At 39.7% G+C, this 71,048-nt stretch overlaps 5 protein-coding genes across 14 annotated transcripts in view; 3 read left to right on the plus strand and 2 right to left on the minus strand.

Moving 5' to 3' along the window:
- The window catches only part of atp8b5b (ATPase phospholipid transporting 8B5b), a 20,126-nt gene extending 10,399 nt beyond the window's left edge, over positions 1–9,727 (plus strand). For both annotated transcript variants that reach the window (XM_084105231.1, XM_084105232.1), the window contains 18 exons: positions 1–9; positions 103–296; positions 867–1,075; positions 1,161–1,204; positions 1,343–1,508; positions 3,036–3,224; positions 3,307–3,422; positions 3,501–3,665; positions 3,808–3,919; positions 4,075–4,180; positions 4,435–4,576; positions 4,704–4,887; positions 5,111–5,334; positions 5,667–5,750; positions 5,843–6,088; positions 6,974–7,112; positions 7,200–7,330; positions 8,852–9,727. The exon at positions 1–9 is cut by the window's left edge and continues 80 nt beyond it. In XM_084105231.1, the coding sequence (XP_083961357.1) occupies positions 1–9; positions 103–296; positions 867–1,075; positions 1,161–1,204; positions 1,343–1,508; positions 3,036–3,224; positions 3,307–3,422; positions 3,501–3,665; positions 3,808–3,919; positions 4,075–4,180; positions 4,435–4,576; positions 4,704–4,887; positions 5,111–5,334; positions 5,667–5,750; positions 5,843–6,088; positions 6,974–7,112; positions 7,200–7,330; positions 8,852–9,109 (2,718 nt within the window). In that variant the 3' untranslated portion in view covers positions 9,110–9,727. The remainder of the gene's footprint in view (positions 10–102; positions 297–866; positions 1,076–1,160; positions 1,205–1,342; positions 1,509–3,035; positions 3,225–3,306; positions 3,423–3,500; positions 3,666–3,807; positions 3,920–4,074; positions 4,181–4,434; positions 4,577–4,703; positions 4,888–5,110; positions 5,335–5,666; positions 5,751–5,842; positions 6,089–6,973; positions 7,113–7,199; positions 7,331–8,851) is intronic.
- A 2,373-nt stretch (positions 9,728–12,100) lies between these two features.
- LOC311076102 (AP-4 complex accessory subunit RUSC2) lies at positions 12,101–21,492 on the plus strand. Of its 4 annotated transcripts, none has more exons than XM_084103998.1 (12): positions 12,101–12,416; positions 13,343–13,467; positions 13,667–14,886; positions 15,072–15,495; positions 15,593–16,372; positions 16,545–16,667; positions 17,341–17,417; positions 19,265–19,439; positions 19,559–19,661; positions 19,736–19,782; positions 19,896–20,406; positions 20,495–21,492. In XM_084103998.1, exons 3-12 carry the CDS (start codon positions 13,711–13,713, stop codon positions 20,655–20,657), a joined length of 3,579 nt encoding a protein of 1,192 aa, XP_083960124.1. In that variant the 5' UTR covers positions 12,101–12,416; positions 13,343–13,467; positions 13,667–13,710; the 3' UTR covers positions 20,658–21,492. The 4 variants fall into 4 exon arrangements, with proteins under 4 accessions (XP_083960124.1, XP_083960125.1, XP_083960123.1 ...); XM_084103999.1 differs by having other exon boundaries at positions 12,151–12,416; positions 13,667–14,875; XM_084103997.1 differs by having other exon boundaries at positions 12,153–12,416; positions 13,598–14,886.
- Positions 21,493–21,522: 30 nt separating this feature from the next.
- cimip2b (ciliary microtubule inner protein 2B) lies at positions 21,523–25,846 on the minus strand. Its single transcript, XM_084105095.1, has 6 exons — positions 25,731–25,846; positions 23,039–23,262; positions 22,807–22,961; positions 22,308–22,440; positions 22,012–22,224; positions 21,523–21,914 (listed from the first exon to the last, which is right to left on the minus strand). The coding sequence occupies exons 1-6, from the start codon at positions 25,793–25,795 to the stop codon at positions 21,811–21,813; spliced, it is 894 nt and encodes a 297-aa protein (XP_083961221.1). The 5' UTR covers positions 25,796–25,846; the 3' UTR covers positions 21,523–21,810.
- A 6,591-nt stretch (positions 25,847–32,437) lies between these two features.
- LOC311075938 (uncharacterized protein) lies at positions 32,438–38,986 on the plus strand. Of its 6 annotated transcripts, none has more exons than XR_014604595.1 (7): positions 32,438–33,166; positions 36,569–36,733; positions 36,908–37,067; positions 37,178–37,248; positions 37,743–37,843; positions 37,995–38,289; positions 38,344–38,986. XR_014604595.1 is itself a non-coding variant. In XM_084103662.1 (7 exons), exons 2-7 carry the CDS (start codon positions 32,960–32,962, stop codon positions 38,062–38,064), a joined length of 771 nt encoding a protein of 256 aa, XP_083959788.1. In that variant the 5' UTR covers positions 32,438–32,722; positions 32,872–32,959; the 3' UTR covers positions 38,065–38,986. The 6 variants fall into 6 exon arrangements, 4 of the variants coding, with proteins under 4 accessions (XP_083959788.1, XP_083959786.1, XP_083959785.1 ...); XR_014604596.1 differs by having other exon boundaries at positions 36,572–36,733; XM_084103662.1 differs by having other exon boundaries at positions 32,438–32,722; positions 32,872–33,166; positions 36,572–36,733; positions 37,995–38,986.
- rnf208 (ring finger protein 208) lies at positions 38,977–56,396 on the minus strand. The gene is made up of 2 exons (XM_084103663.1): positions 55,745–56,396; positions 38,977–41,831 (listed from the first exon to the last, which is right to left on the minus strand). Exon 2 carries the CDS (start codon positions 40,808–40,810, stop codon positions 40,025–40,027), a length of 786 nt encoding a protein of 261 aa, XP_083959789.1. The 5' UTR covers positions 40,811–41,831; positions 55,745–56,396; the 3' UTR covers positions 38,977–40,024.
- Positions 56,397–71,048: the final 14,652 nt, after the last annotated feature.

Genomic DNA, 71,048 nt, shown 5'->3' on the forward strand with positions numbered 1-71,048 from the left:
GTGATATTTGTGAGTAGATTCATGTAAATATCTTTAGAACTATTTTTGGTCTATGTTTGTGAGTGATGTTTCATTTCAAATCCTGTTCATTTTTTTTGTTAGATTTTTGGTTTTCTGGCCTTCATGTGCACCATCTTGTCTATTGGGAATGCCATTTGGGAATACCAGGAAGGGAATTCCTTCATTGTCTTCCTCCCCAGGGCTGATAGGGCGAATGCATCTCTCTCAGCATTTCTCACCTTCTGGTCCTACGTCATCATCCTCAACACTGTAGTGCCCATCTCTCTCTATGTCAGGTTAGAACTCAATTTATACTGAATGAAAATTATATGATTATTTGCATGCACATTACATATCTTCAATACATTTATGTTAAAACATCTGCAAATGTCCTCTACTTCATTAAAATGACATACAGTGAGGTCAAAACATCTGAGACCTCATAAAAAAATATTTTTGAAATTATACAAAAAAAAAAATATTTATACATTTTTGTTAAAATTTAAGTTATGATGCAAAATGAAGAGATATTTAATGACTGCAAAGTATATCGAAAAATCTTTGTTAAATATTTCATGATTATGCTGATATAATTAGTAATGAAAGAAAATATGAACTTATAAAAATGCTGGTCAAACATTATATTTGGTGACCTTAACTACTATGCTTAACGATTTTACACCACATACGTATTACTATATGTCTATACATGTTAGTGCATTATATGCACATTTAAAGTACTTGGATTTAGTTATGTGTATATCATTTGTAACTCTAACCGCTATAATTCTAAACCTAACCATATTTCATACTTATTAGCTGACAAGCATAAATTGATACTTTTGATCTTTTTTCCCTGTCAATAGTGTTGAGATCCTTCGTCTAGGGAACAGCTATTTCATTGATTGGGACCGTAAGATGTATTACGTCAAGAATGACACACCAGCCCAGGCCAGGACGACCACTCTCAATGAGGAGCTGGGTCAGATCAAATATATCTTCTCTGATAAGACGGGAACCTTGACCCAGAACATCATGACCTTCAACATGTGCTCCATCAATGGAAAATCATATGGTAAGAGCTCAAAGAGTTGTCATATAGCATGTAACAATTTCAGCTACAAGGTATACAGTAATTCACCTGTTTTTACATTCCTCAGGTGAGGTTTTGGACTTTGCAGGGCAGAGGGTTGAAGTCACTGAGGTTAGTGGTTCCAAAATTGACAATATGTATTTCTCATAAATATTCACTTGAGTAAAAAGTGATTCTAGTGATTACCCTAAGAATAAGAACAAATCTCTTTTCCTTACTCATTCTTTCCCTTTTCTTCCTCATTTATAGAAGACAGAAAAGGTTGATTTCTCCTGGAACTCTCTTGCCGACCCAAAGTTCTATTTCCATGACCATAAGCTGGTGGAAGCGGTGAAGTTGGGCTCTCCAGAGGTCCGGGCCTTCTTCCGTCTGCTGGCACTCTGCCACACTGTCATGCCTGAGGAAAAAACAGAAGGTGAGTGCCATCTAGTGCATGCTCTACAGCACTATTAGTTATTCACAATGCATTCTCACATATTTATACACAGATTGCATTGATTTTTAATGCATTGTTTTAAATATACAGGGGTTGGACAATGAAACTGAAACACCTGGTTTTAGACCACAATAATTTATTAGTATGGTGTAAAGTCTCCATTTGTGGCCAATACAGCATCAATTCATCTTGAGAATGACAGATAAGTCCTTAACAGTCCTTCACATTTTGAACCATTCCTCTTCCAGAATAGTGGCCAGGTCACTATGTGATGCTGATGGAGGAAAACGTTTTCTGACTTGCTCCTCCAAAATACTCCAAAGTGGCTCAAACATATTTAGATCTGGTGAGAGTGCAGGCCATGGGAGATGTTCAACTTCACTTTCATGTTCATCAAACCATTCTGTCACAAGTCTTGCTGTGTGTGTTGGTGCATTATCATGCTGTTACACGGCACCTTCTTCAGGGTACAATGCTTGAATTAGGTGCACATGGTCCTCCAGAAAGGTTCGGTAGGTCTTGGCAGTGTCGCATCCATGAAGCATTGTAGGGAATGCCATGATATTGCAGCCCAAAGCATCATTGATCCACCCCGTGCTTTACTCTAAGTAACAGTCTGGGTTTTAAGCTTCTTTGGGCTTTCTCCACATCATAACTCCCGCAGATGGATAGACAGTGAAGGTGGACTCATCAGAGAACAATAGGTTTCACATTGTCCACAGCCCAAGATTTGCAATGTTGGCACCATTGAAACTGAAATTTGGCACTGGCACGAGGGACCAAATGTTTGGCGATAGCAGCCCGACCATAAATACAGTTTTGATCTGGTTTAGTACCTATACATCCCTTTCAGATAGCTTCCTCTTGCGTCGACAGTTACCCCTGTTGGATGTGGTTCGTCCCACAGTATGCGGTGGTATGTCGACATTACCCTGGATTACTCTCTCGTTACACCACAAAGAGTTGCTGTCCTGGTCACAGATGAGCCAGCAAGACCATTGAGGACCAACAATTTGTCCTCTTTTGAACTCTGATATGTCTCCCATTATGCTGTGTGGATTGCAATATTTTATGTGCAGTTGTGCAATTGCTCTGCTAATTCAACCTTCACACTCAGCTCTTACTGATGGAATGTAAAATCAGAAGATTGTCAGAAATAATAAAAATAAGTAAAATGAAGATTGGCCACGCATATATAGGCATGGAGCCTCCAACACTATAATGGCCAGTGTTTCCGTTTCATTGTCCAACCCCTGTATTGTCTGTATTAGTGTTGCAACAATTTATAAATGCATCTGACAATGAGATTTGTATCCATAAATTATGAAAATGAATAATGAAATGGAATCATTATAATAACAAAATGTATAGTACATTTCTTAAGAAACAATTTTTGAATTTCATATCCATCCATCCAAATTCAAATGAAATTGGGACCAGATTTTAGATTATTTATTTTGAATAATATATAAAGACTGGCATTTGAACTCTCTCTTTCTCTACAAGGAGAGCTATTTTACCAGGCTCAGTCTCCAGATGAGGGGGCTCTGGTCACCGCAGCAAGGAATTTTGGCTTTGTGTTTCGTTCTCGTACCCCAGAGACCATCACTGTGGTGGAGATGGGAGTTCCCACCACCTACGAGCTACTGGCAGTGCTGGACTTCAACAACGTTCGCAAGAGGATGTCTGTTATAGGTGAGACTTAGAGATTTGGAGTTACTGCAAAACACTCTGAATCTCCATTACAATATCATCTAGTATATGTGTGTTTCTTCAGTTCGTAATCCAGAGGGCAAGCTGACACTGTACTGTAAGGGAGCCGACACTATTATCTTCGAGAGGCTGCATCCATCGTCCACCAAACTCATGGAGGTCACCACAGAACACCTTAACGTGAGTTACATTTGTGTTTCCATGAGACTGTGTTGAGTGTCTGTGTAAGTTACTCATGTTTGACTAACACAATCCCAGGAATATGCTGGAGAGGGTCTGAGGACACTGGCTTTGGCCTATAAGGACTTAGATGAAGACAAGTTTGAGGAATGGAGAGAGCGACATCATGAGGCCAGCACGTCAATGGATGACCGCGAGGAAAAACTGGATGCTGTTTATGAAGAGATCGAGAAGGATTTGCTGGTAAATTACCATCACACACAATGCTAAAGTGTTGTAAGGTTGTTTGCTTCTCTAGATGTCCCTCCTTCAATGTAAGCCAATGGGATTTCTCTTATTTCTGAGTATTTATTCTTTCATAAAGTATGTTTATATGTGTGTTCAGCTCCTTGGTGCTTCTGCAGTTGAGGATAAACTTCAAGATGGCGTGCCTCAGACCATTGAGCAACTCGCCAAAGCTGACATCAAAATCTGGGTGCTGACGGGAGACAAACAGGGTGAGTTAACTTGTTCATTTACCACAGATTTAGCTTTTAATAAACTTCTCAAAAGACCAGCTTCTTCCACACTGGTTTGGTGCTGGTCTAGTTAATGTTTCCAGCAAATCATTATGCAAATTATGCATTATGCAAACCATTGCAATGTCCCACAGAGACGGCTGAGAACATTGGTTACTCTTGTAATATGCTCAGAGAAGAAATGAAAGAGATCTTCATTGTGGCCGCCAACACAGCAGAGGAAGTGCGACAGGAGCTTGTGTGAGTTTCATCTCTCTATCTCTAAACCAGGGGTGTCCAATCCTGCTCCTGGAGGGCCACTGTCCTGCAGAGTTCAGCTCCAACCCCAATTAAACACACCTGAACCAGCTAATCAAGCTCTTACTAGGCATTCTAGAAAGGCAGATGAGTTGAGGCAAGTTGGAGCTAAACTCTGCAGGACAGTGGACACCCCTGCGCTAAACCATTTCAAATGGATCACATTTGAAATTAAGTGATCCATACTCTATGTTCAGGAATGCCAGGAAAAAGATGTCACCAGAATCAGGGGATGAGCCACCCATTGAGAAGAGCAGATTTCTGGGTAAAAAATCTCAGGTGGTTGAAGACGAGAAGGTTGATGGCGATTACGGACTGGTAATTAACGGCCACAGTCTGGTAAGAGAAATCTAACCTTGGTTTATTAATCGTAAAGAGGATCCATTCCTCATAAGTTCAATAAAACACAACAGTTCATTGGTAGAAACTGTTTTAATCCTTGTGCATCCCAATATTCTGTGCCCAGGCGTTTGCTCTGCAGAAGGACATGGAGTTGGAGCTCTTGAGGACCGCATGTATGTGCCAAGCGGTCATCTGTTGCAGGGTTACCCCTCTTCAGAAAGCTCAAGTGGTGGAACTTGTCAAGAAGCACAAAAAAGCTGTGACTCTAGCTATTGGAGATGGAGCCAATGACGTCAGCATGATCAAAAGTGAGTGTTTCTCACAGAGAGATGGCATGAGTGTGAAAGACACAAAAAGTAATCTTGCAAGAGTAAGATTATATGCGCTCATAAGAAACAATGGGTCAGTGACAAAACTGAGAATGTTACAACATAAACAGTATATGTATAAACTTAAGACTAGTATAATCGCTTACCAGCCTTGTCTGTTTAAAAACATTTACAATCTTTCAACTCCTCATGACCTCAATAGCTGCTCATATTGGCGTTGGCATTAGTGGTCAGGAGGGCATGCAGGCGGTTCTCTCCAGTGACTTCTCCTTCGCCCAGTTCCGTTACCTCCAGCGCCTCCTGTTGGTACACGGCCGCTGGTCCTATCTGCGCATGTGTAAGTTCCTGCGCTACTTCTTCTACAAGAACTTCACTTTCACATTCGTCCACTTCTGGTACGGCTTCTTCTGCGGCTTCTCTGCACAGGTGAGATGGAAATCTTTAAAATTATATCACATGAATTTGGTTGTACTACAGTTAGAGATACAGTAGATGATGTTTGGTCACTTTGAGATTATTGACATAACGGTGCCGAAATGTACACTCTTCCTACCATTCGTTCCAAAATCTACTGATTTTTTGTGAATATTGAGTTTAATTTCAGTTCAGCAATTCTGTGGACAATATTTGATATAAAATAAATTTACATTATCAGCAAAACAATTTGAGTGAAAGTGTGAATTGAAAAATTAATTCCATGAATTTCAGAATATTGTAGCATACATTCTATTTTTGTGTGTGTTCTGCTCTTTTCGTAGACTGTGTATGATGAGTGGTTCATTACGCTCTACAACCTGGTGTATACGGCTTTACCTGTGATTGGACTCAGTCTCTTTGATCAAGTATGTCATCATACAGTATATCAATATACCCCACCCCTGGATTAGCATGCTACATTGAAAGTAAATTCATTTATGAACGTGTGCGTGTGCAGGACGTAAATGACCGCTGGAGTTTCCAGTACCCCCAGCTGTACGCTCCGGGACAGCTGAACCAGTATTTCAGTAAGATGGCCTTTGCGAGGATCCTGCTGCACAGCTGCTACAGCTCACTCATCCTCTTCTTCGTCCCTTGGGCAGCCATGTGCGACACCGTCAGAGATGATGGCAAAGACATCGCAGATTATCAGTCCTTCGCCCTGCTGGCGCAGACCTGCCTGCTTATTGCCGTCAGTGTGCAGGTAAATTCTCATTCAACACTATACAAAAAAAAAAAAAAAATTCACAACAGTTATTAACGCATATTCATGTCTTATACTCCAATGTTTGATCGATAAAAAAACGCATCGTTGCACATTTTAGCAATGCATTGCGTCACTCAGTTCATATTGGACACATACTGTATAGTGACCCCAAAATTATTTGCTCATTTTTGGGAACCTAACAATTACTTTTTGTGAAATGTTTTAATAAAAAATGTGTTTGTATAGTATTTCATACATTTTTTATTGTGGCTTGAGCATCCAAATAGTTTTAAAGTCACTGTACTGTATACACTACCATTCAAAAGTTTGGGGATCGATGTTCTCTATTGCTCAGCAAGGCTGCATTTATTTATATTTTAATCAAAAATACAATAAAAATTGTGAAATATTATTGCAATTTCAAATAACTGTTTTCAATTTGAATATATGTTATAATGTAATTTATTCCTGTGATCAAAGCTGAATTTTCAGCATCATTCAGTGTTGTGTTGCATGATCCTTCAGAAATCATTCTAATATGCTGATTTGCTGCTCAAGAAAAATCACTGTTGAACACAGTTGTGCTGCTTAATATTTTTGTGGAAACCGACCATGATACATTTTTCTTTGAAGAGTAGAAAGTTCAAAAGTGCATTTTGTGAAATGTTTTGTAACATTATAAACATCTTTACTGTTAATTTTAATCAATTTAATGCATCCTTGCTAAATAAAAGTATTCATTGCGAAGTAGCAGAGTTTGGTATTACCAGGCTACCCCCCCCCCCCACCCCCCCAAAAAAAATTATAATTACTGACCCCAAATTTAGAATGGTAGTGTACATGTTCTCATGTATATAAACACTGTTTTTATGTGTGTTTAAGCTGGGTTTGGAAACGTACTATTGGACAGCAGTGAATCATTTCTTCCTGTGGGGCAGTCTGTCTGTGTATTTTGCCGTCACCTTCACCATGTACAGCAACGGCATGTACTTGATCTTCACGTCTTTTGTTCCTTTCATTGGTGAGTGTCCCTCACTCCTAAACACATCTGCTTATCTTGCTGTTTGTGTGCATTTTAAACGGCTCCAAATGACTCAATCTTTCTAAGGCACTGCAAGAAACTCCCTAAACCAGCCGAACGTGTGGCTGACAATCTTTCTGACCACCATATTGTGCTCTCTGCCTGTGGTGGCAAAAAGGTTCCTCTTCATCCAACTCAAGCCCACCATAAATGACAAGGTGGGTCATTCAACCAGATCCTTCAGTGATACAATTTCCTTCAGTAATACAATTTATCGTTGTACTCGATACCATAGTGCGAGACCATATTTTCATGGGCTCTGAAACAATTGGCTGTTCGCAAAGACCCTCTCTCTTCAGTTGTTACATCTGACAAGCCATGGCTCTCTCACGCCACACATCAGGTCCTCACGCAGTGAAAAATACATCGCGGAGCAGAGAGGACACTGACAACACGTTGACAGACAGGACAGAGCAGGTTACTTTTGATATGAAACAAAGTCTCAAATTTTGTCATTTTTTTAAAGAAATGTAAACCGTAAATACCGTTTTGTGTCTCTTTGATGTGTGGTGACAGATCGCTGTAGCAACTCAGTTAAAGCTGCTCATGAATAGATCATCTCTTCCTTCTAGTTAATTTATAGCATCAAATAAACATGAATGAACATCAGAAGGAATGTTGTTTCAACCACGGAAAGACATAAGTCCACCAACGTTTATCTACTAGCTCTCCTGCCTGCTTTGTCGGACAAAATGGCGGATTCGGCGGATAGCGGATTACGATTGGTTGGATCGCCTGTCAATCAAACCCCCGGCGAAGGGTGAATTGGACTCAAGACCTCATCTGGTCTCATCTTGAATACAACATTGCAATATATGAACCTAAGAGACATGAAATTAAATTGTTTTTTCCATAAGAGTATTGTGTGATGGCTTGAATTTCGGTGTGGATCGCGCATAATTTTACTAATTCCCGTAGATTTTGTGCTCACACCAAAAATGCATGCACATAAAGCCGCCTCTAAGTACTAAATTTAGTTGTTGTTTTTTTCGCTGCTTATTGCACTTAAACAGACAAATACACACAAAATAATGTCAAAATGCCCGTCTTGGTGAGTACTCACGTAAACACAGTCAGTTATGTTTTAAGTGAACGTAAATAGCTGAGAAAGAAATTGAACACACGTGTGACAGTATAATGGATCCATGCATCAGGTCTTAAAGTGACAGCAGCCTAATTATAATAAAATAATTAATTATGCCAAATTATGAGATCATTTTAAAAATATCTATATGGCAGTTTTCCCCCTATGGTATTGATGTCAAAATTGTGGCCAGTGAAAACGTTGAGTGGCTAGTAACCAGAGTGGCTGGTGAGCAAAAAAGTTAATGTCAAGCCCTGATGTTTAAAATTTAAAGTAGTTCTGTTCTAAAAGCACATTCAAACTCTCTCAGGTAATGCGTCAGTACTCAGTACAGGATAACAATGTGAGATCTTCCTCCCTTTATGAGTAGAACGCATGTGTAGAGTGAGTCAGAGCTGTGGGATGCAGTGGAATGGCGGCTTCACGCTGAGGCGTAATGTCAAGGTTATTTCTGGAATCCACAATCAGTGGGGTCATAAACTCATGAGCAGGAGTCATTCATTTTTTCCTTCTTCCTGCTTCTTCATTACTAATGATATTCTTTCCTTTCCACTCTCTGTATATTTTCTTCTTATATCTGTCTTCCGCTCTACAGGTGCGACATAAAGTCAGGCAGGCCGAAGCTGTCCCTGCGCCGCTGCCTCGCAAATTCCCCCGGAGACGAATCAGCACACGGCGATCTGGTTATGCTTTCTCTCATGCCCGTGGTTATGGAGACCTTGTCACCTCTGGACGCTTCCTGCGTATCCCAGTTAAGACCAGACCGGCTCTTTTCTCACACAGTGAGACACCGGTGGCTGACAGCATACCCCAGACGTATCGAACCATATTCGAGCAGACTCAGAGCCCCTAAAGGCCCTTATTCTATTGTATATTTACTGTGACTTACAGTCAAGCTTCAGCAAGTTTTAAGATTGCATAATAAAGGAGTATTTGGAGAAGTATTAGCAGGGCTTAAAAATATTTCACATAGGAATAAGTGAGATGAAGTGAAGCTGTGAAGCTTTGAATAAGTAAGATGCTGTTTTTAGCTGTGACTATTTGCTGAATATTATGTCATAAAACTTGCACTTACCACCACACTTATGCACACAGAAACACTTCAAATCACCTATATGGTTCCTATTAAGACCAGAGGACATGAAAATATATATTTTAATAAATTTTTAGGACATTAGAACTTTGCTGTTCTTGTTATCTTGCTGTTAGTTTGTTCACACATAAAAAAGGCCTAGAGATTATTCAAAAAGAGCTTCATACAAGCAGATTTCAAGTGCTATAATTGTGTATGACAATTTTGTAGATGTTTTGTATGTTTCTTTTTTGTTGTTTTTTAATATTAATATTTGAAATGGTCTCCAAATTGCATTGATTTGACATTCTACTTTATCATGTTTTATACAAAGATGCAAATGTGCCTTGATTAGTGATATACAATAAACCTTAAGAAAATACTTTTGTATTTTAATTGTATTTGTCTGATTGTTTTATTTACCAAGAATCAAATAAAATATATGTTATTAGTATATTGTAGTAATAAATGCACAGTACTGAGATCAATGCATTTATGGAACAAAACATTTTAAGCAATTAATTCAAATTCATTCTACTTAAGTGTAAGTAAAAGTGACGTGAAGGCCAAGTATGGTAACCAATACTCGGAATCAAGGGCGTAGATTTGGTTTGAACATTGGGGGGGGGTGAAGTTTGGGTATGCCTCCTGATATTGTGATCATGGTATAAATGTTTGGTTGTAATGCATAGATTTAAATATTGGGGGGGTTATCTCCCCCCATCCCCCCCACAAACTACGCCCCTGCTCGGAATTTGTCCTCTGCATTTAACCCATCCAAGTTAATGCACACACATTAGGAATAGTGAGTAGGGAACACACACACACACACACACTGCAAACCATGGACACACAAACCCAGCGCAGTGGGCAGCCATTTTTACTGTGGCGCCCAGGAAGTGATTGGGGGTTAGGTGCCTTGCGCACCTCAAGTTAATTGAGTTAATATATTGACTTAATTTTAAGTCTTTAACTACTATGTAATAACATTTAAACATCTGATACAATGCACTTATTGAGTTCATGCTTGTTTTTACATTGTACTTAATGCATGTAATTACAGCTGTAATGTCTGTAATGACATCTATAATTACACTATTGACCTTTCCCTTACACCTTAAGCCTACTCATATCGCCAAACCCATCCTAACCATACCAGTATCCTACATGTTTTGCAGTACAACATGAACAAAATAAGTACATTGTACCAATCTATTTTATTTTTTATTTTTTTACAATAGTACATGGTAGTTAAAGACACCTAATTATTAACCAAAAACAAAATAAATAACAAACATAAAATAGCTGTTCTTTGTATTTTCTTATACAAAGAAAATGGCTCTTTTGGAAACTGCATTTGTAAGAACACTTCATAAGGCTTGTCCTTACTAACATATGTTACATAGTTTTGAGCTTTCTTCCAAGTATGCTCAAAGACTGACAAACATTGAGATTTGATTGAGCCCAGTGCTCCGATTATCATCATGTTGCGTTCATGTCCATATCTACACAAAATTACTACAAGACTTCCCCTGGAAAAACAAGGCTCTTTTTGTCTTTGTTTTCTGCTTGAGTGCACTGGATGAGCTTGATGAAAATATACAGGAGGTTTGAGTGACAGGCCACTTGTCCTAATGAAGCTCTGAATGATGTGTACTCGTCAACCTATGCAAAGCATTACGTGCAAATCATTATTTTTACAGTACAGTTAGTTATTATATATTATTAGATATTCCTTTAGCATATTTTAGCTTCTACCATGTGACCAATAAATTTGCGTATATGCATAATTTAGTATATGCTATCTACAGCTGTTCTTGATTAGAAACAGTGGCATAAAAAATATTTTTGAGGCATCTTATATAGTTATACTGATTTAGGTCAGCAGATTAACAGAAAAGCCAGTAAGCTTTTTGATATAAATTCTGATGAGCTTGTTGTTGTTTACCATGTGTATGGTCTATACAAATATGAGCTTTTTCCCAATGGGTTGTTGATCTGAGAGACAGAGGCATTCAGGCGAAGGGATTTAGCCACCTTTTCCATCAGTGCCTACACCAGATGTTTGTGAGATTATCCATATCCATGCGTCATCAAAGGCAAGTCTTTCAACTCATTAGTGGCGTGGGGTGGATGAGGACAACCAGAAGCAGATGATTATTGTGGCAGCCAATTTTTTCTGTAACTTACCTCAAAGATAAGTACTGTATAAAACTGACCAGCTCCTTCATGTAATAGTAAAAGATTGGTTCACCCAATATAGGCTACAAAATTAATGTTTTAAGATTCATAAATAACTCCCTGTCGCACCAGTTAACAGCTCAATGGATGGGAAGATTATAAATAAATAATGACTGATCTTCAATTTGGAAGATAGTGCCTGAGACTTAAGGACCACTTTTATAATGCTTTTGTGTCATTTTTGAGGCTCCAGTCACCATTGTAATTGCATGGAAAAGAGCAACCAGCACACTCTTCAAAACAACAGTTCCACGGTAGAAAGAAAGTGGTTTGGAATTAAATGAAGGTGAGTAAATAATGACAGAATTTCCTTTCTAGGTGATCTATTCCTTTAAGCCTCTCGAAAGAAATGGGGTTTCGACCATCATATTTTCTATGTGAGATATCTGCTTTATTTTAAAACATTCGTTTCTCATTGAGGATCTCAATTTTAGAAAAGTCTTCTATGAGTCAGTGTTCAATCTGAGAGCAGAGGCAAATCTGCCATCCCCTCAAATATGATCCCTCAACAACAAAGCACTGAGCATGCTCAGTGGGGTCTGTGATGCTGTTGCTATAGGACTGTGGGGCTCAGAACCACTGTACAGGGGGAGGAGGGGAGGTATGAGGAACAGATGAGCTGTGAGGAGTGCAGAGCGAGCAGAAAGAAGTGTGACTAAAGAGGAACTGCAAGAGGGACGTTGCCCTTTTCCTATCTTTTCATGTTTTATTTTTCTTTGCTTAGTCTCTGCTGAGTGGATGTAGAGCATTATGTTGTGATCATGCAGTGTGTTTGCTCTAGTTTCTGTGCAGACAAAATGAGAGTGACTATGTGCTGGCTCTCGGACTGATGGAGCTTTACGGCTGGGTGAGTTGATGCAGTTGCCCCATGCTAACAGCCTGACCACAGGGTCCTAATTTACTGTTACTTAAACAGAATTCTAGGGCTGGAATTTGAAGAAAGAGGTAAAAGAATTTATTAACTAAAATACTAAAATGACAAATATATTGTTGAGTATCTTTTAAATTACAGTGTTTATTTTACTAAGCTATTTGGGGACAAAAGTATCACCATAAGTTAGCAAAATATGACGTTTTTCTGTCTTGAGACATTCTGACATGACCTTATTCGGAAAAATTATTTATATATCAAAAGTTACATAATGATGTTTTACAATCTCAATTGTTTTTTTTTTAAGGGTTAGTCTGTAGGATTTATAATTGCAACATGAGAAATCTATACTGTCTTCGTTTAGATAGTTTAAGTAAATGTGTGTATGTGTGTGTTCAGGTTTAATATGGGGTCTAGCCAACGGTTCCTGTGAGGAATCCAGATTAATAAACGTAATAAATAATGTTTTGGGGTTAGGGGATGGAAAATAAAATTAGTATGAAAACAACTGAACTCAATAGATGGTTCTCTATTGAGAAAGAAAAAAGAAAAAATGCTTGTTTTTTGCCATTGTTTTTATGACCGATCTGGGATATACTGTATAAGATAATGAAGTAGTGAAGTGGTAATGAAGTGGGTGGAGTTAATCTATTGTAATTACAAATACTCTCATTAAAAAACTTTTATAGTTGTGCCCATTAAGATCCAAGCAAATCTGTGTGATTTATTGGTTTATATGGAAAATTGGATTTTAAAGGGTTAGTTCACCCAAAAATGAAAATTCTGTCATTAATTACTCACTCTCATGTTGTTCCAAACCTGTAAGAATTTCGTTCATCTTCGGAACCCAGATAAAGATCTTTTTGATGAATAATGAGTGCTTTTTGTCCTTCCATTGACAGCAACACAACTACCACTTTCAAGACCCAGAAAGGTAGTAAAGACATCGTTCAAGTAATCCATGTGACTCCAGTGGATTAACCTCCGAAGAAGAACGAAAGTATTACGGGTTTGGAACGACACTAGGGTGAGTAATTAATGACAGAATTTTCATTTTTGGGTGAACTAACCCTTTAAGTTTGGTAAAGTATGGAGTCATGATTTATATGAAAGCATTACTATAGCTAATCCACTGAATGCTTATTTTCTCCATTAAGATTCTTGCTTGAAAGCAATAAAAATGCAGACACTGAGCTTTGCATTCACTGTGTTTGTCACTTAACCAGCCTGCCATACAAAGACTGATGCTTTGAAGTGCTGTGCTTAGAAAATGGACGTCTCCCCAAAGTCAGGAGAAACTCTGATTGTGTACCACATCCATGGCCAGTCTGTTGGGTGGCACCTACAAAACTCGGTACAGACATCTAGGCAGTCACGCTCTCTGAATTTGACACACAGTATATCCCTACCCGAGAGAGGAGATCTGCCGAGGGAAGCACTTGACTATGGCAGTCTAAGCCACACAAGCAAGTCAAGTTCAACAGAAACAGCAGACAAGAAGGGGACTGAAAATTCTAGAGGATATAAATCGTTCCCAATGCTTTGTGTTTTGTCAGAGAACTCTCCATCAACCAGTCCCCAACTAAATAAAGAGCCATCCCATCGCAGAGGTAATCCCAGATTGCAAAACCTCTTCATCCCTGAATCAGAAGTGAATGAGGATGAAGAGGATGAGGACTCAGAGGGAGACAACTTGCATAAGTACTATGAGGGGTCATCCCTTCAACTACAAGGAAATGTGACTCAATGTAATATGAATACGTTTAGCCAAGCCAAAGAAAACAAAGAACAAGGGAGGGAGCTTGATACATGCGGTGAAAGCAAAGGAACCCCTGTATTAATGGAATGTGATGAACAGGACTGGGGTGATGTGGAAGACTTTAGCAAGCAAACTCTAGAGGAACCTGGAAGCTGGGCTCCAACTGAAAATCTTATTGAATCCTTTACTCAAAACCAAACAGACTATATCACTGACTCCTCATGTAATAGCTCAGATGGAGTACTAGTTAACTTCAGTGCCATATACAACAAAACCAACAATGCTGTTCCTGCAACTCCACTTAGCCTAGATAGTCCTGTTCATGGATCAGGTTCAATGTTACAAGACAGTTCAAACCCTTTGCCCAGCTGGTCATCTCACAGCAGTGATTCAAACTGCAACATCTATCCATCCAACTCTGATGGTTTCCCATCAATGGAAATTTCTGACCTCACCATGTGTCTGCAGAGTCAGGCACGGTTAGCAGGTTCCACCCAGAATTACTATAAACTGGTGACATGTGACCTATCATCCCAGTCTTCACCCAGCCCACCCTGGTCCTCTTTGACCAGTTTCTCTGAGACTCAAAGCCATGGAAGCTGTTCTCCACCTTCAGAATATTTCCTTTTTGGACATTCAGTGCGAGATGAAAAGGAGAAGCCAAAGGTTGACCAAAGTGAACACCAGGTATTTAAGCCATTATTGTACCATACCTATGGTAAATTTCTAGTTTCAGGGTTTTATTAAGGGATTAATGTGTTGTAACATATATACTGTCCTTGAATAGCCAAATTATTTGATCTTTATGTATAATTTACATCTACCGAGTGATATCCACAACAGTGAAACTACAAATTTTCCAACTTTTCCAGGGTGATGAAGGGAAGAATAAGGACCAATCTAAGGGAACAAAAGAGAGGATGGCACACATACAAACTTGTCAGTCTGCTTCAAGAGAACATGGTAGTTGTAATTATATCAAGACTCCTCAGTCTCAGAGCTGGACTGGCAGCCAGAAATGCTCTGCCTTATCGAAGCTGGGAGCCCTGCAAAGCAGCTGTCCCTGCCATTTAGACACAAATGTATCTTCACCTCCATCTAGGAAACACGCCACCTTTTTTGCAGAAATTGGCCGATGTAAGAAGGGAAATGGAGAATCATCTATGAAAAAGAGCATAGAGGATCCATCAGGCTCACACTTTATCCATAATCTCTCCTCCATTCAGAAACATGATGATTCAGAGATGGCAGCAGAGTCCATGAGTGCTGACAGCAGTAATCAGTCCAATCCAAAAGGTAAAAAAACTAGAAAGCCCCTAATATTTTGTTTATTCAGTTCTTTGTTTTATAGAAAAACCACAACAATTTTTCACAATTTTTTTCGTGTCTACAGGTGCATGTGCTTCATCCCCAGAAGTTGTGCGATACACAAAAGCACAAAGGCCCACCTTTCTCCCCATTCAGCCCTTTATGCTTCAGGCACCCTCAGGAAAACAACAGAGCAAGACTCTTGGTTCTCTTCTCAATCAGTACATGAGCCACAAGTACACCAAGGCTGGTCCATCCAAAGCTCCTTGCAAAAGCAAGGTACATCCACACCATGTACAACCCTCACCTCTCGGGAGTTCCTCTAACATTCACCTGGAGGCAGCGACCAGTTCAGACAGCTGTTCCACCTGCACATCAAGTCCTATTTTGCCCCATAATCGCCCCCATTGTACCCAGCCCAGCACAATGTTAGGGCTTATTCACCAGGACTTGATGTACAGAAATCCTCATATGAGTCCAAATATGAGACCAAGGAACCCTCAAAGCCCAGAACAAACAGAAGGGAGTCCAAAGGCCTGCTCAAGTCAAAGTCAAAAACAATCCTGGTCTGGAAAACAGACTTCTCACAACTGTCTTCTCGAGCAGGTGCCCCTTGTTCAGACTCAGACTCCACCAGTAATTATAGAGGAGACTACAGGTCCTCTGGATGCATCCCACCCTTTACTTCAAAGCTCCCCCCCTGCCATTACATCAGTCACCTCCTTGACCTCTATCTCCTCCCTCATCTCTCTACCCGGCACTGGACAAAAATCCCTTTGGCCTCTTGAAGCTGCATCACAGGTTTGCACCAAGGAAAAACCCAAGACCAGTGCTCACTACATCTTTGGGCCAATGAGATCACCTTGTAAGTGTCATTGAATCTCAAATCATGTTATTGTTTCCATTCACTTACTGTACTGATGTGGATGTTTGTGCGTAAAACCTATGTGCAACTTTGCACCTAAATTTATACTAAACAATCTGGCAGAAGTTATGCATTCAAGTCAAATTTAATGCATGCTTCCTTAACTCTGCAGGTGTTATGAGGGAGCGTCACCACAGTGACTCATTCTCTATGACTGACAGACCCCCTGACGAGTTCTGCCTTTCCCCAGAAGCCCCTTCAGATATTCTTTCAATTGATCTTCTGCACAAGAGAAGTGAGATGATAAATATTCTGCATATATTTTTATGACTAAACACCCATCTTACATTATTACATGATTATTATTATCAATTGCCAATATATAATGTTCTGTTTTTGTTATTCAGAATAGCAATGTGCCCATGATATGTATGGAGACTTATGTGAATATGAACATTTCTACCATAGCTTGTGCTGCATAGGAATTCCAAATGCAGAAAACACTGAAGTACAATTGACTGCCATTGAAGGCAAAAATCCCTTCTGCTACAGAAAGATTCAGAGTGGATCTCTGCAGCATTGCCTCTGCTTCCCTGAAGGGGAAAATGTGACCTACTTTTAACTCTCGCTGCCTTGGATTGGCTAACACACTCTACATGTTTGTATGTGTGTTTCTATGTGAGCAGAAATGTGTGTAGTACTATATGTTGCTTTTTTTATTATGGTTCACGTATCTTCATTTACAGTTGTTCGTGTCCTTTAGAGGGATTGAGAGAAATTACCTAAAAATACAGCATTTTAAATTTGCATTGTGTAAATATATATTGAGTCTTAAATTCCTTTACAAAGCATCAGGCTGAATCTTGAGGGATCAAAAACACTGTTTATCAGCAGAATGTGTTTTTACAGAATTAATTTGAATCTCTAACTCACTCCCATCCCTCTCATTTCTTTCTGTTTTTCTGCAGGTATGTTGAAAGCTGTGAGTTTAGCAGTGGATCTAATAATAGCTCATTTCAACTCAAGACAAGACCCAGAGGAAAAGGTACTATCAGGAGTAAAAATAATAATAATAATAATAATAATAATATGGAAAGTGGGGCAAAATATATTGGATATATGTATCATTGAATTTAACAGAAATGTCAAATATTACCCATGGTTTCTAATTAGACTGCCAGGCAAAATTTTGTATATACAGTGAGGAAAATAAGTATTTGAAAACCCTGCTATTTTGCAAGTTCTCCCACTTAGAAATCATGGAGGGGTCTGAAATTGTCATCGTAGGTGCATGTCCACTGTGAGAGACATAATAAAAAAAAATAAAAAAATCCAGAAATCACAATGTATGATTTTTTAACTATTTATTTGTATGATACAGCTGCAAATAAGTATTTGAACACCTGAGAAAATCAATGTTAATATTTGGTACAGTAGCCTTTGTTTGCAATTACAGAGGTCAAACGTTTCCTGTAGTTTTTCACCAGGTTTGCACACACTGCAGGAGGGATTTTGGCCCACTCCTCCACACAGATCTTCTCTAGATCAGTCAGGTTTCTGGGCTGTCGCTGAGAAACACAGAGTTTGAGCTCCCTCCAAAGATTCTCTATTGGGTTTAGGTCTGGAGACTGGCTAGGCCACGCCAGAACCTTGATATGCTTCTTACAGAGCCACTCCTTGGTTATCCTGGCTGTGTGCTTCGGGTCATTGTCATGTTGGAAGACCCAGCCTCGACCCATCTTCAATGCTCTAACTGAGGGAAGGAGGTTGTTCGCCAAAATCTCGCAATACATGGCCCCGGTCATCCTCTCCTTAATACAGTGCAGTCGCCCTGTCCCATGTGCAGAAAAACACCCCCAAAGCATGATGCTACCACCCCCATGCTTCACAGTAGGGATGGTGTTCTTGGGATGGTACTCATCATTCTTCTTCCTCCAAACACGTTTAGTGGAATTATGACCAAAAAGTTATATTTTGGTCTCATCTGACCACATGACTTTCTCCCATGACTCCTCTGGATCATCCAAATGGTCATTGGCAAACTTAAGACGGGCCTTGACATGTGCTGGTTTAAGCAGGGGAACCTTCCGTGCCATGCATGATTTCAAACCATGACGTCTTAGTGTATTACCAACAGTAACCTTGGAAACGGTGGTCCCAGTTCTTTTCAGGTCATTGACCAGCTCCTCCCGTGTAGTTCTGGGCTGATTTCTCACATTTCTTAGGATCATTGAGACCCCACGAGGTGAGATCTTGCATGGAGCCCCAGTCCGAGGGAGATTGACAGTCATGTTTAGCTTCTTCCATTTTCTAATGATTGCTCCAACAGTAGACCTTTTTTCACCAAGCTGCTTGGCAATTTCCCCGTAGCCCTTTCCAGCCTTGTGGAGGTGTACAATTTTGTCTCTAGTGTCTTTGGACAGCTCTTTGGTCTTGGCCATGTTAGTAGTTGGATTCGTACTGATTGTATGGGGTGGACAGGTGTCTTTATGCAGCTAACGACCTCAAACAGGTGCATCTAATTTAGGATAATAAATGGAGTGGAGGTGGACATTTTAAAGGCAGACTAACAGGTCTTTGAGGGTCAGAATTCTAGCTGATAGACAGGTGTTCAAATACTTATTTGCAGCTGTATCATACAAATAAATAGTTAAAAAATCATATATTGTGATTTCTGGATTATTTTTTTTAGATTATGTCTCTCACAGTGGACATGCACCTACGATGACAATTTCAGACCCCTCCATGATTTCCAAGTGGGAGAACTTGCAAAATAGCAGGGTGTTCAAATACTTATTTTCCTCACTGTAGTTTAATGTACAGAAAAAGAGTCCTTTTAGAAGATTAAGTCTCATTCAGATCTCTTAAATTGTTTTGTCATTTTGTTTTTAGATCAGACTGGGAAAGAGTTCACTGTGCACCACAATCAGCATCCTTGTCCTTAAACAGCTCTACCCCGCAATCCAGAACATCCTTCAAGATGGTTTGAAAGCGTATAAATTTGACTTGATTATTGGAAAGAGACGCAACAAACTATGGAACATCGTGGAGGCCACGGCACAACCAGGTCTGTGGGAGTCAGTCAGATGATAATCAAATGAAACAACTTCATTCCCAAGTGAAGTGCCCTCAAAAGCTGATTGGACACTGTCTTTCTTAAGATTGCCAATGTTTCTGTCTTCATAGGCTCATCTACCCGAATGCCTGCCAGCTTGGTATCTGTGGTAAAAAAATGTTCCCAGTTATCAAGTCGCATGCGGCTCAGTGTCTTCATCATAGATCTGCTAAAGTAGGTCAAATGCTGAATACGTCTGTTAAAGTTATGCTACAGTACAGTTAGCTAATGAACATATTGCTCTTTAGCTTGCGTGCTTTGGAATTCTGGATCCATCATTTATACACTTGCGTAGGTAAGTATTATGATGTTTAGCAACAACTATAAAGGAATGTATTGTCCGTCGTCACAATACTTACTACATTTTATACTTTTAAAATGAATGCTCATTTTATACTCAATTCATAGATGTTGTGACGGAACACTATCACCAATGGGGTTTCTTGGCTCTGGCACAGGGGCCAATTTATGGACAACTGTTTCAAGAGCTGCTTCTTTTGCTGCAGCCACTCTCCCTAGTGCCCTTTGACCTCCATCTGCCAGCCGAACCTCAAAGTATGGAAAAGCAAAAGCACAGAGTACCTCTGCCTCATCGGCTTCTTGCCCAGTCAGCTCAGTTTCTTCAGATGAGCTCCATCCAGACAAACAGCAGAAGCTCAACAGGTCACAGTGATGTTAGTGAAAGGGTAACTGACGGATCTTGGCAAAATCAGACACCCACCTCAGAGTGTGGAACAAAGAAGAAAGAAGATGAAGCAAACGGAATGGAAAACATTGAGATGCCACAATCTTCAACAAGTCCTCTGGAGGACAAACACTTCAGTGAGCTGCGTTGGGCCAGACTCTTTGGCTCTGGAGTTGGAACCCTAGTTGGGCCACAGAGGGCACAAAAGAGAATTAGTGGATCTCTGAGAAGTAGGTCAGTAGCTATGAGTCCTCAAAACCTCTGATAAATTCACTTTGTTAACTCCGGTTGTCTTTATGACAGAACATTTGTCTTCTTCTAGGCGGCCCTCAGAATGGCTGAAGCTTGGAGCATCAAAAGTGGATCTGCTAGCACAGTCAGTGTGGACAGGGAAATGGCCAGAGGCTCATCCAAGTGGTAACCATGACAGAGACACAGCGAATAAAGATGAAATATTAACTCTTAAGACCCCACAAGGAGTCTGATTTCAGCTAGACAGAGTAGAAGCACAATTAATCCAAAATAAAAATCACCTGAATGAGATTTTACCCAATGCAAGAGCACCATCTCTGTTCCTGGATAGAATGTTGCTATAGTGATTTACCAATCAGGAGAATTTATATTATAGCTTGGTCTTTAAAAGTTATCAAAATATTCACTTACTTTTAAGCCATGATGTTATAAAGGTTTTTAGATTAAATTTCTAACACAATCAAAGTATTGTGCAGAGACGTATATTGTCTATCAGCAATCAAGCACAAAACTGGAACTGAGGTCCCCAGAAGTCTTTTTCAACCAATCCCTGCACTTTATCTCTGTCTCAGGTCATTAGCTGTCATATCATCTAGGCATATCATTTCTGCTGTTATTGAACTATGTGGCTTTAAAGAAGTAAATTTTCATTATGGTCTATTCAAAATAGTTTCTATTACTTAGCCATTTCCATGCATGAAAGTATAAATGTATACACATGACAAACTAATCCTGTAGTTTTCCTTTTTTGTGTTCAGTGAATTACAACTGCTGGTTTATTGCATTTTTGGCACGATGAAATCTAGCTATTTTCTTTGATAAATATGCATGCTGAGTAGCTATATATTACTTATCACTTAACAGCAGGACTAGTTAAGTAGTGATATTTGTTGATGACTACATTTGCCCAAGCGTGACCCCTGATGTTAGTGATGAAAAGATTAACAAGAGCTCGTTGAAGAGGAAGATTTGATTATAAGTGAGTTTTAACAGCAGTGTTTTTTCTATTCCCTGATATTAAAGTTGTGCCTGATTGGAACCTTCTGATAATAAAGATTTGTTGAGTCATTCATGTTTGTATTGTGTGCTTTTTTTTTTGTATGTATGTACCAGAAGAATTTAGGAAGTATTTATAAAAAGCATATATTTAGTCAAAATAGATTTCTTTTTGTTGGATTAAATGAAAAGCTTTTCAGTGATCACATGATTTTGTAAAATAATACTAAACCATACCAATTCCACCACTTTTAAAGTTATAGTGAATCTCATTAAATATGACAACATTAACTCCACAGCTACATGTTGATTGTTAGATGACCCACGTGACTTTAATTGTCCTTAGATGAGTTATGTGTGATCACTGATTTCAGTTGCATGGTTGGGTCTTCAGCTCAGACTGTTTTCCCCTGCGTTCTTCCTCTGTGTACCAGTGTGACCCAAAACATTATGGGTGAGCTTCCCAAATGTATGGCCATATTGAAATCTGTACCCTGTTGATATAAAATAACAACTTTTCATTGCTCTTCTACTGGAAAAGACAGCATCACTTCTGGAAAGAACCATACAGTTATTACCATCTTCACTTACCTGGTATGTGGCCCGTGTAGGAGGGTAGGAGACCTGATTTGGAGGAGTATATTGTGGGTATCTGAGGCAAGCTGGTGGACGACGACTCTTGCAGGTTGAGGGAGGTCTGACCTGCCTTCATTTCCTTGCTAAAGTGGATTAGTGCCTTGTTGGTGATGATCGGATATCCAGTACCAAAGAGGTACCGAGCTTTGGGGACATAGCCAGTAAAACCTGTCAAAATGACAATTGTTTAACATTGGTCCAAAATTCATTAAAATACCTTGGTAATCTTGGTAAGCCCATCTCTGGCTCACCTGAGATGAAATACTTATGTGGGCTGTTATCCTCCATGAAGTACGGGGAGCCTTGTGGCATCCAGGGGTCCGGGGACTTGTAGGGGGCAGGATCGTTAGATATTGCAATCAGAGGGCTGTTCGATCTTCCAGGCTACAACAAAGAACAACCATTAGATGTAGCTTTGAATTTAAAACTAGATATTGCAAGCTGAAGAAGGTAGCAGATGAATATAGCTAAAAAAATAAAAATAACAGCATCTATCTATCCATCTATCTAATCAGGGGAGGGGACTTTCACAGCTTGTTTACACAGTTGTGTATCACAATGGGGCGATAATTGCCAGAAATCATGTAGTGTCCTGATTGGAGAGCTTGTTTAGTAACAGTTCCTCCTTTCATTCACAGGAATGTGACACTCAACCTGCTTTGAAACTGGATATTTAGCGTGTATAATTAAACAGGGTGACCCTACACAGGGGAGCTGTGAAAGAGGAGCAAACCGACTGTGACATCTTACTTTGAAGCCTGGGACGCTGTTGTTGACAGCAAAAGACAGGTCAGCAGAAGCTATACGAAGTCTCTTCTTTTGTTCCTGGCTGAACTCCAATATTGCATCTCGACAGGTTTCTGCATATGTTTTGCAGAAGTAGTTTTGGCGCAATGGAACAAATCCTTGGAGCACAGACAGATATGTTAACAGATTTGCAAACTTGACACCAAGTACTGCAATCCCCCAAGCTGCTAATAACCTGTGTATCCCGGTATCATTTTGTCCAGGTTCCTGTTGCTTCCATGCTGGCTCCTCCAGGTCTCATCGTGGGGCTCTGTGTCCTTCTCTGTGGATGGGAGATGACCGGTATGGAGCACAAGCCTCTGTGAGTGAGATACATCCGGGGAAGTCAGGAGCTTTGCTGTTAACTGACCATAAGTCTGACCCATGTGATACTTCAGCTGAGGACAGTAGCCGGCATACCTGCACACAACCATCAGCAGATGTTGGGAATGATGATTATGTTATGGATATATAATATGTCAACCATGTGGACTGTACATAGTGGACATACACGCATTGCATACAGTCAAACATTTCCACCACAATGTAATTTCCACAATGCATTCTGTGACAGAAGTGTCTTTTTTTTTCTTTCTTTTTTTGAGAAAAATGTCTGACTCTTGTCTAATTTTGCTGCTAGCATTTTATGTATTCTAAATACACATAATGTGCGTCCCAATTTGCGTTCTTGTGCAAGTAGTGTGTTCACACTGAAATTTCCAAAAAGAAAAAGTGCACATCAAATGCTTGGATGATGCACTTAATTATCTGAAAAAACAAAGTGTGGAATGTTGGACACTTAATGCCTCAACTGTCGCAGCTTTACTTAGTCTGCGTAGCGGAGGGGAAGGGGCTATCAGACTTCAATGTTGAATGACAAAATAACCTTTTAAGATTCATTATTTTAAAATTATTATTCATACACTACAAGGTTGAGTACATAATGGATAGTATAAGTATAGTAGTGTCATTTGGGACACTACAATTACATTATGTTTTCAAAGTTTTTGCATAATTTGACAAAGAAATGGTGATCCATATGACCCCAGTTGACGAATCAATGTCCTCTGATGTGAAACAATAGGTGAGTGCAAGAAAAATTCTGATATTTTTATTTATTTTTAAACTCACTTTTGGCCAACTGTCAAAAAACAACAACACAGTTTTATGACGTAAACGTCGCCAGCACATTGTGAATTGTGATGTAAGCGTGTTGTGAAACTCAAGTGAGAAGTGACGGTAAGTTACTCCAAGTGATGCTTTCGCTTCACTTCTCACGTTAGCTTCTGAATTCACAACATGCTGATGTAGCGCTTCACAGCTTTCTCATGAACCCGTGTATGACAGTTGGCCGGAAGCGTAAAAAAAGTTGAAAATATTAGTATTTCTCTCACACCTATAATTCAGAAGACATTAATTAATCAACTGGGGTTGTAGGGATTACCATCGTGTTTGCTTTGTGTGGTTTATGAAGTGTCAGACTGTGGGTCCCATACACTTGCATTACATGGACAGAGATGGATTTTTTTTTATAAAAAGCTTCATTTGTGTTCATCTAAAGAAAGAAAATCAAATACACCTCCGATAGCATTTTTATGGAGGATTTTAATGGTTTAAGATTGAAAGTCTGAGTCAAGATTAAATAAATAAAACACAAACAATATAGGCTATGCTAAATGAATGATGGAGATTGAAATCCCCTGGGGGATACAGATGGGACATAAAAGTTAGTGAAGTTGGAGAATCACGTAAGTTAGTGATTTAATATTAGCATTTCCAATCCCAGATAGCAAAATTTGTCTCGCCAACCTCTGGGCTGCGTCCTTGCTTGAATTCTGGCCCTGCCCCTGTGCACTCAAGAGTGACAGCTGGCAGTATGCTTCATTTGAAGGTACATTTAGAAAGGTTTGTAGCTAACGTTACTTCAACATAAACCCATACATAAACTATGATTCAAATTAAAGAAAGTGCACCTTTTAAAACTCATAAAAATACAAACCGCAGTGAACTTCTGGAACAAAATAATAAGTAACAAATCATTTAACTAGAAAAAAAAGTTTGTTGAGACAAACTTTAAGTTGGCTTGAGAAAGCCGGACCAGAGAGTTTGAAGAATTTTAAAGTAGTTTGATGTTTAAAGTAGGTTAAAGTTTGATAGATAGATAGTTCAAAAGAAAGAAAGAAAGAATAGTTAGAAAAAAAGAAACAGATTAGTTAGAAAGAAAAAGAAAGAAAGATTAGTTTGATAGATAGATAGATAGATAGATAGATAGATAGATAGATAGAAAACGTTTGAAGATAGATAGATAGATAGATAGATAGATAGATAGATAGATAGATAGATAGATAGATAGATAGATAGATAGAAAACGTTTGAAGATAGATAGATAGATAGATAGATAGATAGATAGATAGATAGATAGATAGCCTAGATAGATAGATAGATAGATAGATAGATAGATAGATAGATAGATAGATAGATAGATAGATAGATAGATAGATAAAATAGTTTGAAGATAGATAGATAAAATAGTTTGAAGATTAAGCTTAATTGAGTATCAATGGCTTCTAGCAGTTTACATTAAACATAGTTCAAACAGTCATGGACCTTTGGTCAATGAAAGTCTATGGGAGTTTTATGATTTTTAATATTAATTTTTAAGAAAACCGTAACTCAAATCAGTCTGAAAAGATATAGCACACTACTGTAAGTCAGAACAGTATGAAGGTCTGACCCGAGTTTGGGGTTTGTATAGTTAAAGCTCTAGGAGGAGTTAGAGTTGAAAAATTTTGGGTCAGAAGAAGAAGAAGAAGTTTAAATAGGATTTCAGTAAGTTGGCTTTCTCAAGCCAACTTAATAACAATTCAGAGAAATAACTGAGAACTCACCCAGGGATGTATTGCGGGTCGGGTGTCACCAGCACTTTACTGAATTTGGGAGGAAACTGCTCCATCTTTTGAAACCCGCAGCAGTTGTGAGTGTTTGTGTAACGGTTGCTAGTGAGGGAGTCAAGGTGAGCGAGCGTCCGCGTGCCATTATTATGCCAGAGAGCGCGTAATCACATGACGTATGGTGTTTTCTGGTCATCGTGATGAAAGCACTCGATAAAGTATGCAGCCACCTACATTAAATAAAATAATTATTTGATAAACAAACAGAAAATAAGTTTTCTTACACATATAATTCTAATTAAACTGTTGGATGATAAACTCTGCTCTATCAGCAGTTGTTCTAAACGTCGATACTGCATTGACCGGTTTAAAATCAAATGGGCTTGCTGCATTTGGCTGGTACAGTATATGTTGACCCGTTATAAACATGACATGACCAGTCAGTTAGTTGTGATGCTGCAGCCTCTTGTGGATACTAGGAGAAATGCACCCGGATATATTATTTATAGCCACAAAAAGGAAATTCTAATGAAAAAGGTCAAGCGTTCGTTATCTATAAATAAAAATGATTCCGTTGACCCAAGAGGACAAAACGGGAAATTGATTTGTTTTAGACGTGATATTAAATGGATAGTTCTCCAAAAAATGAGACTTCTGTCATCACTTTATAACGCTCCAGTCCCATCCTACACATGCTGATAGATTTGTCGAAACACACGAGATTTCTGAATAATGAATCTTCACGGGTTGCCCTTTTCAAAACAGTAAGTGGCCAAAACACACACACACACACACACACACACAGAGAGAGAGAGAGAGAGAGAGAGAGAGAGAGAGAGAGAGAGAGCACTGTTTTTATGTTCCCTAAACAATTCTGAATGTAAATTTTATGCCGCGTTCCAGGCAACCTGTAACCCGTGTTTTTCCAACTCGTAACTGGGAGTACATCGATCTAGTACGAGTTCACGGGGTGGGAATTAAGTCACGGGTTTGACTGCCGTTCCAGTGCACTTTCACGGGTATAAGGTTAGAAAAACACGGGTTACAGGTTGCCTGGAACGCGGCATTAGTTCACGTGCAGTTAGGGGAAAATTCTGGGCATGCCATGTGTCGTCGCGTTCAGAAGCGGGGAAAGCATCATCAAAGGCGGTATAACGTTATAGACTTGACTAAAGTTTTTCATAGATAGGCTTGTCTTATAGTGTCAATAATTACCCGACTTAAATATCAATATCCAAGTTCCCAAATTCGGAAGTTCAGAGTAGCTATAGCTATTGATTCAACAATTCAGTCATGGCAGTCTCAAATATGTAGTCTATATTTGCATTTAAAAATAACAAATAATTTATTTTATTTTTATTTATTTTTAAATCAGTAATTGTCTGTTCCTCAGCTATGGTATGGTTTCCAGAAGCTTTGTTGTTGTTGTTGTTGTTGTTGTTGTTGAAATTTACAGGTTGATCCAAACGCTCAGATCCCAAAAGCAAACAACACAGCACTAATATCCATTGTTTTATCTCCATACTTTATCGTCTTTTAGGACGTTAAAGGGGACATATCATGAAAATATGACTTTTTCCGTGTTTAAGTGGAAGGCCTATATATAATCGGGTCCCCGGTGCATCTACCAACTCAGAAAAAGTAAAAAGTGACAACCCAGTAACTTTGTTTTGGTAAGCCTTTCTCTGCAAGCATGTCAAAAATAAAGCGATCAGATCTTATTATAATATTACCGCCCCTTAATCTGCACATTTCCACCAAGGGGGTAATCTTTCAGAAAAAACTGAAGCTTTGATCATTGATTAACCATCACCTGCTGTTAGCATTCCATTGACTCCCATTCATTTTGGCGTCACTTTGACAGCGAATAACTTTACATCTGAGGCGTTTAAAGACTCCATTTGTCCATTATTTATTTCTAAAGAAACACGAAAATGTATAAAAGGCTCCATTACCTTGCCTCTTCGTTATGGCCCCGTAGAAGTCGTTTTTGTAAAAATAGGCTAACGATTGCGTCATAACCACGCGACTCTCTGTCGCACAGTAGAGAGATTACCGTATGGACAGGAGGAGAAACTTGGGGGCAATCGGGGGGACGTGGAGGCAAAATGACAAAATAATTAATCAGAATACTTTCTATAGTTTCTCCTGCTCCTAGCTCATGGACACTACTCACACTCTCCGTCTCTGCAAGTTTCGGAAGGGAATGATTCAGATTTCTCTTGGCACAGCTAGAAGACAGACGGGTTGCTCAAGTCCCATCTATGTCGTCAAGCTCAGTTTGAGTCTGCGCAGTACGCTCAGCCATCAGGAAGTGAGAGCTTCTAATTGACTTCACTTTTCTCCGCTGAATCCAATGGGGTCACTGTGTCCATTTCTTTTACTGTCTATGGTTTCCACCCGGCGCCGCCATTTTCGCAAGCGACAACAGTGTAACCAGCTCTAAAGCAATGGCAAAAGTTTGAGCAAAGCATGCAAACTGTTCTGGCATTGCAGGCTGCACAGACGGACACAGAACACTTTTTGACCCAAAATGTCACAGCTGTCTTATAAAGACCTCAGGGAACTGTGTCAACTAACTTGTGTAAAAGTTAAACATGACGGACGGTATACATGCAAGTTGATGAGATGAATCAATGTAACTCCACAACAACTATAAATGTATCCACTAACCGAAACGTCCAGGTGCAGTCTAAAATTTAAAGCCTCTTCTGAGTCTCTCCATTAGGCTGCACTCTGCTACTTATCTCTGAAATCTGACTGAAATTCGCGTGTTTTGTTTTTGAATCCGAAGCTTATGGATGCATTTAAAGGGACACACACAAAAGCATGTTTTTGCTCACACCCAAAAAGAGGCAACTTTCACAAGCTGTAATAAATGATCTGGGGTGTCAAATTTTTGAGCTGAAATTTCACAGACACATTCTGGGGACACCATAGATTTATATTACATCCTGTGAAAAGGGGCATAAATGTCACCTTTAATAGATTGGTGTTTAAGATGCCATGAGCCCGGAGGCTTAGTGTAGCCTACACTGTATTTTTTTTAAATCTTAGTTTAAATGTGTGATATGCAGATTAACCATTGTTCTCAGTGCAGGAGGCCTGAGGTCTGGATCCCCTTAAAGAGTCAATGGACCTCAATGAAATGTGTTGACATTGCTGTGGCCAGTTTCTTCTTTACACCTTAACATGAGCAAAAGCCTATTTAGGTCCAGTATAACTTTAATTGAAGTCCAATTTTATTATGTACAATCATAATGGCATGAATAATAAAAATTTGGAGTGCATTATACATTTGCTTTGCATATCTTTAGTGTTTCACAGTTTTTCTCTGATGTTGCATACTTTCATTTTTCCTACACAGAGAGGAATGCTGATGTTATCAATGGAAAGGAATGTCTATTCCTCTGTGCAGCTTCTGCATAGCTGTGAAATTAATTAAACTCCATGGTCCTAGTTTCAGTGAATTCTTTTTATACACTGAACAAAATTATAAATGCAACACTTTTGTTTTTGCCCCCATTTTTCATGAGCTGAACTCCAAGATCTAAGTCTTTTTCTATGTACACAAAAGGCCTATTTCTCTCAAATATTGTTCACAAATTCGAAAATCAGTCAGTATCTGACCACCATTTGCCTCACGCAGTGCAACACATCTCCTTCTCATAGAGTTGATCAGGTTGTTGATTGTGGCCTGTGGAATGTTGGTCCACTCCTCTTCAATGGCTGTGGGAAGTTGCTGAATATTGGCAGGACCTGGGCCCGTATTCATAAAGAATCTTAATGCAAAGAGTAGCTCCTAGTGACAAAATTCTAAGAAAATTCTTAGAAATGTGGGCGTTTACTCTTAAAATTGAAGAAAAAATCCTAGTAAAGAAAAAAGTAATTCAGAAAGCATCTTAACCCTTAAAAGAGGTCTTAAGTTCAAAATTGTTAGGAGCACGGATGAGGACTTTTAAGAGGCTTAAGAGTTTCTTTAGCAGAGGAGAAAATGACAGAAAGACGAAGAAGGAGAAGAAATGTGTTGCAGACAATGGATGACAGTGAGTTAATAAGAAGCTATATATTAGATCGTGCAGGGATCATGTTTGTGACTGATCTTATTAGAGACACGCTAACATCTCCGACACAGCGCAGAAATGCCATAGCGCCAGAAATGAAAGTAATCACTACATTACGATATTTGGCAACTGGGAAAATTCCATGTTTGATACATTAAAACCAACATTCAAACCACCACTTAAATAGACATGCCAGTAATCAGTGTAATTGGAAAGAGTGGAACAATTTTTATCATTCTAAGCCAATCAAATACCTTATAGGAAATTAACAGCATGGTAAAAAAAAAAAAAAGGATTTATATACACATATATAATGTGTGTGTGTGTGTGTGTGTGTGTGTGTGTGTGTGTGTGTGTGTGAACGGTCAAATAGGAAAAATCACGCATGTATTTTCAAAGTGAAGGCTTAGAATAGACCCTATACTTAAAATCACTCTTTTTTTCCTTCTTGGTCAACCAACCAATCACAGTCGTCAAAAGATAGTGTCATACATGGCAACGGGGTCAACCCCGCCTCCTCACTAAGATAAAAGTTTTGTCTTTTCCTTACTCAGAGTTGCTATCAGATCGGTCCCGAATTGCTCTTAAGCTAAGACTCCTACGTAAAAGTTTTTAAGCTAAATTAAGAGTTTTCTGAGAGGATTCTTAGAATCTTTATGAATACGGGCCCTGGAATACGCTGTCGTATACGCTGATCCAGAGCATCCCAAACATGGGTGACATGTCCGGTGAGTATGCAGGCCATGCAAGAACTGGGATGTTTTCAGCTTCCAGGAATTGTGTACAGATCCTTGCAACATGGAGCCGTGCATTATCATGCTGCAACATGAGGTGATGGTCATGGATGAATGGCACAACAATGGGCCTCAGGATCTCGTAACGGTATCTCTGTGCATTCAAAATGTCATCAATAAAATGCACCTGTATTCGTTGTCCATAACATACACCTGCCCATACCATAACCACACCGCCACCATGGGCCACTCGATCCACAATGTTGACATCAGCAAACCCACACAACGCCATACACACTGTCTGTTATCTGCCCTGTACAGTCAAAACCGGGATTCATCCGTGAAGAGAACACCTCTCCAAAGTGCCAGACGCCATCGAATGTGAGCATTTGCCCACTCAAGTCGGTTACGACGATGAACTGCGGTCAGGTCGAGACCCCGATGAGGACAACGAGCATGCAGATGAGCTTCCCTGAGACGGTTTCTGACAGTTTGTGTAGAAATTCTTTGGTTATGCAAACCGATTTAATTTAACACTCATATTTTAACACTTTAACACTCTTGAGTCTATAGCCATATAAACTCCCAGGAGAGTTAATTTAACATTGGAGTTTTTGCTGTGTGAAACTGGATTATTTGTTTTGGTTGAATGTAAAAATATAAATTTTAGGATAATTGAACTTAATTAACTTAATTGTTTTGGACAAAATTAAGACTGTTAACCTTATTCAACTAAACGGCATTGGATTAACCTTATGTAATTAACTTAAGTTAATTGAAATAAATAATGTTACATAAATCCAACGTAACCTAGTTACGTGGGACCTGTTGACATAAAAAAGTTAATTAAAGCCAACATAGCATTTTTCAGAGTGATGATGCCACACCTGTGAGGTGGATGGAATATCTCGGCAAAGGAGAAGTGCTCACTAACACAGATTTAGACAGATTTGTGAACAATATTTGAGAGAAATAGGCCTTTTGTGTACATAGAAAAAGTCTTAGATCTTTGAGTTCAGCTCATGAAAAATGGGGGCAAAAACAAAAGTGTTGCGTTTATAATTTTGTTCAGTGTATATGTACATAAATTATATCCCATGATCAAATGAGTCTGAAGTATCATTTCTCCAAACATGAGTTGGTTCTTTTGACCAATATTGGTTACCAAATGAACAATGCTTAACTTTAATTGTTACAAATACAGTTTTTGTTCATTTCTCTTGTGTATTGTATATTTATGAATTTGCAAAGTACAGTACCATCATATTATGTTGGATTAAGAGCATAAACATGTCTAGAACATTGGAGAACCAAACTAATTTTTCATCTAATGTATGTTTTTTGTCTCATCACATTCAGTTATGAATTACTGCAAATTACTGTCGGCCATTTAACATTTCTACAGTAAAACACATGTCAAATATTAAATGTTTAGCTACTTAAATCTGCCTTGCACCTCTTTACCGGACCGGTAAAACTGAAGTAGCCTAACGCACTGGAATTCTTCTTTGATTGGCCATCTCAGTCATTTTGCATTGTTGAGCACTGTTCGACTACTGAGGAAGACCACCCTAAAAACTTTTTATCATCCTAACAACAAACAAAACTGTGCATAATTAAGTGTAGCAAGTATATAAAATGGCCCTGTGTTGGATAAATTGTGATCTTTTCAATGCTATGGAGACATTTGCTTATTCCTCTCAGTATACATATCAGCAGTTCCTTTGTTTAAGGGCTTTGTGAAAGTTTCAACACCCTCATACATGTCTTGACAGATCTGAGCTCAGGATTGTAGGAACGGCATCAGAAGTGGAGCATTTCTCAGAAGCTGATTGAGAAACATAGGAGTTGGAATGTGGGCGGCCCTTGAAAGGTGTTTTTAGTTCAATGTGACAAAAACCGACCTGTTTCTAGTCAGTTGTGAGAAAGTCAAGGTGCTGCGAGGAGGTTCACATGTTCTGATTGACTTCGAGAGCCTGAAGATAGAAATAGAATACTGGAAGAGAGAAATTCATTATCAATGAACCTATATAGGAATTTTGGGAATCTTCTTGAAAGTTGGGTGACTGAAGGCTACCCGTATTTGCACCATCAGTCGGGACATGGTGTGGACATATTAGACTCGGTGTCTAGGGACTCCGTCCCATTATCCAGTGTAAAATCAGAATCCGAGGACTCAGGATTTGAGACGGTTAGTACAACTCCCTGCCATTCTCACCAGTGTAGTGCACTGACATCTGATGCATCACACCCAGTTTTTGGCTCTACAGTGGATTATGTTCAACCTTCATCCCCGTCTCCTTCTATTTGCTCCTCCTCATCCTCATGTGTCTCTCTCAGCTCTGTGGCTCCAAAATCAACATTTCTGAAGGTGGAGCAAGCTTTGAGAAGGACAGAACATCCCTCATGGATAGAATCTTTGCACCAGATGGAAAGGGGGGCAACTGGCCCACTATATCGCTGTAACACAGCCTCTTTTCCAACCAACTGTCACCCAACCAGCTCCAGACCACATCATCAGTTTGCCCGCCCAAGGAGAACACATTCACAACCTTCAGATCCCAAGAAAGCAGAGCTCTACAGAAAAGTTCTTAAATATGACCAGCATCGCCCACCTTTAGACAGCCAGTTTGCGGTAAGCAGTCAAAATCTACTTCCTTTAAAGATGTTTGTTTTTAATACATCACAGTACAATAGAAAGTGACTGCAAATCTAAAATATAAACATTTTCATATTCATTGAAACCATTTTGCTACAATAGGGAACACTGGTTAGCATATCTCTTTATTTGCCATAAAATAGTTCACTTTTATGACTATGTAATCTTGCTGTTCCACCTGTGAACACGTGCTTTGCTACCTCATTGTGAGCTGCTTCACAGGCACTTGACACGTACATTACATGCTCATTTTATTTCACGTCACTCACTTGACATCAGACACTCCTCACATTCCTCACACTCCAGAATTACTTACCTGGTATTTGCACCAAGGTAGACTTCATGTACTGTATTGTTGCATGTCTTGGAAAACAGACATTAGTTATAGTAGTTGTAATGTGCACCAGTAACATGATATAGGAATTAATCATTTCATAATTTTATCAAATCATTTACCATTAAAGTTAAATTGACAGCCCTAATATAAAGACACACTATACCATTCAAAAGATAGGGATTGGTATGATTTGACATAAGTCTTTTATGCTCACCAAGACTGCATTTGTTTAATCAAAAAATAACATGAAATATTATAACAATTTAAAATAACTGTTTTCTATTGTGATACATTTTAAAATGTAATTTATTCCTGTAATCAAATCTGAAATCATTCTGATATGCTTTTTTGATGCTCAAGAAACATTTCTTATCAAAGTTGAAAACAGTTGCTGCTTAATATTTGGAAACCGTGATACATTTTTTTCAGGATTTTTTTATATAATCTGAATTATGAAAAGAAAGTTCAAAAGAAAAGCATTTTGAATATTTTGCAACAATATAATTGTCTTTACTATCACCTTTGATCTCTTATGCATTTGCAATATAATGCAATTGATCAATACACACACACACACACATAACATATATCTATATGTATGTATGTATATATATTAATTGCTTAAAAGGCCGATTCATGTATTAGTTGAATGTGATTTTCAAAGCTATTTTCGACGTATTAGACAAAAAAGGAGTTTCAAGAAATGTTCAAGTCCTTGATCCAAGATATGATGTGATTTGATTATGATTATATAATGTTTTTTTGTTTGTTTTTCCTTCAAAAAATTTCATAAATCTCCCCAGGAGTAACAGGTGAAATGGTCAAGGTCAAAGGCATAGAGCTCTGAATGCACTTTGCCTGTGTCATGTGAGTCTTCATGGTCAAGAAATGACAAGCAGTCTTCAAGTTGCAAAACCTTTTATGACTAGCTCAGGTACATAATATATTATAACATAGTACATAATGTTACCCCTTACATATTCAACCACACTGAAACACATGTTTGAATCTTTCTTGAACACACACAATGCACATACACAGTCTAGACATCCTTTCTATGGTCTCTGGTGTGGATCTGTGTCATGCCATGTTAAACAAGCGCTCTAAGACTGTGAACCGGTCGGTTCAGGTGAGAGAGGAATGACTGGAGTGGTGCCAGCAGGCTGAGAGGAATGATAGAGATTTGTGTGGGGCATGTCTGAACGTTATCGCTTCAACGGGAACCCTGGGGGAAAGAGAACTCTATAGAACCATAACCAAAACAATCTTTTCATTCTAATAAGGAAATAACAAATGTCTTCCTTGTATCATTTTGAAAGAGACTGGGTGTTAAAAGTCACCAGAGAGTGTTTATAGTGTAGTTATTGCATTTTTTGAAATAGAGTCTAGAGGGGCTAATTGTCACATGAGGAAGTGGTCACAAAGTTTATAGAGTGGTGCAGGGATGACGTCAAATCCTGGAAGACTAATTCGCCCCCGGTTCTCTCAACGTAAACTGCACACACTCACACCGCAAACTGTCTTATCTAGTTACTTATTAGAGACATACGTATTCAAAGATAAACATAACTGCTTCAAAATTAGTGTTTTGGGGGTGCAGTTTACGTTGTAGTATACAACTTCAAAATATCATCAAGTTATGTTTACCACAGGCTTTATTTTACTCATAAATTGAAAAACACCATTATAAAACCCCATGGGAAAATCATGAGGGTACCAGCGATGATTTAGTAACTCAGTAACTCATTATCTTGACTTTTTTGTGAATTATGTCCTTAAAATTTAAAATCATCAATTCAGACAAAGGTCAATTGTATTCAGGTAGATTTTAACTGAAAGGTTGAACTGGTTTCAGAAATAGTAAGATATAGTCATTGTATAATTCACATACTGCTCTTTATTAATGTGAATTGTGGGTTTTTATGTTAAAATACTTTTTTCTATCTCAGCTTTATATGCAGAGTCAATCACAAGCCGTTTGTCGGTTGATTTCCCTGTAAAGTGCCAACACTGTGGCCTTATCCAAACATTACTCAGTTTAATCAGCAACATTATCTCAGGCTATTTTCAAGCATTTTCCAAAAGTTTCTCATTCACACTGAAACATTTGAAACTGCTAAATTCAACTTACAGCGCATGCGTAGACCCTTATAAAAGCTCACTGAGATGATATGGACGGAACAGACATAAAAAAGTTATCACGCAATTCTTCTGGCATGATCATTTTATTTGGCAAAATATCTCACCATTCACTGATGCGTACAGGTCGCACTCGCTCACCATTATATGTTTGGTCTAAAACTCAACTGCTCTCATGTTTTACCGCAGGACAGCAAATGTGAGTGAATTTTATGTCATCTTTGCAGGACTGTGATATGAAGAGTGTGCAAAGTAACATATTTTAGCAACTGTGAAAGTGAATAGCACGTAACAGGCACAATACCTGTATAAACACGAATATCTATGGGTTCAATATTTTCACAGTCCGCACTACAACGCCGTCAAAATTCTAAAAATTTCGTCTCAGTGTGGACAGAAGGCCAAAACGGAGAGAAAAAGATGTGTTTTCAAACGAAAACGTATTAGTATGCACAACGCCTAAGCCAATTGCATAAGTCTGGGGGTGGGACTATCTGTTTATTCAACCAATGGCTGAAAGGTGGCGTGTTCAGAAAACCTGATTAAAAACATTCAGTCGTCATTTTAGTAAATCCGTTTCACGCACTTCTGCTTTAACATTTTTTATTTGCATTCACTTCCTTTAAACGGACTTCAGAAGCTCTGCTTCCCTATGTTGAGATTTTCATTTGTTCAAACAGCTCAGAGCAGCGCAGAATAGATGTTCATATCTATAATCTATAAACTATTTAGTAATAACATTAGCGAAATCTGAAGATCATGTTTAACATTTTATACAGTACAAATAATGTTCTTTGATTAGCTTTTGCCTTTTATATCCCACCAAATTAGTTGATAAAAAGCTGTACTGTAGCCAACACTGGGAATCTTAATGAAAACAGGTCTTGATCTCTCTGTCTCAGCAGTTTGCAGACGGTGATCAATACAGGCTGGACAAGCTCTCTCCAGGGTTGCTGTACCTGGAGCAGGTGTGCAGGATGCTGGAGAACATCGCAAAGCTACAGCAGCAAAACCACAGCCTGCAGAAGGAGTTGGAGATCCTGAAGAGTCAGCATGCTGAAAAAGAGGTTAGAGACATTGATATATCTAACAAAAGTTGCTATTTTAGGTCTTATAACTCTCTAAAGACTTTCCAGTTCTGTCAAGTCGGTGTCATGTGGTGTCAAATGACTTCTTATTGTTTCTTGTAAACTGAAAGCTCACATTTCCAGCACATTTACTCTCTAACTTAATGTTTTCAGTCTGTAAACTTTCATAAGGAGGAAATAAGTTATCCAGCCAGTCAAAGTTTACAGATTCCTGGTCATGAAGATCCAGACAGTGGATCGTCTCACCTAAAGGAGCCCAAGGGGTTTCGGCACAGATCAGTATCTGACACTCAAGCAGCCGTCGGCCGTCACAGTGAGTCTCTATTGTTTTTGACAGATGAACTCAGTATTAGTTTAAATATGTTAAAAAGAGACATTCTGGCTTTAGTGGATATCTGTTAAAAATAAATGTCTGCCCTACAGGCAGAGCAAGGTTTGCTCAAGACAAACCTATTGCAGATATCTTAGTCGAGGAGCCTGAGGGTAAAAATCCTGTAAGTGAACAGTGATAATATCATTATAGATATTAAAGGAATAGATTGACCTAAAATGAAAACTCTGTCATTTACTCACACCGATGTATTTCGCAAACCTTTATGAACGGAGTTATTAATAACAGACTATTATAAAAAAGCTCATTTTTTTCCATAAAATAAAGGAAATGTTGACCACGACAGATATTTTCATTTAATAATGACTTTAATTTCTGTCTTTTCCTCATATTAAGCTATAGTATGGCTTCAGAAGACTTATATTATAATGGCTTATAAAGTCATATGGTACTTTTCAAGCCCCGCTTCCTTATCCATATTCCGTTTTTATTTGTGTTGCACTGAAAAAAGAAATTCATACAGGTTTGGAACAACATGAGGTGTGTAAATAATGACTGGATTTTTATTTATTTTATAATAGCAGTAGTATTAGCAGCATGAAAATGTGGATGTTGGAAGTTATTATAATATCACTGTTCCTCTCTTTGTTAAACTAGCTACTGGAAAATGAAGACAAAAAACTAAGTAAGATCCAAAAGCTGAAATTTACATCATTTAGAAGGCAAGGAACACAACAGTCTGACAGCGAAAGTAAAAGGTAAGAATTCAAGAAAATCAAAGTCTGATTTTTTTTTCTCTTGATTGACAACAATTTTATATGATCTCTGTTTTAATGATTATGTAACATTTGATCATTTGTTAATGTAGATTTATTAAGTGTATCTTCATAAATGTTCCTTTACTCAAAGCTTTCAGCCCAAGAAGAAAACAAAACTGCCAAATATTTTCAGGAGGAGAACGATAACCACACGTCTATGACATTCAGGAGGTCACACTGATGCCTAGTGATGATGTTTCTAAGTAGTCATACACCTCCCATTTAGCTGAGGATTATGGCACTATTGTGTAACTGTGTGTTTTAGTCAAGTTCTTTGCACTTAAAAAAGTACTAAGTAGTACTAATAATCTTCATGTACTTAATTGTTTTGTGGAACTGCCAATGCACTTTTTATTTGTTATATTTGCTACAGAGACAGCAACATAGTGTCGGTCCAGATCTGGCCCACATCTGGTACGTGAGGAATCCATATGTACCAGATGTGGGCCGGATCTGGGCCGACACTATGTCGCTGTCTGGGTATGGTGCATTTGCATGCACTGCAAATCGTTGAAATTGTTTAATTTTCATTGCTGTATCCTTTCATTTTGATTTAGTATATTATCATTGATCATGGTCAATCTCAGCGTATCAACCTTTGCTGCTAAAACAGTTTTTCTTTTACCTTATTTTGTACTTGTAAAGTGTTTTAATAATAATTGTTTTATGTAATAAAATATACAATATACATCTGTGTTTGCAGGTTTACATCCTGTCGCATATACAGTAAGATTACATTGCCCTAGCAGAATTTGATATTTGCATTTTTTGTTTTTTTGCATTGATACAGTTTTTAATATATTCCACAATACAAAATAATTACTGAATGTATCCACAATATGCACAATATGAATTTATACACAACAATCACAAAAGGCTGCAAACAGTCATTGATGCTTAAGGAGGTAGTAAACTTTTGAACATGATCATTTGTTTTGGCTTGTGGAATATATGTAAATATGTGTATATGTATTTGTAATGTCAGTTATCCCCATCAGGTCAGTGATAAACAAAATGTACTTTTTCAGATTCGTCTTACTTAAATATATTTTTTAATGATTAAAAAAAAAATGTTTTTAATGATTTTTGTGTTTTCTATTTCTGTTTCTAAGGCTGCATCCTAAATTGCATACTTCTCTACTATATAGTAGGTCAAAAACAGTATGTGAAAAAAGTACTAGTATGTACGAATTCATAGTATAAATAGTAGGCAAAAAGTTCCAAGATGACCTGCTACTACCAAGATTCTAAAGTGCGCATCCAATGGACAGTTAACTAAGAATGTGCCCGAAGCCTAAATCCAAATTCGGAAAGGCACGGTAAATGAGTATTGCATTCTACGGAGCTCCTAAAAGGAGGCTTGCTGGGGTAGTCGGTTACAGTACAGTACATCAGATATAACTTATCACAATATGATAGTAAGAAGAGATGACTCAGGATTATGGTGAAGGATTTGGTGAGCAACAGATTCTGAGCGTCATTGACAAATATCTTATCTTGTAAAATATCTGGTCAGTACTGTCACTCCCTATACACAGAGTACTAGTGATCGCTAATTCAGAAGCCAGAGTGAAAAGTGCACGCATTCAAAAGTAATAAAGAACTATAAAGAACATACTTTTTTAACGGTCACAAGTAATTACTTCATTCAAAAGTAGTATCTATTCAGACAGTATGTGATTTTGAATGCAGCCCAGGTTTAGAAAATGTTAGCAAAATGGCTGAATTGCATACAGCACCTAAATAAGCTACTAAAAGTTTAGACCAAACAAAAAAGTTTGACTTTAAATTCTTTATTAGTCTTTATTATACCCAGTATGGGGGAGATAGACTTCCCTTGGCATTCCCATGTAAAGAGATGTCAATGACGAACACATCCAAACAAGAGATTGAGGGCTATAGGGAAATCATTTCATACATAAAATACATTTACTCTGATATTTCATATCTCTGTCTTTGCACACAAGTGTCCATTTCACTTCAAGTCCACATAGCATCCTGTGCTATTAAATATACAGATACATCTGTGACCCTTCGGAGAAGGTGGATGTGTGTGACTCAAGGTTTTCAGATGGTGGGGACAGGTGGATAGCTTTTGGGATGAGTTGTGCCCTCTCCGGTCTACATGATGCCACAGGAGGAAAGAGGGTTGGCAATGTGGCAAGTGCAAGCCGACTGACAGTACTGGCGGACCGTCTGATAGCAGCTTCGGTCACCGTCGGTGCCCCACTGCACGGCCCCCGCCGGGTCGGGTGGCAGCCGGCTGAGGATGCTGGTGTTGATGGCCAGCGCGGCTAGCCCGTAGTCGGTGAAGAGCACGGTTTCGCGGCGGCAAGTGGGGCAGGAGATGAACTTGTACTTGGGACAGGACTCATACAAGATCTGCAGGCACTCCTCACACACCGAGTGCAAACAGGACAGGATGCGTGGCCGCTTGCCGGCAAAGTTATAGGTGTGTCCACACGTGGGACAGTCCAGTGGTTCGCATGGCATTACTGGGCCTGAGGAGGTGGAGGAGGAGGAGGAAGAGGTGGAGGAAGAGCGTAGCACGTACTGGTTGACGATTACATTGTCCATCTTGTAGTGGAACTGATGGTAGCAGATGTCGGACGTGCTGGTCTTGCGCTGGGCAAGATAACTGGCTTCACGGCGGAGGACGGGGGCAGGAGGAGACACTAGGGGTCTGGGTGGGACCACAGTGTTCCCATTGACCTCCATGGACAGGTCGCCACATGCCTGGTTAACAATAACCTCGCCCTCACCTCCTCCATCCCAGGCCACACGGGGAGGTGGTGCGTAGCGAGGCTGGGTCACAGGGATCTGACACTCCCGAGGGAACTTCTCCGACTGGATGATCTTGACGGTGTCCATAGGGATGGTCACAGGTTGGCGCCGGAGGCAGGACATTCACTCCTGGGCGTGGTGTTCTTGGCTAGAGGAACTGGGTGTAGCGTACGGTCCTGCAGAGAACGTCTTCAGTGCACTGGGGGAGGACACTCAGCCATTGCAGGGGACGTGAGGACGGATGGGTTTGTACATTGCTGTCTCAAAGTCCCTCCTTGGTTACAGGCTGCGTCACCCTGAATCTTTATGCGGCACAGATGGACTAAGACTTCCAGCCAGTGCACAGTATAAAAAGCCCTGAAGGACAACAGATGACTGTGTCTTGCTTCAGATGTCACAAGAAGTTGCAGCTTGTGGCTCCAGTGGTTTACAAAGTTTTGAGGCAATGAATTACACCCTGTTCACTGATATTGCACAATTGAGAGTTCGATGTAATGTGATATTCAATTATATTATTTCTTACAAATAAATGGCTGAAGTCCATCACACTCAAGATCAGAAGATATGTTGGCAATTGTTTCAGTGTTTTTACTGTTACAGCACATTTATTTGGACATAAATGTAATAAGGACCTAAACACAGAGTACCTTGAAGAGAATCTTAGGATCTTACTAAGAAATACTGTTTAGTTTAATACTGTTGTTAGCCAAACGTCCGAAGACTTTCTCATAGGTTGCTTTATGAGTTTCAGAAAGGAACTGATGCAACCAGCGTAACAGAAACTGCATCCACCTCAATGTCACAACCTTCTTCCTGTTTCAGGTCTGGTATGACCATGCCCTTTTCTTGCTTCTTCTCTTGATTGACTGCACTTACACCTCCCTGACCTTTGTTTTGATAAGCAAAGTCTTTTCAGGGAGGTGCTCATGTGGCATCGGAAAGATCTGGAAGGCGTTCTCCCAGTCCTTAAAAGACCAGAATTCCTTAAGGGGTCTGTGTTGAGCTTGACAGATTGTGCGTCCACTCTTTGGTGACGTGACAGGTCTGAGAGTGTCTCAGGAGTCTTGCCAGACCATACTTGCTTCCAGCACTTTCCCCAGGGTGGCACAGATATGCAGACTCATAGGTAGTAGTGTTTCTTTTCCTGGAGGAAAAAAATAAAACAGTTCAGGTGATGCTAATGCAAGGACACAGCTCAGCCTTTTCCAGGCCATTTGCATGCGCTCTTGGGAACAGTGTCTAAAAAGTGTCCTGTCATCTGTAGCTAAAAAAACAGCAATGGGCAAATTTGGATGAAGAAAATTTAAGAGCTGATTCTGTGCAAAAGACTGTGATCTGCGCAACATGTCCATTCACAGCAGATATCTGGAACCCTGCAGCATCTTTTCCAGTCTAAAAAACTCCCTTGCTCTTTCTACCAGCTGCCATCTGGGGCCCTGTGGGGCATGGGCACCGTGGAGGAAGACACTGAGGACCTGACCACAAAACAATCTGTCCAACTGCTATAAACCTATACATGCATTACAACACTTCAGAAGCCCACATCTCTAAAATGGCTGCCAGTGCTTATTTAAAGTAAATGAGAAATGCTGTTCGCAGCCCATTTTACTTTCATAATGTGACATATTTCCAAATGAAACAGGATGGTCAACAAGAAATAATGTAGGACGAGACTTGATTTTATTTAGCATAAATTGAATTTATGGTGAAAAGTGGGTGTGACATACCAGAAAAAAGATTATGAAGAGAAACATTTGGGCTACCAGTAAATTGTTTATCGACAGTAATTTGCATTTAAGTAAAAAAAATATATATATGTTTTAATTTCACATTGACTTAAAGCATAAGGTATGAAACACTGTGCTATATTTACATTTAGTAGACATTTTATCCAGGGTGACTTACTGTATTCACAATACATGTATTGTGACATATTTGGGAATAGTTTGTGAATATGGTCACAGCTAAAGGGAGTTGTTAAGCATGAAACACAGCAGAGCCCCTCGTTGTAACCTCTTTAGTTGTGATATATTCACAGTATACAGTAGCATGGCTTGAGTATTTTATTGCTTTTTTATAATAATATTAATGACACTGATATACAGTGTGTTTTCAGTTTCATATGCTTCCATCTGTATTTTCCAGTCAGCATCCAGGACCAAAACAATCTGTTTTAGTTGTAGTGTGTCATTAGTTGATGTATAGATGAACATGAGAAAATGTGTAACAATATTAAGAATTATCGCCTGAGAAATTTTTTTTGTGGTTGGGTGTGGTTTGTGAATGTGTGTGTGCTTTATTAACAGCGATGAGAACAATGACACATCTGTAAGAGTTCTCTGCACGCTGTGCAAGATGTGATGATAGAGAATGTATTAGAGAGAGAAAAAAGAGAGGGAGGGAGAAAAAAGCAGAGAGGAAGCTGACCTACATGCAGCAGAAAAGGTAGAGAGAGAACATGCGTCCTTTTACTCCACATCCACACTGTGCTAGCCATCTTATGTGATAAAATAGAGCGCTTCCATTAAATTAACAAAGCTGCTTACACTGCATGTGTGTGACAGCACTTTAATGATTATCACAGGAGCAGTTTGTCGCATAATAGTGCTCTGCTCGCTACCAAAGTCGAAGAGGGGAATGGTATGTTCATGTCATGTTGGAATTACCATAATTACCAGCTTCCGATTAGTAAAAAACAGTCTTTGTACTTGTAATTACACACTGGAAACTCAGAAATTAATGAAAGCCTGCTGTGACACCATATAAAAACAACCAACATGGGAGTGACATAAATACTTAAAGTGATATTTCACCCAAAATTAAAGATCATTCATTATTTATTGTTATTTACTGTCATCATTGACTCATCTGTATTGCTATTTTTTTCTGTGAAACAAAAGGAGAATTTGAAGACCAGATGTTAAGTGACAAAAAATACACCAACAATAGTATGCACTATTTTGCCACTCTTCTCAAGCTATATGATAGCACTGTGTAAGGAACAACACAAAATGTAAGTCATTATTAACTGAAAATCTCTCACTATGCTGTATTCTAAAGCTTTGGAATGACATGAGGGTCAGTAAATAATGAGAGTTTAATTTAATTTTATGGATGAACATTTAACCTACCATTTATGTTATTTTCATGCAATGTACCGTTCACACTGTCAGATCTAACAACCACAAGTCTCAAAATGTACCGCTCACACAGCTGCTTACAGCAGTGCATGGCTCGAATACTGTCTGTATGAAAGAGCGACAGAGCCTGTATTTTATTTTCTCGCTAGCCGTTAATATCAACGGTCAGTGTTGGGGGTAACGCATTACAAGTAACGCGAGTTACGTAATCAGATTACTTTTTTCAAGCAACTTGAAAACTATAGTTCAAGTAAAGCAGTACTTTTAAATTCAATACAAAATATCTGAGTTGCTTTTTCAAATAAGTAACACAAGTGACTTTGTTTTGCCATTCATTGACTGACACCTCACCTGTCCACATGTTGAGAGAAATCGGGAGTAATGCAGAGGAGCTGTGTGAACATAGACTGAATCTGAGCAGGCATTTACTCATCAAACTAACACAAAAACAGATTCAGTATTCCATAAAATGAATAAAAACAGTGAAATGCAAACTTAGATGATTCACAAACCTGCAATAATTCAATATGTTTAATAAAACAAATATACTTTATGTATTTAATCTCAATTTATAAAATAAAATCTTTGCTGCTGACCGTTGATGGTCCAATTTAGCCATACTAATAAGAAGAAAAAAAATACTCTAGTTAAACATCACATTTGTGTTTCTTTTTTTATTATAATTGCTGAAGTAAGTGTTGAACTGTCTTCACCTGTGTCCTATTCTTCTGCTATCAAGAATGGCAGCACAGCTGAAAGGTTTGTTTGAGCTGCGCCCTCTACTGTACAGGCGTGAATTTGCATTTCCTTCAGCCTGAAGCTTATTCATTTCACTTTTGGTGTGAAAGGACCATTACATTTGCCATAAATAGATTAGTTTTTAAATTGTGTGTGTGTTTGTGTGTGTTTGTGCGTGCGTGCGTGTGTGCGTGCGTGTGTGTGTGTGCGTGTGAGTAGAAAAAATAATGCAAAAGTAACGTAACACATTACTTTCCATTAAAAAAGTAACTAAGTAACACAAGTAGTTACTTTTTAGGGAGTAATGCAATATTGTAATGCATTACTTTTAAAAGTAACTTTCCTCAGCACTGTTAACTGTAAATACCTAGTTCTGGCATGAAACTCTAGATGGTGCAGGCTGATAGGTCTAACTCATTTGGTAGCGATCACATCATTATCTACATACTGTTTGTAGCACAGCTGATTGGTGATTCCATCAGCGGCCAATGAGCTGCGGCTCAACATTCAAACAAATACCAGTAGTGTTGCTGTTAGCAGTCTGCAGCACGCTTTTAGAAACCCTCCACCTTCCCCAGCTCCACCTGTATAGATCTGCTCCGGGGGTTAATTCATGTATGTTACATGTGCAGCAGCAGCATGTCTTATATCAGCAATGTCTGTGTATGTATTGGAGGTAGCAAGTCTCTGTACTTGCTCTGCAGCAGCAGCAGCAGTGTAGCAGATCTATTCCACCAAGACCAAATACATTAGCATTGCCATATCCATTACCATGCCAATCTGTCATGACAGAACTAGAGTGACAGTGACTAAAGTAAATATCAAAGATGGTGATGTAAATAACACTGAAAATACTTACCACAGTTGATACAGTGCAAACTCATCTGTCAAATCTTAATTAACAGACAGCAGCTTTTATATCTAAATGGTGAGTGAAGAATTTGAGAAATGCGCAGACATGGTTATACAGCAGAATGCATATGTCACTCCCGTAAATAACCAAACTGTGTGTCAACATAACCACATTAATCATTCAAATACAGAACTGACAGCCATATTCTGTTGCTGTGTGAACATGCCCATAATGAGCTTTATCTCTTCTGCAATATTTTGTAAGACAATATAAGGGGAATTAATGTAGCCTAATGTACAATATTTTGCTATCATCAACAATATGTCACTTATGGATCCATTTTGTTAAGAGCCCTGTGTGCAAATATGTATGCAAAAAGCGGTATGTCTAATGAGATGTGCAAATATTCTAATGCCACAGAAGCTGAGAAACCGTTCTATGCTGTTTTGTAGTATAAATAGCCTACTTGAAATAGTTAAACCTGGGTCATTGTAAACCCCAGGTAAACAGGATTCTGGGTTATCTTGCTTCACACTGATTTACCCTGGCTAAACAATTAATCCTGGGTTTTCAGAAGATGTCGTTTCACACTGTACATTCCTAAACCCTGAGTTAATGTCCTTATTTGCATATTTGCGGTGTCAGTGTCACTGATTGGATGAACATCGCCCACGAATTGTTTACATAAAGGCTTTATCATTGCGCATCCTCATATTAAACAGTATATTGCAGACTGTACTATCAAGTTTATCCTGAATGGACTTTTTGGACTATAAAGGTAAAAATAAAATAACCTTATTACATTTATACACTAGATGGTAGAGTACATAGTAAGTGCATAGTGTAGCATCATTAGTACACAACTTAAGTGGTTGAACTGTGCTTGTTTAACAATACACAAGTAAATTATTTTCATGGTTGTTAGTTCATCACAGGTCAAAGAATAGGTCTTTCTGGGTCAAATGGCAATGCCTGCATTGCAGATATATCTGGGAATGTATTTATACACACCTAAAATAGTATTTTAGCAGTATATTTAGCACAGGAATAAAACGTGAAATGACGTGAATGTGCCGTAAGCTAGATTGTCTATTTATGGCGTCTTTCCACTATCTGCATTCTTCTTTCCTCCCCCATCCATCCGTTTCTGAAGATTCACGTCTGACGACCACTCCACTCACACTCACACCCACACACACACAAACACACTGAAACATGCGCAGGCGAGCAGACAAAAACACGCTTGTTTTGCACCTGCTTCTTGACGTTGTTGTGACCAGTCAGACCTAATAACTCATCATCTGTGTTTATTCTATTTCCCATCTCTCTCATTGGTTTAGTTGTTTATAATGACTTAATTAGGATGTGAACACAGGATGTGGCTCCGAACCGTCCTCCATTTTCTGGAGGTCACAGAGGCAGCCAGTAACTGTCAGTCACATTCATTCGAGTTGCCACGGCACCACAGAGCTGTGAGGCAGAGCCAAAAATAACCACGCGCTCTCACTGGTTCACACATGCACACACACAAAGGTGTGAATAAGCTTTCTGACATCAGCATAGTCAGCTGGTGCATGGGCGTTGGAAACCGTGAGATGTGATGGGTGAAATGATTGTCAAGCCTTCATTTCTGTTTAGAGATCCTCAAACATATATAAATAACAGACATTATCGCAAAATACACCCCAACAGGGTGATCAGGACCCCAACACAAAGCAAACTGTATATTATCCTACCAAATATATGTGAAATTTGGATTTAAGTTAGAATAATTTTAGTATGTGAAAAGAGCATAGTCAGAAATCGGTTGAATGGTACAGTATTGAGAGCTGTGAAATAAAAAAAATAAAAAACGTTTTAACAAAATGGACCCCCAAATGTCAATCGCTTCCTTAAGTATTAGCCTATATTGTCATGAATAAAGATTTCTATTGTGTGAGAAAAATAATAATCGTGACAGGAGATTTTTTTCAAGTTATATGCAGATTAGTTTTTTCCCTTTCTTTTCCCTTGGTTACAAACTAGGGCATTCAACAGAACAAAAAAAAAATGCATTAAACATAAATTATTGCATTGAAATTAATTATTGGAAAAAAAAAAGAAATTTTTTTTTTTATTATTTCCTTACATTTTTAACAAACCCTTGTGGTCTCCTGGTCTGAATTTTAAAACAAGATATATACAATTAATTAATGTAAAAATTACAAAATTACATTTTAAATGTCTAAAATGCCAGGAAACAGCTGTAAAAATAGCTGCTTGTTTTACTGTAAAACTACAGAGCCCCTAAAAGGACATTGTGGTGGAAAAAACATATATGACAGGAGGAAATAATAATGCTTTTGCATTCTCTTGCAAATGTCTAGCGTTCCCCCAAGAAACTTGGCGTTCGCTCACAAAACATTTTGCGAATGCAATGTTTCTCAGAAAAATGCAAATGTTTTGAAAGCGAACGCAAAGTTTCTCGCAGAACGCAAAAGTTTACCGAGACATTTCATCTTGTCCGTTTAGGGGCTCTGTATAAAACACATTTATTCAGGGTTTTGTTTTCATTCTAAAAAAGTACTGTGCTACGGAGCCCCTAAAGGGACATTATAAAAGAAATAAATATGGGATGAAGGAAAAATTATTTGTTGAGAAACTTTACGTTCGCTCACAAAGAACTCGAAAAGGTTTTGCGAGCGAAAGCAAAGTTTCTCGGAGGAACGCAGAGGTTATGCAAACGAAGAGAAAACCACCGTTTTTTTTCACGGAAAAAAAATGTTTTGCGAGAAAACGCAAAAGCATTGACTTATTATTTTTCCACCCATCTCATTTTTTTTTTTTTCACCACCATGTCCCTTGCACATGTGCTGTGCAATATAGATATGGTATCAGTTTATAATGCCATGGTATTTTGCTATATACCATATTAAAAAAAAAAAAAGACATGGTACTACCTTGGTACTTTTTGTTGTTGTTGTTGTTAAAAAGAGTTTATTGTACTGTAACTGTGACTTGAGTCTAGTGCTCTCAATTGTACATACATCCTACAACCCTTACTTTTCAAAGAAAATATATTTATTAATATATGAATGATCAATACATTAAATTAAAATCTCAGACATACCAGACATTAAAACCTTTTAAATTCCAAAATAATAGAACATTAAACACTAACAGATCTCCCACTATATTAATATTGAGCAAAACACATGAAATAACACTTATTTATAACATTTACTCTCCTTTAACAGTCAGAAGCAAAGCATGCTGAGAACTAGAAATCTGTTGTAACCACTGATTGTAACTCATTCCGTGAATGTGTGTATATATGTGTGTACAATACATTCACATTTATAACAGAACATGTATGTGCAATAAATGTACACATCAAAGGATAAAACTTTATGAATATTATGTAATGCTATTTGTGTCTTTATTTCTAAATATTTATGTATCAATAAATAGCCATACATGGTAAATGCATAGTTTGCTTGCAGTGTTATGAAAAATATAAAACAGTAGTTTCCCATATGGAAATGTATTATGCAATATATCACATTATATTTTGCAGTATATTCCCATATAATTTTGTTACATAAGGGAATATCAGTTAATATAGTGTCCGAAACACTTTAGCTCTGTGAACCGATTAACTGCTGTTCATGTTTTTGTTTGTGAGGAGCAAATGCAGTTCAGCCTCTCCACTACCATTGCACACAGCCACACAGGATTTCATATTTGATAAGACAAGCTCCTCCGTTATGTAAGAGGCTCATGAGAGAGAGAAAGACAGTAGATAACATTAAAGCAGGCCAACTGTTTGCGTCTAACCACGGCACTGCTGTGCTTAATGAAATCATGTGTGTGTTCGACCCTGTCAGCACAAAACATGATGAAGAGACGGCGAATAACTGAGATGAGCTGGGCTGCGTTTCACAAAAACATTGTAAACCAATGTTCTCTACTCTCGAGGAGAGTGATGGTATCAGACTGTTATGCATTTTTTTATATATATCATAGTACTAAATGATTTCTATATTCTCATACACAGGTATTTACATTTACCATGTGACATTTTGTTGGTCACTTGATTTATTTTCAGTGTTGCACTGAAGATGAGTGAAATCTCATTGCCTCTTCACTTATTAATAATGTGGAGTACGTATTTCTCTGTAGTGTTCATTAATGATACTCCATATACTTACTTTGTCCTCTAAAGTATAAATATGTGTTCAAAAAAAGAGACACATTGACAGGCTCAGTAACTGAATGCATTGAGTAACAGTCAACAACATTCTTGAGTTCCTCCACTACCTCATCACATTGTCAAGACATCACATTCCAGTACGTTCTGACAAAACCATGACACAAATACACATGTAATTTGCCTTACAGTGTTTTTTTAAGGTTATAATACTTTCTTCTATCCTAGTCTAATATGCAGAGACAACTATAAGTAAAGCATTTGTAGGTTTTTTTTTGCAAAGTTCAAACACTATCAAAACATTGCTCTGTTTGTTTGAGAATCAGCCTGACACAGCAACAGCTCAACCAATAGCGTGAGTTTAGGGGCGGGACTATCTGTTTGGGTGACCAATGGCAGATAAGGGGGAGTGTTTAGGAAAACTGTTTGAAAAAGTCATTCATTTTACAATTCTGTGTCGACTCTCGGGGTGTAAATGAAACACTTCACATCTAAAGTGAACATGAAATCCATAGAGTCCATATTTCGGCAGCTTGTTATCAGATGGTTTAAGCATTCTGGTAAATAACGGCTGCTTTTTATGATCCAATCAAATCCTGATGGATAAAATCAAGTCCTGCCTTCATTTTGTCTCCTTACAGAAGTGTCTGAAAATCTCCACTAGCTTCCATCATGAACAGAATGTGATTTACAACACTGAGAGCAAGCAGAAAGATGGACGCACAGTCATCAAAATATCGAAAACATTCCAGTCCTACCACTCTCTCACTCCCACAAATACACACACACATACAACACACAACAAAAATACACACAGGTACCACCCAGCACATTCCACAAGCACATCTCTCCCTACCACCCCTCTCTCTCTCTCTCTCTCTCTGTGGATAAATTCCACCTGTCCAGTGAGACAGTCAGCAAGAGGGCATCATGTCCTGTGCCAGCGATGCTATCAGCTGTTCACCTCTGTCTCAAAGCCTGTCCTGAGCCCTGCCCTTACGGCCAAAGCAAATCTCACACATACAGTCACGAGGAAATCTCATTCATGTTTGGACATATAAGGTGCATGATTTTGAAACACAATATCAACAATTGACAGCATCTTAAATGCAAACACAGTTATGTGCATTTATCAGTAAATGAAATCAGAGTTGACTGGTAATCAGAGAAAGATCTTTTTAAAGGCCTTATAATTATTAAATGACATTTAATATTTAAAAAATGTCAATATATTTGTAAAAGTTTACATGAATTTATACATTAAACGTAACATGAAATATAGGCCCACTATATTAAGTGTAAAGTGATACTATATAGCGAATCTTAACTGCTTAATTGTTTATATCATCGTAAAATGTAAAAACTATTATCATCCAGCTCTAATCTGCTAATATGGCATGAAGGTATTAAGATATACAAGCGCCAAGAGAATTGTATGAATTATAAATATTATCAATAAAAGTTAAGTCATTTACACTCTTTGTATGTATTATTAACTTGAACAAATATGAAATGCAAATAAAAAAACTGTCAATGTTATGATATATACTATCTGCTTTTCAGTAATTTACTGATTTTAGGTGTGTATTGTTATTTTATTTATTCTTTATTTATTTATTTTTGTTTTATTTCAAACAACAAAAAATATACAAATAAAATAAAATATAAAAATACAATAAGTATGTTGCAACATACCGAAAGAAAAAAATCTATATCTATAAAGTATTATAACAATAATTACAATATGTTCGAAAAAGGCAGAAAAGGCAAAGCAGAAGCTTAGCTTAGTTATGAATGTTATTATAAATATTTTCACATCATGTCATGGAATTGAACTTTGCTGCTTCATGGACTCTTAAGGTTTGTTACTGATCATTTCTGCTAGAAACTTTTATATGAACATTTGTTGAATAGTAATTTATTACTAGTCAAACTAGTGCATTTTTTCCCAAAAAATCTGAATAAAGAAAAAAAGTGATCTGTCACAACTTCCATTACATCACAGCTTTTCTGCTTTCTTTGTGGTAAAGACAGATTGTGTCAGCGCTTAGCTTTTGTCTGTGTGCCACTTCACACCCACAAGCCTTCATGTCAGCTGTCCCCTTTTAATTAAATGAACACACATTTTAGGTGTTCTTATACAATGGTATTTTATGGAAATGTGCAATGTGCAATTTTATACTTACACAATTTTATACACAAATAAATAGTGAAAATACCATTGGTTTCAAAATCCACCAATGGGATAGCAGGAACCACCAGTATGCTAAATTGAGTAGCTATAAGGAAACTGAATTTAAACTCTCTCAAGCGTATACTTTACAATCATAACTTGATTCAATCGTGTCCAAATAACTTGATTCAGTCGTGTCCAAATAACTTGATTCAGTCGTGTCCAAATAACTTAATTCAATCAGGTGGAACCATTGTCCATGATTGAATCATGTTCAACCAAAGAGCCATTTTTGAGTGTACTTTAAAAAGACTTCAGAAATGTTTGTCTGGTCCAAAGTGAGGTCTATCCTTACCTGTTTTCTTAGAAATAAGATTACAGAATATGATGACTGGATTCTATAAGTGAGTGATTACATTCCATATTTGTTTAGGGGATATGAATTCCCCTTTATGAATCCTGTCTCATATTGAGGTTGGTACAATTGTTAAAGAAAAAAAAATATGTATTTGCTCATTTAAAGTGATAGATTTTATAGAAATGTGCAATGTTATATTATTTATATAGTTGCACAATGTTTTACACAAATAATTAGCAAAAATACCATTGGTTTTAAAATCCACCAATGGGATCGCAGGAACCAATTTGGGAGTTGAAAGAAACTGAATTTAAACTCTATCTAGCTTACTTAAAAAGAAACTTCACAAATGTTTGTCTGGTCCTGGTCATTAAATTTATCGCAAAATTCTTGGCTTGAGATTTAAATACTTTAAATGAGTTCGAAACACAACCATGATTGAGAATGCGAGAACGGTTTACAAAAGCTTTCCGAGATCTTTTCCAAACTTACATCAGTGAGGTCTATCCTTGCCTGTTTTCTTAGAAATAAGATTACAGAATATGATGATTGGATTCTATGAATATGTGATTACATTCCATATTCATTTAGGGCTTGCAATCCCTTTATGAATTCTGTCTGATCTTATGGTTTTAGCAACTGGTCAAGAAAAATACTGTTAATTATTTATAGTTAGTTATTTATAATTGTTGAAAACAAGGTGGTAGACTTAGTAGAAGTGATGTTGCATTTTTTTTCTTATACTTGTTATACACTAATACATAGCAAAAATACCATTGGTTCCAAAATCCACCAATGAGATCACAGGATCCACCAATATGCTAATTTGGGAGTTGAAAGAAACTGAATTTAAACTCTCTCTAGCTTACTTTAAAAAAAAATAAAAAAAAATAACAAATGTTTGTCTGGTCTTGGTCATTAAATTTATTGCAAAAGTCTTGGCTTGAGATTTAAATACTTTAAATTAGTTCGAAACACAACCATGATTGAGAATGCGAGAACGGTTTATAAAAGCTTTCCGAGATCATTTCCAAGTTACATCAGTGAGGTCTATCCTTGCCTGTTTTCTTAGAAATAAGATTACAGAATATGATGATTGGATTCTATGAATATGTGATTATATTCCATGTTTGTGTAGGGTTTGCAACTCCTATATGAATCCTGTCTGAGCTTGAGAATGTTACATGTTAAAAAATAAGTTATTAATATTCTGCTTTGTTATCAGAAACATGCTAGTAGATAATGTATATATATTAAAACATAACTTGGTAAATTAAAATCAATCTATGTCTTCTACAAACTAAAGGGTGTGCAACATTCATGCTCTTCTAAAATTGTTATAGGTTTGTGTTTTAAATGCTGTCAACTACTCTACATATGAAAATGTGTTAGAACCACAGTTTACCTATTAATATACTAATGAGATCACAATAGCATTTAATGGAGTCTTTTGGCTGTATTATAAATCTACAAGAACAAGCAGAGTTTTCTTTGTAAATCATGTTGCAAACATCAGATCAAGATGGAGCAGATGAAGCCATGTGATGATTCTGGAAGATGAAAATATGGCCGGATGTAGTTTTTTCTGGTACTGTAAGATGTTTGCATCTTCAGTGCAAGTGTTGGCTGTTTCAATGGCTGTTTTGTGCGTGCCGAGCTGCTGTAGGTCGTGCTAGTTTTAGCGTGGAGGAGGAACTGTTTTAATAATTCAGTGGCTGTCATTCAGAGCAGGCGTCAGCCATTTTACCCACAGTTCATTCACGGGAGAGACTGTTTGTTCCCTTAACCTCTGTTGACAGATCACCTGGTCTGTTTTACAGGACATGTCGCAAATATCATTACTAACAATGTTAGAAACTGGCCGATCGTGAGAAAACAGCGTACAATACAACCAATTAGCTTTGAAAGGCTAGCATTAGCAGAGTGACAAACAAGCTATTAAGTGAATCTTAATCATTGCAAAACATCGGCTAATGATTAAACTGAACTTTTCTTACCACTATAACATGGATTTTTCTACATACTGTAGATGCAAAATAAACAATATGCCCAAAAAGTCTTTGTCAAAACATCCACTGTCAAAAGCTAATGATATTTTTGAAGCAATCCTAATGGGATGAAACTATAATAGGATAGACTGGTAAAATTTAAATTGTCCAATTTATTCTTGAACACAATCAGAAATCGTAATCAATCCTAATATCAAACAAGAATCTTGATTTTATTAATCGGGGGAAACAATTTGCCACCATCGCTAAATAGTGACACCAACAATAAGCACCAAAAACATTTATCAATACAAAGCCATTATTTTCAGCTGATTCTGGCATGACCTCAGGTGCACAGACAGACTCCTGCTTTACTCTTTTGAGATATTGACGGACAGTATTGATTGCTGAATCTTCATTGTGACGGGGCTGAATCTACACTCCAGGAAGCAGACGGACTTCTAGGTGTTTGGTTGAGTTTTTTGGTGCTTATTAGTATTCTGGGAGTGTGTGCATCTGTGTTAGCAGTTTTTAGTGCAGTGTTGTGGGAGGGGTGTGCCAGCAGCGGCGGTTATGCAACCAGAGCAGCATACGCAGCACACGGACTGCAGCGCCTGTGCATGCAACACACACACACACACACTAACGCTCTCAAGCACAGGTCCTCCTCTGTCTTAACCACACATATTGGTTAGTATGTGTGTCGGTGTGTAGTAGCCCCATGTGATCCGATGCCCACTCGGATAATGTGAGTCATTGATGGAATCGGTGTTTATGTGTGCATGCAATCGTGAATTGCAACCTGCCCTATTCCACAACACGGTCAATACGGCCACACAAGAACTGAAGTGCAAGTCCTGCATGAGGATGTGGGACCCACAAATGCAGAAATATAACACACTAGTGTTACACAAATGCACAGAGATGCACAAACCCACATGCTTCAACAACAACAAAAAATCCCATTGACAAATAAAGAACAAGACTATTGAACACCTACACCGTTATAATCGTTGCACTCCAAAATATATTTAAGGTGTTCAGTAGTTTTGTTCTTTATTCGTCAATGTGATTTTTAGATTAATATCAATTACTAAATTATGTAAATGAATCTAATAATAATATATTATGCATATTTTTCGATTATTTATGAATTACAATACAATATTTAACATTTACACACACATATGTACTGTATATATACTTTGTATAATATATATTTATTATAATATGATATTATTACATATCCATTCATAAACCTATAACACCTAAAAAATGTATTATTAAATATGTATACCATCATATACATATTTAATATGTTATTTAATTTTTATATATAGTATAATATAGTATACATATATAGTATCCATAAAAGTCAAATGTATTTTTTAATGTTTTAACCTGGATCTATTAGGTTGCAAGTTGCAACAATATTAGGCCAATATATTTTTATGTTGTTGAATTTTTAGGTATTAGGTAGAAATACCTCAAGGAATAACTGCACATTCTTGTTTCACAATGTACAACATTTAAATAACATTTACGATTATATGCTCATGCAAAGGTTCAAACTCATTTGAGCATACTAGAATAATACAGCCTTTTTAAGCATGCTTACCTGTATGTAGTTGTCTCTAGTGCGTATTTAGTGGCGAGTCTCTGGATTTGGAGTGGTGTGGTCAATTCACAGGACCTTAACGTCTTTCTCACATGGGGACACAAAGTTCCTGTGATTCAGCTGCTGTCTCAGGCTACCTCGTCCCTCTGAGCACAGCCAATCGCATCAGATGCTCCTGTTGCACGCGAGAGGACGGAGGAAAGACTTCTGTGCCTGTCTCCAAGAAGGATGGATGGAAGGGAGTGGGACGGGAAAGATGGAGGATGAGATGTCAGATGCGTCACAAAGCACCGTTCTGTTCTTCTTGTCCACGATGGGCTCTTTTTGTCCAGTGATGGTCCTGGTCCTTCACTCACTCATTCATTCATTCACCCAGTCAGTCAGTTGTGTAAGAGGATTCGTGGCTCTCTGCGTCCGCTCTCCTCCTTTTTAAAGTTCTCACTCTCTGTCCGTCCTCTTCTTATTGTGAATTCTCACTTATATGCTATTTCTCTGCAATATCTTTCAGTGAAGCCATATGTCCTTCCCTGTCTCTCTCTCTCTCTCTCTATCTCTCTCTCTCTCTCTCTCTCTTACAAACACTCATACACACCCGCACACACACTCTCTGACTCACAAGTGCATGCTTTGCCTCTGTTTCTGTGAGTATCTCGACTCTTCCTCCTCACAGACTCTCTCTCTTTCTCTCTCTTTCTCTGCTGCAGTGCCTCTGCAGGCTGGATCACGTTTTCACCAGAAAAAAAAACAACAGCCAATCAGAGACCCCAACTCATCCCCCCTCCCTTTGCAAGCTCTCTTTCTCTCAGTCTCCATCCATCTCTTTGTTTTACTCTGACTCTCTGCCTCAAACAGGGTACAGATGCAACTGCACACATGCGGTCATAGAGCATTTGTTTTTTGTCATTGAATTTGCTCTGGATCATTCTTACGCTGTCTCAGCGGAGACGTTGTAAACAACCAGGTGACAGGTTGAGAGATACAATACAAAAACATACAATACAAATTATGACACTGAAAGGCTGATAGTTAGCTCATAATATTTCATTAAAAGTGGTGCGCAAACGTGCAGATGTAAGATGTTTGAAGAGGGTAGTAGTGCATTATTTATCTGTGTGGAGCTGGAACAACATGGAGGATGTTGGGACTGGGGGATTGTGTTATATAACAGACTGAGATTTTCATCAGTTTTATCTTAACACATGTCCTTGTGCTGCCCTACAGATAATCCACAGCACTAAGAGGGGAATCATGTATGTATGTGCATACACAAACAACATCAACGAGATTTTGTGTCTACACAACGTGTGGTGCAAAACACACCACATTAATGTTGTAAGCAGTTGCTAGGGTGCTCTGGGTGGTTGCTAGGTGGTCACTAGGGCGTGCTGGGTCAAATTAGTCTCATTCCTCAGTCTATGGTCTTTAGATAAAACATGGGTCCTTTAGTGTAAGTCTATGAGATTTTTTTAGCATCCACAAGGTGAAACATGTGAATGATTTGCATCATAAAGTTGCACATTTCGAGGTTTCATTCATATCTAATGAGTTGCACACAGAAATGTGTAGTTTAAGGGCATGTGTACATGGTTTCAAAGAATAAAAACATCCCCTCATACAAGCTCTTTCTGGCAGCTGTTTTTGTAGCAGATAGCAGCTTAAGCTAGCCTTGCTCCCCCTGCAGCACATCACTGGTCATGCACTCAAATGTTTCTGCAGACCATTCAGCTCACACACACACACACACACACACACACACACACATTCTTGTACATCTATCTTTATGAGGACATTCATTGACACAATGCAATCTCTAGCCGCTTACCCCAACCTTACCCATCACATTACTTGAAAAGGCCTCTAACGCCATCGCAGTTGATGCATGTGTACATTGTGTTGCACTCTATTACCATTATGCTGATTTGATTTAAAGGGGTCACGAACTGCATTTTCTTTGAGATCCACTTATAATGTAAGCAATATTTTTTATATCAAAAAACATTATAATTTAGAAGAAAAGGGCTATTTTCTATCCTGCTTTTGACCCTCTAACTCAAAAAAAAGAAGAAATTCTGTGTTTTTCAGTAATGGGAAAGATGTTGGTATATGTGTTTAATGTTAAGTCATGTTGGACATTTAGAGGGGTTTCCGTAATGTTTTTGAAATTTGTGGTTACCATTATGCAGAAGAGTATAGCGCTTGTGCTTACTGTGGGCACTCACTCAGTGATCAATATTACAGTTGTTCTTGATTGTTTACACACATTTTCTGAAAGCATGCCTCATATTCTCAGAACTCTACTCACAAATCAAAAAACACACACACAATGGGCAAAACCCCTCAATTCTCCTGCAAAATGAAACTTTACATTCAAAACAATGTTATTTCTTCTCAAAATGGTATTTTGTTTTCAAATGACACACACAAACCATCATATGAATAGACATTTATAAGAACCAGTTGAACACTGATGTGCTCAATGTAAAACACTATGATGAATGCAAAACACTTCTTCTCCATTCATCATAATGACTTAGGCCTTTTTTTGTTCAGTGTTACACTTTCTACAGACAGTACATACATAAGTGTGTTGTAAAATATTTGAGAATATTGTTTTTATACTCAGAACACACAAATACACGGTAACAAATATATTTTATTTTTCCCACAAAAACAATGTACACAGTGTACATCCCAACCAACACAAAGTTGGACATACAGTGGTCTACATACAAAACAACAGAAGAATTGACTGTATACAGTTACAGTAAAAAAAAAAAAATAATCCAATGTTGGCATCCATTGCTCCATTGAAGAGCTCACCTGTTGCCCTTTTATGCTAAGGCTCTGATTGCTAATTGTAAAACTGTGTGACAGGTGTTTGCCCATGTGATGAGTCAGTGTGCATATCTGAATGGCAGTGTGTTCCTTGTGAAAACAAGAGATTTTCTGCATGAAAATTGTGCCAAAAGCAGAGAATTGTGTGTAGTGTTTTGAAAAAAGTGTGTTTTAGAACTGCAATTTGAGTGTAAAGCAGGAATTGTGCTTGTAGTTTAGCAGAATTGGTTCAGGGGGTTGGTGAATGAGTTACATGTTGTGGTCATTGTGTCTCAAGTACCAGTATTTGTGTGTAAACAATTGAGAAAAACTGTAATGTCAGATCTGATACCAGACTTTACTTATTTGTTTGTTTGTTGTGTTTGAAGGTAATAAAATTAATCCTCAGTCAATTAATAAAAATATTAAATTGGACCAACATAGAAACAATTTAATAATGTTAAGTTAAATGTACTAGAATCAGTTCATTTAACCTAATCCAACTAAATTGTGTTGACCCAACTAAACTGATTTATTTTGAATGAACTCAATTAAATTATGTGTAAAAACTTAAATTACCAATTCTACAGAATGAGATATCAGTGTTTGGACAACCAGAAAATATGAAGGATTCTGAAAACAGTTTGTGCTTGAAACATTGTGAATTTCTACATCAGCCAGACACACACAGACATCAAGAATCGGCAAATGAATCTCAACTATAGTGACAATCAAAAGTTTCATGCTGCAATGCATGATACCAGCAGTACAAAAGATGACTCGCAGCATGCATTGCGGCATGAATAAATTATGCAGCTGAGTTGTCTGGTTATTTTCTTTAATTTTTACTATTTGCTTTTATTTTTGCTGTTGGTTTTGTGTTGACTTTTAGTAGCGTGTTTTGTGATGGTCAGATTTGATGTTATCTTTTTTGTTGATTGGCACCATTGTTGAGATTCATTTGCTGATTCTTAATGTATGTGTATGTCTAAATAATGCCGTAGTTCAAAGCTTTTTTTGTGAATGATGAGTTAAAATTTTCTTCATAACTGATTGCGCAGCACTGCTTGATCTTTTGCTGTAGTTTCACAGTGGTGGTAATATAAAAACAAGGCGTATTAAAACAACACATTTTTGATAAGGGATTAGACACGGGATGAGATTGTTGATCCAAGTCAAGGGTCAAGAGCCCAACTAAAGCAAACACTGATTCCCATAATGGTAACATCAAATGAACCAAAACAACATCCAAACCTCTGTTAATTCTCAATAGGAATTTCTGTAGATGTAAGAAAAAAATAATAAAGTCAATCTGGATAGTAATAAGTGAAGCTGGTAATGCTGTTTTTTGGAGTTGTTTAATCCTCCTCTGCTGAGATCTTGAGATATTTAATGTCTTCTGGGGCTGGAAGTCAGTTGTAGTTCTTGTGTTTCGCTTTTTTTCCTGTTCTTGTTGTTCCTCTGTCCTTCAGTGATTCTGGTTAAGTTTTCATCACTAATGCTCAATCATCAATTAATTAATTGCTGAATTATATCATTAACTTCAACACTGCTTCAGTGTTACTCTAAGGCCCTGTCCACATGAACACGAGTATTTTCAAAACCACAGCTTTTTCTATGCGGTTTGGCGGTTCGTCCACAACAAGTAAACGCAGTATCCGGTCACTGAAACCGAACATTTTTGAAAACTCCTGCCAGCTTGAAGATTTATAGAAACTCTGGTTGCAAGTGTTGTCATGTAGACGGTGAAACCGGAGATTTTGGCTTTTGACATCGGAACTGGAACCGGTCCGGTAATAACCTTTTTTCCAGGCCTCTGATTGGCCAACATGGCTTTACGGTTAGGGTTATATCGCCACCTGTTGGTTTGTAAATCAACTGCAAATTAATTTATGGCATCAAACTGTAGAAAAACAGCATTTTACTGGCAACCACAGCTGCCAGTAGATTACCGTAAAATCAGTAATATACTGTAAACCGTAAAAGTCAGATTTACTAAACAATATATTAGTGAAAGTTCATAAAAAAAGTTATGCGAAGTTAATAAAGAGGAGAGTAAATATTAAACGTCTCGGTTACGTATGTAACCCTCGTTCCCTGAGTAGGGAACGGAGACGTTACGTCGGATGACGACGAATGGGGTTTCGCTTAGAAAGCCTATCATCTTCGAGTATATAAAACGAGCCAATGGCAATGAAATGCCATGGGTCTGCGGAATTTGCATAGCGTATCTCCGCCCCACGCAGGGGGTATATAAGGAAGTGCGCGAGCAACATGCAGATATGTTTCTTCGCTGAGGAGCAGAGACTGAACTCAGGCGTTCCAGCGGTACAGCGGAAGTGGCAGGGAGACGTAACGTCTCCGTTCCCTACTCAGGGAACGAGGGTTACATACGTAACCGAGACGTTCCCTTTCGTAGTCACTCCGAGTTACGTCGGATGACAACGAATGGGGTTCCCAGTGTAATCACGCCACCTCTCGACTGTCTTCCAGTGCCCTGCGTAAGTCTGAGCTCCCTGTCGTGAGACTGGCACGGACGAAGGACTCCTACTTAACACAGGAATACCAAGGTACACTGGGAAGCATATCTCAGTGGAAATATGCAATCATGCCCAACCCGAAGGGGGGGACTTGGAATACACATATGACCGCGAAGGGCTTGCATATGGAGAATCACTGGGGTGTCCAGCCGCAGGTGGAATATTTCAACCCCAGGGGTGGCAAGGTGGCTTGCCGAGGGAAAGACACATGCTCAGAGAGGCTTACAGTGGAAATACACATGTGGGGGTCGCCCAGAGGGGGAACCATGCACATGGAGGCACCTAGCCAAGCGCGAAAGCTGCCAGTGGCATAACTCTGGCGTTGACGTCGTCAGTGCTGGAGGAGACTCAGGGCTTATTAGGCTCACCTGAGAAGAATATAGCACGTATCCCGTCCGTGGAGAGGAATGGCGAGCAAGCGAAGACACCTGAGCAGAATCTCTTACCGGCTAGTTGAAGCGAGTACATGAGAAGAAACTGGCTCTACTCGGAGATTGTAAAATCTCGCGAACGTGTTAGGTGTCGCCCGGCCTGCAGCTCTGCAGATGTCTGTTAGCGAGGCGCCATGCGCTAGAGCCCAAGAGGATGCCACACTCCGAGTGGAGTGGGCCGTCACACCAAGGGGGCATGGTCGACCTTGCTGCTGGTAAGCCAAAGCAATGCCGTCCACTATCCAGGGTTCTAAATTAACGTTTTTGATCACCAGCCAATGTGGCTGGTAACTTTCTAAAGTTACCAGCCAATCTGAATATCCACTAGCCAAATTTTTTTCCGGTGAAAATAAGAGAAATTATAAGTGCCACTGAATGTATTTACTTATTTTATTAGAATTGCTGGCATGAAAAACACAAAGTACAATACAACAAAATATACACAGAAAGGCAATACGATCTGTCTTGGCAGTTTTAATCCTTAGGCTCTCCTGATGACTTCGGGAACTCTCATGGTCCTTACTGCCTCTACTTTAAAATTATTAGATCCTAGGCCTACTACGAAATTGTTTTGTTTTTTTCTTTTGCGTACATGACAATACATGACGATATTATTGTGATCAAACACTAGCCATCCCATACACAAAATAAATATATTTGAAATATGTTTTCACAATATATTTGAAATATATTTTTGGAATATATGCAAATATTCGAAATTGGCCCAATAAATATATTTTAGTTATATTTCAGAATATATTTCAAAATGATAAATATAAGTGAACAACAATGCAAATATATTTCAATGTATTTGGAATATATGCCACATATATTTTTGACACTTTAAAATATATTTCAATATTTTTTTTTCTGTATGGGATTCACGACCCGTCAGCCATTTGGCATTAAATGTTCTTTTCTTAGTTTCTCTGTTGATACCCTCCTCATCCCCTGCCTCGTTCCTCTTTTCGCCCCCAGAAGTCTGTCCCAACCACCACCGCATTTCGTTTACAGTTTTTTTCAATTGTTTACACGCAATTTTGAAAACCGGGTTCTTTTTTTCAAAACAGAATCACAATTATCCAAACACCACACTCAATTTGCATAATTCCTAGATTGTTTGCAAAATGACACACTTCAGTCAAAACATATACACATATTTGTGAAAATGCTATTAGTTTTCATTTAACCAACACAGTCCTCAATGATCAGACACTATTGCAGCCAGTTACACACAGCTGTGATAAATATAAAACACATTTGTAAAAAAACTAATTTTAGGAAATAGCATGTGCTAGATTTTTGGCCAGACATTGTTATGTAAGGGATAATTTAGATGACAAAAAAAAATAGTGACATACCCACAACATTCTTCATGATTAGTTTGAGATATAGGGAGAATGTACACAAATAGGCCTACTATAAACTTACAAAGCACTGCACAACACTGATGCTGCAGACTGAATATTTCAAGTATTTATTTCAATACTTACACAGTATTTCTTACCATAATCAGTTACAGTAATCAACCAACAATGAAATCAATGAAACAAATAAAATCTGTAGACAAATAAAAATTACTGCATGAAGTACATACACTTTGACTCTGAAGAAAAACTACTGTAAAAGCAACAAGAATACTGTAACTATTCATCATCTCTCCGTCTGGCTGGATCAGGCCATAAGATTTCATCCACATCACAGGCTATGTCTTCAATGGCATAAGTCCTTCCCTACCTCTTCCTCTACCTCCTTCTCCTCTTCCTCTACCTAGGCCTCTTCCTCTATCTCCTTCTTCTCCTCTTCCTCTATCTCCTTCTTCTCCTCTTCCTCTACCTGGGCCTCTTCCTCTACCTCCTTCTCCTCTTCCTCTACCTAGGCCTCTTCCTCTATCTCCTTCTTCTCCTCTTCCTCTACCTGGGCCTCTTCCTCTACCTCCTTCTCCTCTTCCTCTACCTCCTTCATCTCCTCTTTGAGCTCCCCCTCTCATTCTCACTCTTCTTCTTTTTCTTCTAGCTCCTTCCATTTTTGTTGAAGACAGGTGAACTCACCTGCTGCCTTTTATAGCACACCTGAGTGCTGCGTTTTCAAATTAGCACATGTGTGCTTCCACACCTGGTGGTTGTGTTTATCCAATTCGTTCATTAGTGTGGTCATTGGCAATCCGGGGCTTTGTAATGACAAGGAAGTAACCTCACAATCCTTAACTGTGTCTAAGGTGTGAAAATGTGTGTAGAGTTTTACAAATCACTGTGTGTAATGTTTTGCAAAAAGGGTGAAGCAGACATTGTGTGTAATGTTGTGCAAATCTGTGGAGGTGTTTTGCTCCTTGGAGTAGAATTTTGCAAATTGTGTGGAAATTTTTATTTTAGTGTGTAAACAATCGTAAAAAACTGTAATATTAACCTACTTTACTACCAACTCCGTTCATCTTATTTCTTGTGTTTTCTGTGTCCGTTCGTTTCCATGGTTTCTCGCGCTGGTTTCACTGCAAACTGCGCGAAACCAATGGGCGTATGAAACGTCATCACGTAGCATTACGGCACAGTGTTCATGGGAAATGTAGGAAGTACTGCCAGGGGGATAAATGACCGAGAACAGAGCGGAACAGAGCCTTATATGTATCATGCCTCATACATCACCGGCCAAACTGGCTAGTAAGTTTTTATTAACACCCGCCAAAATGAATTTTAACCCGCATTTGGCGGGTTGGCGGGTGTTAATTTAGAACCCTGCCACTATCCAGTGAGACAACCTTTGCTTGGAGAGAGCCTCTCCCTTCAGCTTCCCACCATGACAGACAAACAGCTGGTCTGAGGTCCTGAAACACTGCGTTCTGTCAACGTAAGCACGGAGGGCGCGTACTGGACAGAGCAGTGCCAAGGCTGGGTCTGCCTCCTCCAAGGGCAGCGCTTGCAGGTTCACCACCTGGTCTCGAAAGGGTGTGGTGGGAACCTTGGCACATATCCAGGCCGGGGTCTCAGGATCACGTGAGAGTTAGCGGGTCCGAATTCCAGGCACGATTCATCAACCGAAAATGTCTGCAGGTCCCCTACCCTCTTGATGGAGGCCAATGCAACCAGGAGCGCTGTCTTCATTGACAGAAACTTAAGCTCCACTGATTGCAGAGGCTCAAAGGGAGCACTCTGCAGGGCAGTTAGAACCACTGAGAGGTCCCAAGAGGGTACGAGGGGAGGACGAGGAGGATTCAGTCTCCTCGCTCCCCTCAGGAACCTGACGATCAGGTCGTGCTTCCCCAAGGACTTACCATCAACTGCGTCGTGATGTGCGGCAATGGCGGCAACATACACTTTCAGGGTGGAGGGAGACAGCCTTCGCTCCAACCCTTCTTGCAGGAAGGAAAGGACGACACTGATGGGGCATTTCGTGGGTTCTAGATGTTTAGAAGAACACCAGTCGACGAAGAGGTTCCACTTCAACGCATAGGCATGTCTCGTGGACGATGCTCTAGCGGAAGTGATGGTAGCCACCACCGCTGGTGGTAGGGTACTCAAACCTACCTCGTCCCGTCCAGGAGCCACACGTGGAGGTTCCAAAGATCGGGACGAGGGTGCCATAAGGTGCCCCGTCCCTGAGAAAGCAGGTCCTTCCTCAGAGGAATCGGCCAGGGAGGTGCTGTCGCGAGGAGTACTAGTTCTGGGAACCAGGTGCGGTTGGGCCAATACAGGGCAACCAAAATCACCTGCTCCTCGTCCTCCCTGATCTTGCGCAAAGTCTGCGCAAGAAGGCTCACTGGGGGAAACGCATACTTGCGGAGGCCCCGCGGCCAGCTGTGCGCCAGTGCATCCGTGCCGAGCGTGCCCTCGGTCAGGGAATAAAACAGGTCGCAATGGGACGAGTCGTGGGAGGCAAACAGATCTACCTGTGCATCCCCGAACTGATCCCAAATCAGCTGAACCGTCTGGGGATGGAGTCTCCATTCTCCAGCGAGAGGCCGAAGCCGAAACAGCTCGTCGGCCGCCTGGTTCAGGTCTCCCGGGATATAAATGGCTCGAAGCGACCTCAGATGCTTCTGACTCCATATGAGGAGGTGGCGGGCGAGTTGCGACATACGGCGGGAGCGTAGACCACCTTGACGGTTGATGTACGCTACTGTGGCGGTATTGTCTGATCGGACTAGTACGTGTTGACCCTTGAGCAACGCACGGAAGCGGTGCAGGGCAAGGCGTACAGCCAGCAACTCGAGGCAATTGACATGCCAAAGGCGCTGGGGTCCTGTCCAGGAGCCCGCGGCAGCATGTCCATTGCACATGGCGCCCCAACCCGTGGTGGAGGCATCTGTCGATACAACAACATGCCTGGAAACTCGTTCTAAGGGAACTCCGGCCTGTAGAAAATTGAGGTTCGACCACGGGGAGAAGGTCTGACGGCAGGTCGGAGTCACTGGGACTCGGAGCGTGCCGTGTTGCCATGCCCACCTTGGGACTCAATCGCGAAGCCAAAGCTGAAGCGGTCTCATATGAAGCAATCCGAGCGGCGTTACTGCGGCTGCGGATGCCATATGCCCCAGGAGCCTCTGAAAAAGTTTCAGTGGAACCGCACTCTTGCCCTCGAATTGATGAATTGATGAAGGCTCGTAAGCTGCGGCAGAGTTTGCTCTTCTCCCAGTTGACCCGAAGGCCCAGATGAGCTAGGTGCCAGAGCACAAGGTCCCTGTGTTCGCAAACCTGGTCTCGAGAGTGAGCTAGGATCAGCCAGTCATCGAGATAGTTCAGGATGCGAACCCCGTGTTCTCGTAGGGGAACAAGGGCTGCCTCGACGACCTTCGTGAAGACGCGAGGAGACAGGGCTAGCCCGAAAGGGAGAACCGCGTACTGGTATGCCTGCCCCTCGAAAGCAAACCGAAGAAACGGTCTGTGTCGAGGAAGGATGGAGACATGGAAGTAGGCGTCCTTCAGGTCGATCGCTGCAAACCAATCCTGTGGCCGTACGCATTCGAAAAGGCGTTTGGCCGTGAGCATCCTGAACGGCAGCCTGTGAAGGGAGCGGTTCAGGACGCGCAGGTCCAGGATAGGTCGTAATCCACCGGATTTCTTCGGTACAATGAAGTAAGGGCTGTAGAAGCCGGACCTCATTTCGGCTGGAGGGACAGTCTCGATCGCACCCTTCGCCAGTAGAGTGGCGACCTCCGCTCTCATGACAGGGGCATTGCCACCGACCATAGTGAAGCGGACTCCCCTGAAGCGGGGAGGAGACCGCGCGAACTGAATCGCGTAGCCGAGCCTGATGGTCCTCGCGACCCAGCGGGACAGACCGGGAAGCTCTAACCAGGCTCCCAGAAACTGAACCAGCGGGGTCATACGGACCACAGACGTACCCTCGGTGGTGCAGCGAGGCGGAATGACCGGCCCAGGCGTGGGTGGCATAGCGGCCCGGTGCGGGGGCACGGTCATTAGCCGCGTCCTGCCAGAGGAGGCCAGGGGAGGACCAGCATCCCACGGGGGCGTGCTCTGGCAGGGGTCTGGCGACAGAGGGGGACGAGAGTGGCGAGGCTCGTGAGCGGCGCGCACTGTCATCCGAGAACTCTGTGTGCTCAGAGATGGGAGAGTGAGTTCTTTCTTTGACCACATTAGGGTGCTGCTCGTCGTGGGACGAGCAGCGGGAATGGGACAACCAAGGATTCTCCCCCGGCCCTCCACCGGGGGAAGGAGCGGCCCTGCTACCGTCTCCTGAAAAGAACTCAGTGCCATCTCTGAGCAGCCCGTCTCAGGAGCGCCGTTTGGCCTGGCGTTTAGCGGGGCGCGGGGCGTGAGAGGGCTGTGGCGCCTTCCTTTGGCTTCCTCCACGACGCGACCCGGAAGCAGCGGACTGCTGGGGCCGATCGGGAGGGGCGGGAGCCGCAGGAGGGCGCCCTCGGCGGCGAGCAGGCTGAGGCACCTGTGCTGACGACTGCGCTGCCGAAGCAGCGGGCCGCTGGGGCAGGACATGTTTTAAAGCCTCAGTCTGCTTCTGGGCAGTCGAGAACTGCTGGGCAAAGTCCTCGACTGCACCGCCGAAGAGGCCAGCCTGGGATATGGGGGTGTCGAGGAACCGGGTCCGCTCGGCCTCCCGCATATTAGCCAGGTTAAGCCACAGGTGTCGTTCCTGGACCACACAAGTGGACATCACCTGACCCAGCGAGCGTGCGGTCACCTTCGTCGCCCGGAGAGCGAGGTCGGTGGCGGCACGCAACTCATCGAAGAGTGCTGGGTCAGTCCTCCCCTCGTGCATGTCACGCAACAACTGGGCCTGGTAGACCTGCAGTGTCGCCATGGCATGCAGTGAGGAGGCTGCCTGCCCCGCAGCTCTGTAGGCCTTCGCCACAAGGGTGGAGGAGAACCTACAGGCCTTGGAGGGGTGCTTTGGGTCGCCACGGGAGGAAGCACTCTGAGGACACAGTTGCATCGCAACAGAGCGTTCGACCTGGGGAACCCCAGTGTACCCTTTAGCAGCCACCTGATCGAGAGGAGGAAAGGCGGAGGAGGTCGCCGAGCGATCACGGGAAGACAATGGAGCCTTCCAGGACCTCGTGACCTCCTCATGCACATCTGGGAAGAAAGGTATTGGGGTTGGGCGGCGACGAGGGTCAGCGGCCGCTCCCAAAAACCAATCATCCAGCCGCGAGCGCACTGGACCAGGTGGCGGGGACCACTCAAGACCAATGGCCGCGGCTGCCCGGGAAAGCATGGCCGTCAGCTCGGGATCAGACTCGGGCAATGCTGGGACACCCGAGGGTGGCAGCACAGCCGAATCGTCACTTCCCAAGGACTCCTGCCCACCTTGTGATGCAGCGATCGACATACGGTCTTCCTCTGGAGCGCCAAATGAGACCTGCGGCAAGTCAGTGGACTGTACTGCAGGCTCATTTGAAACACTCGCAGGTTGCACGGCGCTAGAGGACGGTGTGGAGCGTGGAATAGTCGGCACTTTGTTCCACACCGTAACCCTCAGGTCACCCTGGCCGCCAGCCGAAGTACCAGCTCTCGTGGAGCTCGTAGATCGGGGTGCGGGTGAGGGGACTCTACCACAAAGGTCATTGAGTCTCGACCGCAACCGTGCGATGGGCATGTTCCCGCAATGGGAACATGACTCATCCACAAACGCTGCCTTAGCGTGCTCAACACCCAGACACACAAGACAGCGATTGTGCCCATCAGAGTCAGACACATATAGACCGCAACCAGAAATACAAGGGTGAGGCATCTTTAAAAAGACGTGCCGCGTGCAATGCTCTTTTGTGAAAGGAGATTTCTCCACAAATGTTGAAGCGACCAGGGAGATGAACACACACACTCTGGCAAATCACTGCACAGATAAGCAGGGAATGTGCACTCGCTGGAACTCGCTGTCACACCAACACTTGGAGAGAGGCTCGTCTCGAAGAGAATGAAGAGATAACTCAGAGTTTGGCTGTGGAGTAAAGAATCAACTTGGCTCCGAAGCGAAAACATATCTGCATGTTGCTCGCGCACTTCCTTATATACCCCCTGCGTGGGGCGGAGATACGCTATGCAAATTCCGCAGACCCATTGGCTCGTTTTATATACTCGAAGATGATAGGCTTTCTAAGCGAAACCCCATTCGTCGTCATCCGACATAACTCGGAGTGACTACGAAAGGGAACTAAAGTGTTTTATGTGTTTTTGATAGAAAGTTTTATGTTCTATTTACAGTTTTTCTCGATTGTTTACACACATTTTCTGGTACTTGAGACACAATGACCACAACATGCAACTCATTCACCAACCCCCTGAACCAATTCTGCTAAACTACAAGCACAATTCCTGCTTTACACTCAGATTGCAGTTCTAAAACACACCTTTTTCAAAACACTACACACAATTATCTGCTTTTGGCACAATTTTCATGCAGAAAATCTCTTGTTTTCAGAAGGAACACACTGCCATTCAGATATGCACACTGACTCATCACATGGGCAAACACCCGTCACACAGTTTTACAATTAGCAATCAGAGCCTTAGCATAAAAGAGCAACAGGTCAGCTCTTCAATGGAGCAATGGATGCCAACATTGGAAAAAATTTTTATTGTAACTGTATACAGTGAATTCTTCTGTTGTTTTGTATGTAGACCACTGTATAACTTTGTGTTGGTTGGGATGTACACTGTGTACATTGTTTTTGTGGGAAAAATAAAATATATTTGTTATCGTGTATTTGTGTGTTCTGAGTATAAAAACAATATTCTCAAATATTTTACAACACACTTATATATGTACTGTCTGTAGTAAGTGTAACACTGAACAAAAAAAGGCCTAAGTCATTATGATGAATGGAGAAGAAGTGTTTTGCATTCATCATAGTGTTTTACATTGAGCACATCAGTGTTCAACTGGTTCTTATAAATGTCTATTCATATGATGGTTTGTGTGTGTCATTTGAAAACAAAATACCATTTTGAGAAGAAATAACATTGTTTTGAATGTAAAGTTTCATTTTGCAGGAGAATTGAGGGGTTTTGCCCATTGTGTGTGTGTTTTTGGATTTGTGTGTAGAGTTCTGAGAATATGAGGCATGCTTTCAGAAAATGTGTGTAAACAATCGAGAAAAACTGTAATAGAAAACGTAGTGTTGTTTTTAATTTTACCCAGCTTCTTCAAGTTTGCATGGCGAGTGACATTGGGAACCTCATTATATTGTGATTCTAGGTAAGATTTGTATTACGTTACTTGTCTGTGCCAGTCGTATTTTTGACAAAGTGTAACTGCACGTATTTTTCAGTTCAGCTACATTCAGTTTGACCAATCAGAGCCAAGCTTTTCAAGTCCAAGTCGAAGTTGAAGCAGACTCGAAGAGATGAAGATACTGCCCTCAGAAGTTACTGGTAAGTAATTTGCTGTTTGCACAAATAAATCGCTCACTGTTTAGTTTTTTTCCTAGGTGGATAGGATAGGTCTGCTATGCATTTGCTAATATGACTAACACGTGGTGGAATAATCTACTGACGTTAACTGCTGCAACATGATGCTGACACTGATTTCTAGCACACTTCAGCACTGGGTATGTAGTCAAAGTCTAAAGTCTTTGATAAATTTGTTTAAAATCTATGTGGAGACATTTGTCTTTTTTTAAAACAACTATAAAACATTGTCCAATGCATCTGCAAAAAACAGAATTAGTCATTATAACATGTACAACATTACATTAACATTATTTTTATTTGCAAAATGAATACACAGGCATATACTTGTGTAAAGTATACTAAGTATACTTAAAGTTGTTCCAATTTAGTACACAAAAGTACACTATATACACTTCAAGTTATACTTTACTACAATTTAATTACTACTAAAATATACTTAGTACAAAATGAGTTGTTTCAAAATAGCAGACTTCAGGTAAACTAATCATTAACACACTTGAAGTATACTGATAAATAGTCTGGCTGCAAGTATACTTAGCTTCTTTTTTTTCACCAGGGATAATAAATTATTTATTATCCCTGGTGAAAAAAATATTTTCAGTGGACTCAAATTAAGTAAGTTCAAAGTACTATCTGT

This window comes from Abramis brama (genome assembly GCF_963993115.1).
Source record: "Abramis brama genome assembly, chromosome: 25".
Classification (NCBI taxonomy): domain Eukaryota; kingdom Metazoa; phylum Chordata; class Actinopteri; order Cypriniformes; family Leuciscidae; genus Abramis; species Abramis brama.

Bases quoted from the DNA above. Each gene is read 5' to 3' on its own strand.
- LOC311076102 (XM_084103998.1), top strand. From the start codon at position 13,711: ATGGACGTCTCCCCAAAGTCAGGAGAAACTCTGATTGTGTACCACATC. The intron at 16,373-16,544 runs GTAAGTGTCATT...TTAACTCTGCAG, and splicing joins TGGGCCAATGAGATCACCTT to GTGTTATGAGGGAGCGTCAC. The intron at 19,783-19,895 runs GTAAGTATTATG...CTCAATTCATAG, and splicing joins TCATTTATACACTTGCGTAG to ATGTTGTGACGGAACACTAT.
- rnf208 (XM_084103663.1), bottom strand. From the start codon at position 40,810: ATGTCCTGCCTCCGGCGCCAACCTGTGACCATCCCTATGGACACCGTC.
- LOC311075938 (XM_084103659.1), top strand. From the start codon at position 32,552: ATGAACCTATATAGGAATTTTGGGAATCTTCTTGAAAGTTGGGTGACT. The intron at 36,734-36,907 runs GTTAGAGACATT...TAATGTTTTCAG, and splicing joins GTCAGCATGCTGAAAAAGAG to TCTGTAAACTTTCATAAGGA. The intron at 37,068-37,177 runs GTGAGTCTCTAT...TCTGCCCTACAG, and splicing joins AGCAGCCGTCGGCCGTCACA to GCAGAGCAAGGTTTGCTCAA.
- cimip2b (XM_084105095.1), bottom strand. From the start codon at position 25,795: ATGGAGCAGTTTCCTCCCAAATTCAGTAAAGTGCTGGTGACACCCGAC. The intron at 22,962-23,038 runs GTTATTAGCAGC...CTGTGCTCCAAG, and splicing joins AATGATACCGGGATACACAG to GATTTGTTCCATTGCGCCAA. The intron at 21,915-22,011 runs GTAAGTGAAGAT...TTATATCAACAG, and splicing joins CTACACGGGCCACATACCAG to GGTACAGATTTCAATATGGC.